This window comes from Eubalaena glacialis, chromosome 3 (assembly GCF_028564815.1).
Source record: "Eubalaena glacialis isolate mEubGla1 chromosome 3, mEubGla1.1.hap2.+ XY, whole genome shotgun sequence".
Lineage (NCBI taxonomy): Eukaryota > Metazoa > Chordata > Mammalia > Artiodactyla > Balaenidae > Eubalaena > Eubalaena glacialis.
In genome coordinates, this window is record NC_083718.1 from 98,160,056 (window position 1) to 98,232,144 (window position 72,089).

Consider the following 72,089-nt stretch of genomic DNA (forward strand, 5'->3'; position numbering starts at 1 on the left):
TTGCTGTGCAAAAGCTTTGAAGTTTCATTAGGTCCCATTTGTTTATTTTTGTTTTTATTTCCATTACTCTAGGAGGTGGATCAAAAAAGATCTTGCTGTGATTTATGTCAAAGAGTGTTCTTCCTATGTTTTCCTCTAAGAGTTTTATAGTGTCCAGTCTTACATTTAGGTCTCTAATCCATTTTGAGTTTATTTTTGTGTATGGTGTTAGGGAGTATTCTAATTTCATTCTTTTACATGTAGCTGTCCAGTTTTCCCACCACCACTTATTGAAGAGACTGTCTTTTCTCCATTGTATATCTTTGCCTCCTTTGTCATAGATTAGTTGACCATAGGTGCGTGGGTTTATCTCTGGGCTTTCTATCTTGTTCCATTGATCTATGTTTCTGTTTTTGTGCCAGTACCATATTGTCTTGATTACTGTAGCTTTGTAGTATAGTCTGAAGTCAGGGAGTCTGATTCCTCCAGCTCCGTTTTTTTCCCTCAAGACTGCTTTGGCTATTTGGGGTCTTTTGTGTCTCCATACAAATTTTAAGATGATTTGTTCTAGCTCCGTAAAAAATGCTGTTGGTAATTTGATAGGGATTGCATTGAATCTGTAGATTGCTTTGGGTAGTATAGTCATTTTCACAATGTTGATTCTTCCAATCCAAGAACATGGTATATCTCTCCGGTAGGGGGATTCTTGCTAAGCTGACTTAATAGGATTCTTGCTGAAGGCAGGCCAGGATGATCAGATATCATGGGTCGGGGATGAGGAATATGATCAGATATCAAGGGTAAGGGGATTCTTGCTAAAGTGACTTAGCAGGATTCTTGCTACAACTAGGCTATGCAGGCCCAGCAAGGATGGGGGCCAAGGTCAAGGCCTAGACAAGAAGAAGGGTCAGAGAGCCTGACTAGAGTTTGGTTAAGTGGAGAGTCTTTGTCAAGGCCTCTCCTGAAGTTACAGTCAAGCTATTGGCCAAGGCTGTGGTCTTCTCTGGAGGCTTGACTTGGGAAGGGGGGAGATGGTGGAACATATTCAAATGATATTTAAGTGGTAAAATGGTAGGAATTGTGGGAGAGGATTCTGGGAAGATACAGTGGAGTAGGAAGACCCAGGAATCTGGCTCCCCACCTAGACAACATTTGCACTGGCAGAATAGTCTGATGTAATTATTTTGGAACTCTGGAGTCTGTTGAACGCTTACAACTTCCAGGGGAAAACTTGGAAGGTAAATTGTGGTGTATGCATGAGCGAAATATGGTACATACATACAATGGGATAGTATTCAGTCTTAAAAAGGAAGGAAATTCTGGGCTTCCCTGGTGGTGCAGTGGTTAAGAATCCACCTGCCAATGCAGGGGACATGGGTTCGAGCCCTGGTCCGGGAAGATCCCACATGCCGCGGAGCAACTAAGCCCGTGCGCTACAACTACTGAGCCTGTGCTCTAGAGTCCGCGAGCCACAACTACTGAGCCTGTGTGCCACAACTACTGAAGCCCGCGTGCCAGAGCCTGTGCTCTGCAACAAGAGAAGCCACCATGATGAGAAGCCTGCGCACCGCAAAGAAGAGTAGCCCCCGCTCGCCGCAACTAGAGAAAGCCTGCGCGCAACAGCGAAGACCCAACGCACCCAAAAATAAATAAATAAGATAAATAAATTTTTTAAAAAAAGGAAGGAAATTCTGATACATGTTACTATATGGATGAACCTTGAAGACATTATGATAAGTGAAATAAGCCAATCACAAAAAGGCAAATACGTATTATTACACTTATATGAGGTACTTAGAGCAGTCTAATTCTTAGAGACAGAAGTATAATGGTGGTTTCCAGGGGCTGGGGAGAGGCGGGAATGGGGAGTTATTGTTTAATAGGTATAGAGTTTCAGTTTCACAAGATGAAGAGTTATGCGTATGAATGGTGGTGATGGTTCCACAACAATGTGAATATATATACCACTGAACTGTGCACTTAAAAATGGTTAAGGTGGTAAACTTTGTTATGTGTATCTTTCCACAATGAAAAAGGAAGACTTCAATTAAAATATCAGTTGAATATAAATATTATAAATATTTCTGGGAAAAATGGTAGGGGTTGCAGCATCTTCATTTTCATATTATTTAGTGAAATTTTCATCTGATTTTTTTAAGGTGCTTTTTTTATTTTTAATTTTTAAAATTTATTTATTTATTTATTTGGCTGTGCCAGGTCTTAGTTGCAGCATGTGGGATCTTTTAGTTGTGGCATGTGGAATCTTTAGTTGCAGCACGTGAACTCTTACTTGCGGCATGTGGGATCTAGTTCCCTGACCAGGGATCAAACCCAGGCGTCCTGCATTGGGAACGTGGAGTCTTAGCTACTGGACCAGCAGGGAAGTCCCTGTTTCATTTGATTTTGAGAGGAAAATTAGAAAAGAGCAAAGAGCTTGTTTGCTGGACATTAGGAAACCCACAGCACAGATAGGAAAAAGCCGCAAGTGCTGGTTTGCTCCCCATCGTATGTGTGAGAGTTTTCTCCTTCTCATATCTTACCATTAGACTTGAGATGAATTAGTCTTTCCTTGAAAACAAGTTTACACAAACCAATCACCTCTGTTGACAAATTTGAGTAAAAGCAAGCAGTGAGAGCTAGTGCACCTCAGAGAAGGCTTTGCTCAGTTGACCTTCAGCTCCGTATTAGACTTCCACTGACTAAAAAACACTTCTAAATGGCCCTTGGGAAGTAATTTGCCCAGATAGAAATACAAAGGCAAGAGAATCATTGAAGAGAAGGGCATTTTGTTTGGTGTTTAAGAGCTGAAATAGAGGAATCAGTAATGAAATGTGTGGTAACTTTCGTGATTTAAAAGCAACCAGAGCACAAGGGCCCAACTGCTCATCAGTGAATCTTCGGGGCCCCAAGAGTAGGTAACTCTGCCCCAATTTGGCTCTAGCTTCGAGAAGCAGAGGCTGGTGCACTAGGATGCAGCAGGTTCCTTAGGTGGTCGGGGCTTGCATTCAGGAAGTATTAGGAAAGTCATGGCACCTGCAGTTTGGGTCTTCATGCCCATGCTAAGTTTCTTCTGCTGATATATGAGTACCAGGGGATTACTGCCTGAAAGTACCGTTGGGGAGTCCCACGGTGACTCCAGAGAAGGGCCACAGGAAGCCAGAAAGACCAGGGTCAAATCCTAGCTCTACCTATCAACTGCACTTTTGACTCTGGAGAGGTATTTGACTTCCTTATAGCCCTGAGAGTTTGTTTCAGTAGGTCTGAGACAGGATCTAGGAATCTCTATTTTCAACCAGCCCAGCATATGACTCTGATACTAGAATCCTGGTTTGGGGCTGTTTCCTAGAATTGGTAGTACCTAGAGTCAAGCATGAACCCTGGAGCCAGACTGGCTGGGTTAATTCCAGCTCCACCAATTTAGGAGTTGTATACTCTTGGGCAAGTTACTTACCTCACCGTCTCAATTTCCCTATCCGTAAAATGGTGATAAAGGTCGTACCTATCCCATGGGGTTATTGCGAGGTGATCTCAAGTATGCTAATTGTGTAAAGCATTTAAAATGAAGCCACTTACACAGCAAACACTGTGTTATTCTTATTCTAGAGCTACAAACCTTTATCTACAACTCCAAAATTAAAAGAATACTAAAAATCAAAAAGTCTTCCCCTAAAGTTTGGCACAAATTAATTTGGCAGCAAAACCTGATCTGAACTGACGGGAGGCTATTGTTAGTCTGTATTTATCCCTTATTCTGTATTAATAAACTTAAGAAATATCAACATGTTTGATTATGGAATGCTGCTCCACAGCCCCAGAATAGGTGTAACATAATAGATTGTATATTTGTGTATTTCCTAAAAATCTGAAATATTCTCAATTCCAAAACACAGGAGTTTCAGAGAAGGGAGTGTGAACCTATATTTCATTATCCTTTGTTGGCCAGAGACCCTGTGTGACAACCATTGTGAGAAAACTCGACATCTGGTGGTTGCAGTGGAGAACAAACAAAAACAGAATAAAACAAATAAACAAAATGCCATTATTAAAAGTTCCAATAGTGTAGAGCTTCCAGTACTGTATATATACAAAAAATTGATTGTAACTTAAAATTGATTACTAAGTCTAAATTGATTACAGACTCTAAATTGGAATCATAAATTTTAAAGTATTTTAAAATTGCTTTATCAGTTTGCTGAGGTTTCCTAACCCCAGACTGACTCCTAGCCAGGATGCAGGTGGCTTTAGTATGTGCTACTTAGACTAGAATACTCTTTGTTTGATAGTCTTTACTTTCCAATGCTTTCATTCTCACTTTCTGCTCTGAGACTTTCTCTTCTTACCTAATAGAATGCAAATCAAATGCCTTCGGACACCTTTCCCTTTATACCTAACACAACCTTTATGCCTGGGGTCAGCAAACTTTTTCTGTTAAGCGCCAGTTTGGACTTTGTGGGCCATTTGGTTGCACCTACTCAACTCTGCCATTGTGGAATGAAAGCAGTCATAGACATTACATAAATAAATCAGGGTGGCTTGTGTACAAAACTTCATTTATGGACACTGAAATTTAAATTTCATATAATTTTCACAAGTCACAAATATTAGTCATGATTTTTAAAAACCATTTTAAAATGTAAAAAATATTTTTAGCTTGTGAGATGTGCAAACACAGGCAGTGGGCCAGATTTGGCTCATGGTGTAACAGGGAAGAGCCAATTCTGACTCCATGTTGGATCTGTTTCTTTTACTTTAAGCTTTGCTTTTTGTTGCTTTTGATATTGTAATCAAATTACAGTCTATAGCTGTAAGCATACATAATGGCCTGCCACAGGGAACCCTGCCCCTCTGCCTGTTAAACTAAAAGGCTTTTGTTCAGCTCACAAACATTCTGACCCTGCCCACCTGTGAATGGCTGCAGAAAAGAAGAAATTAACACATCCCCTACTATTTTTTGTTTTTTTAAAAAAGATTTATTTATTTATTTATTTATTTTTGGCTGTGTCAGGTCTTAGTTGCAGCACGCGGGCTCTTTGTTGCGGCACGCGGGCTTCTCTCTAGTTGTGGCACACAGGCTCCAGAGCACGTGGGCTCTATAGTTTGTGGCACACAGGCTCTCTAGTTGAGGCGCGTGAGCTCAGTAGTTGTGGCGCACAGGCTTAGTTGCCCTGCAGCATGTGGGATCTTAGTTCCCTGAGCAGGGATCGAACCGGAGTCCCTTGCATTGTAAGGCGGATTCTTTACCACTGGACCACCAGGGAAGTCCCCATCCCCTCCTATTTTGCAAGATAAATGGTCTTTTTAATTTACTTCCTCACCTCCTCCCCCTCTGTTCTACAAAAGAAACTGGCATCGAGAGGCCGATAAGATGGTTTTTTGGGGACCCTAGTCTGCCATCTTCTTGGTTTGCTGGATTTCCAAATAAAGTCGCTATTCCTTGCCTCAACACCTTGTCTCTCGATTTACTGGCCTGTCGTGTGGCGAGTAGAGTGAGCTTGGACTTGGTAACAATGGGAGGGCTATAGTTTGCTGACGCCGGCTCTAACTCAGGGTTTCACAACCAGTTAAGCAGTGATGTCAATTCTTATTGTACATTCTTTTAAAATTCAGACTTCTCTGGAATTTCCCACATTCAGAAGTTATTTGGCAGGTAAGATTCTGTTCAGGGAGCACTTTGGAGTGGAGCCGCACCCCTTATCCCCACCTTCCTGTTGAACCATCCAGGTCTACGTATTACTTTCATTGAGCTTGTCAAGGGAAATACTTTGTTTTGTGCAGGCGTGTAAAATATTGTTTTTCTGTTGCTTTCTTTTCCTTTGCTAACCCAGAAGGCTTAATACCTTTATTATTACTATCTGGTCTAAGATGTTCCTAAATGGAGCAAACAGATTTTTAAAATTTTCTAAATCGATAAAGCCAAAGTCTGATTTTTTTTTTTTTTTTTTGGTTTTGGAACTATCATTAAAAATTTTTTTTAAAAAACTTTGCAATAATCAAACTTACAAAAACGTAAGTAGTACATTATAGATAATCTTCTCCTGACCCATCTGAGAGTCGTTGACCTGATGACCCATCACCCCCTAATACTTCATCAGGAAATTTACTGATGTTACTACCACATAGTCCTCAGACTCGTTTCAACAACTGTTCTAATAACGTTCTTGATAGCAAAATGATCCAGTTCAGTTCGTTCAGTTAATGTATGTGTCTTCAGTTCTTTGGTTATTCTTTGACCTTGGTAGCCTTGGCACATTTGAAGATTATAGGCCTGTTATTTTGTAAAATAACAATTTTCAATTTGGATTTATCTTATACTTCCTCATGATTACATTCAGGTTTTGCATCTTTGGCAGAAATATCACAGAAGGGATGCTGTGTTCTTCTCAAAGCATCCTATCAAGTGGTGGAAGACTTAGATTTCTCCCATTTTGTTCACTTAAGGTGAACTCTGCCAGGCTTCTCCATTTTAAAACTCCTCTTTTTCCCATTGTACTTAAAAAATATTTTATGGAGAGGTACTTTGAAATTACTTACATATCCCATTTTTCATTAAACTGTTCATTCATTCATATCAGTATAGACTCATAGTTTTCTCTTTTACTCAGTGATTTATAAGCCATTATTTGGATGCTCAGATTGTTCCAGATTTGCCCAGTAAGTCCCTTAAGGCTGGTTTCTGTGCCCTTTTGACATGCAATTATTTTTTTTGAGTACTTCCTTGCTTTCTTGCTCATCTTGTACTTTTCCTGCCCAGCTATGGAATCAGCCATTTCTCCAAAGACTCCTGGCTCCTTTAAGTGGAGAATGTAGTGCCTGAATCTGGATGCTGGGTGTATGCACTGCACTGGAGGAAGAGGGGAACTGCTGCCCCACGGCTCACTTAGTAGACAGTGCTCCCCTATATATATTTTTTTAAAACAACAGCTCCTGTTTATTTTTATTTATTTATTTTATTTTTATTTATTTATGGCTGTGTTGGGTCTTCGTTTCTGTGCGAGGGCTTTCTCTAGCTGCGGCAAGCGGGGGCCACTCTTCATCGCGGTGCGCGGGCCTCTCACTATCGCGGCCTCTCTTGTTGCGGAGCACAGGCTCCAGACGCGCAGGCTCAGCAATTGTGGCTCACGGGCCTAGTCGCTCCGTGGCATGTGGGATCTTCCCAGACCAGGGCTTGAACCCGTGTCCCCTGCATTGGCAGGCAGATTCTCAACCACTGCGCCACCAGGGAAGCCATCCCCTATATTTCTTTATGTTGAAATTCATGAGTTCACACCAAAACCCAATACCCCCTATATTCAAACCCAATACCAGAGTTTATTCTAGTCTTTTCCCTTTTTGATGTGTAACATCTCCTCTAACAATGAGAAAGCTGGCTTCCATTATCCTTAATATTTCTGCTTATTTAATCAAGTTCCCTGTTCCTACCCAATCCACCATTGCCATCCCTCCCCTGCGTGGATGCCCTCCCCATCCCAAGTGTAGGATGACTTCCAGCACTAGGCCACACCCCCAGCTCCTACCCACACACACCAGGCTGGGAACCCATGGGGATGCCTGCCCCACCTAATGGTGGAATTGTGGGTAAAGGAAAAAGGGGAAGGGGAAGGCTGAGTCTTGTTGAGGTTTTATGTAAATTCCACAAAGGAAGAGATCTTGGTTTTCACTGATGTATCCCAAATACCTAAAACAGATCCTAGCACATGGTAGGCAATAAAAAACACCTTGAAAAATTTATAAAACTATAGGGTCAACAGTTCATTTAAATTCTTTATATTCAAATATTTAACTTCAAGATATTTCCCCATCATAATAGATTAACTTTTTATAACTATAAAGTTATTAGATTCAGGAAACAGTTAAAAAAAAAAGGTTAAATCTCTGATTAGGCAATGTGAAGTTTATCTTAAATTTGGATTTATGTGCATGGATAAAACCTCACAGAATTGCACTGAAAACATCAACATTGTTTGGGACCAATTTAACAAAATACAAAAGGTATTACTTCTGAACAATATTAACAGATACATTGTTAAATCAGAACACATGGAGACAACTTCAGAGATGGATACAGGTATGGGGGGGGCTGAAGCTCACATAACTTTGGAGGCATTTTTTAAGGAAAAGAATTAGGTACAGGGTCTTATAAGGGGACTGTGTAAGTGAGGAGTCCTGAATTTTAGGCAGCAAGTCTGCTCCTTGAAGGAAGTCAGAGTGAAAGTGTCCAGGCCCAATGCTCAGCACAGAGCAGGCATACAAAATTTTAAGATATTACTGAAGAACTCTGCATCCAGCCTGTTCTTCTACACATTAGGTCCTAAACAAATCTCTCTTAGATACTGCTAACTGACCCCTGACTTGTCCCTTCTTAGAAAACAGGTTCTAATGAAAGTTTTGCTGTTCAACCAGGAATGACACAGGATTCCAATAAGGTCTTATCATTTTAATTGACTTTAATGATTATTGCTCATCTGCAAGGATTAATATTGCATTCATTAAAAATCATTCAATACAAAATAAACTTGTTCCTCCCAAGTTGCTCTCTACACGCTCCCTCTGATGCCAGACATTTTCCCACAGTGTCCTTTGTTACATGGCTTGACAGAGACGGAGCCCTTACCTAGTATTTCTATGGACACAGTAATAGATATGGGAGCAGGGGGCAGGCCAGAGGGCAGCAGGACCTGGGCCCCTTCCCTCCAGCAGAACTCACACGATGGATACCACTGTTGGCCAGGTTACCTCCCCTAAAGGATGTGCTGTTCTGACTGGCTGGTTAAACGCCTTGGGAAAAAGGGCTTGAACCATTAGCATCTACAGAGAAGAAAGCATGGTCACACTGGCAAGGAGTGGGAAGGGGCTGGTTACGGAGAAACAGGAGAGGGAAAAAAGTTTTGGCAAGGTCACTGACCCCTGCTAGGAAGTCACAGAGTGAAAGCTTTCCTTCTTATATTTCTATTTTTAATTAATGTCTGTCTTCTCTGATCAATGGCAATAGGGAAATGAAAATTTCTAGTATCTAGCACTAATGCCTGACCCAACTTTGAAGGATCACCAGCTAGAACAAGTTGAGAATTTAGAATCCTGGATAATTATACACTTAAAGCTCATGAGCATAAAGCTCACCTGACCATGCAGAAATGCTGGTAAGCAGGGTGCATGGCATGGGAATACATCTCTCTTATCTCTGAGGATTCTTTCAGAGTGTGAGCCAGGACATACTGATTATTTTCTCTATGCACAAACTGCCCTTTAAGGTCTCAGTTCATAAACTTTCTGTGACATGTGTCAATCAAAAGTGGTACTGCTTCTGTAAAACTAAAGTTACATGGGTCCTAAAGTCCCAGACAAGTTATACAGAGCTAATTTCCCTCACCCTGACCCAATTTATCCTTCCTCCTCCCATCCACATCTACCTCCCTTTAAGTATTTTAAATTGCAGAAGCATAGATGATTAGAAATTTGCTCTTAAAGGATAAATCCTAAAGACAGAGCTCAGTGCTGTATACTGAGTAATGGCTCAAGAAATTTGCTTTCAGCACAAGCTGATGGGGCAGAGCTGATAAAATTTACTGTTACGGCCCCAGTTCATTGATGCTATAAACTATGGGCTAGAAACAGAGGGATTATCAGAGTTTGAGATCAGCATTTCTCTAGACTCAACTCTGCACTTTTAGCTCCAAAGGTTCAAAAGATAAACTGGTAACAACTAACCACTCAAGCAGCTCCTCAGTATTAAGACTAAACATTTTTCTTACTTAAAAAAACAAAACAAAAAAACAAAAACCAAAAAACAAACAGAACAAAAACAAACAAAAAAACCCAGAAATAAATGCTAGGGGACAAAATTCAACTTAATAGAGTACAGTCTGGATAAAAACCTGGAAAATGAGAGGGTCTGGTGGGAGTGGAGGAAGGGCTGTACTAAATCCAAGTGGGCCTACTAGATCTTAACAAGCGACACTCACTAGTACACATCTCTGAACCAAACATACCACCTTTACACAGGAAACAGGGCTTGGAACATCTAGGGGAAATTAACATGCACCACCTATATATAACCTACCTGCCTGGTAGGTACCATCCCTGCTCCTCTGAAGAAGTGAAAGAGCACTGATTTCAGCAGCTAAGAAATGGGCTCTTTTAAGGCAATTTAGACATTGCAGATTGTTCCACATAGAAGGTACCTTAGCATTTCCTGTTAATAAGGTACCCAATTAAGACTATAAAGTCCCCAGAAATGGTAAAGAAAGAATCACCTTTCTGGGCTGGGAGAGTAAAATCCTTCTTTAGTGACTAGGGTGAGAAACCTTGAATCTCAGTTTCATCTAAAGAGCCATGAAGCAAGTTCCTGTGTGGTCTGCAGAACTTGGATAATGAGATGAAAAAACAAGAAGGAAATTATAGGAAAAAAAATCAAGAGGAAAGGATTAAGAAGAAAATAAAAGTTTTCTTAAAAAATATTTCTTTTAGAGTTGTGTGGTTCATGTGGACTGGTCCTTGGTAATACGGTCCATTAGTATCTGTAAAGAAAGAGATTGACTGTTTAGTACTTGTGTCTTCCACATGAGAGTTCCAAGAAAAGAATCCGAAACAGAGAACACTCTCCAGGGTCCTTCCCCTGCCCAGGCCAGGGATTCCTGCAGTAATTCCCCAAGGATTATTCCTCCCTGTGCTTCCAAAGGACTTCCAACAATGCCATCTCTAGCTGTATCTCCTGCTCCCTAATACTATAAATCAGTGGTTTTCAACCCTGACAATACATTAGAATAATCTGAAGAAGTTTTACAAAATAAGCCGGGGCCCCATTCTAGACTAACTCTATTAGAATCTCTGGGGGTGAGGCTCAAGCTCCAAAATCTTAGAAAATGCTGACTTCTTTACATCTACTACTAGATATACAATTTCTCTGTTTACCTTGTTAGTGTGGGGCGGAGTTCTTGTACTCTTCAAAATTAGCTATAACACTATTTAAGAAAGCTGGCTAGCCTGCATGGCTTAATATTGGGGAGAAGAGCTTTTCATTTACTTTCTCCCAAGTTACCTGTAATAATTGGGTTTGAATGGCCCATTTTTGTTGAGTCCCAGATATTTTGCTTGGTCATCTGTCAGCTCTGTCAGGTGGGCATCAAATGATGGCAGGTGCAAGCTGGCAACGTACTCATCTAGGAAGAACAAAGTGGCAGGGGGGCAGACTCCATTTCAAACATGCCTCTCAGGGCATAACTTCCCCCTATTTTCATCTGAAGCTTCTTTGAGAGAGAGGACAAGGCTTGGAATAACTTTGAAAGACTCTAACTCGGAATATTTGCTTAATTTAAAAAAAACCCTCAAAGTTGCCTTTAAGGTATTTCTCTCAGTACATCCAGAGTGCATTTAGAAAGCCATTTGCCAGCGGGACAAAATGGGCCGACTTGTTCCTCCCCATTCTTCTCTGGCAAAGCTTTTGGGTTCACCTCAATGGCCAACATACCATGTACTATTCTCACTTTCCTGCAGCAACTTCCTTAGCTGGATTATAGTCAAATTATGAATCAAAGTGGACACCAGTAAGGTCAAAAGAGTTAAGTCATCAACATTTACTTACGATAAGATCCATAAAGGCCTCAAATCTTAGGATCATGGATTTCTAAGGCAGCTGGCACAAATGTATTAGTTTTCCATAGATAAGCTTCCTGGGCTTTTACCTTTATGAATATGAATTGAAAACCAAAAACCAAAACCCAAAGGTAAGCTGAGGTAAGCTGTTGAAGGGGACAACAGCAAGAAGTTTTTTAGCTTTAAGAGGACAGGGGTTTGGGCTGACCAATGAGAGGGGAGGTTGGCACCATATTCAGAAAGGTAAAGGACTAAAGATGATGCATTATGTCACGTGAACACAACACAGTTGACCCCTGGAATGACAGAAGACTGTTCGTATATCTCATAGAAGATGGACAATGAAAACTATATTTGTTTCTGTTTCTCTCATTTTGGTCCCAGGCTATAATCAGTGGTAGTAAGTTTACTAAACTTCATAAAGCTACTCAGGATAAGAGCATCTACCCTAAACCATTGTGCTAAAGCACCTTTACTCATTAGTTGTAATTCTTACTACAATTTTGCAATATATTTAGTATTATTCTCACTTTACTGATAAAGAAACTGAGGCTCATGGAGATAAGAACTTGTTCCGAGGTCCAAAAACCACTAAGTGCTAGAACAGGGATTAGAATCCTGACTCTAAATCCAATGCTTTTCATGATATTCATTTTACCAAACCATGCAAGTCTGGGGATCAATATAGGTTTCTACTGTTTTCACTCACCCATTTTCTTAGGAAGCAAGTATACATCTTGTTTGTATCGTCCCTCAGGTGCATTATAGAGTTCTATCAGTGCCAAAGCCTAAGGCGGGAAAAGAGGGTCAAAAACCACAAAAACACTTCTTAGGGTCATTAAAAAACAAAAACAGAAGAACTAGATTTAACAGGGTCTTGGGGTAAATACTGAAGTGATCTACCACAGTGGCAGCACGCAGGACTTGGACTGTGGTAAACACCAGCACACATCACAGGAGGATTTATTGGTGTTTTTGTTTAGTTCCTAATAAAAGAAGAGACTAAATACAACTGAGCTGAATGAAACACTATATTCTAAATTAAAACAGCCAACCAAAGGGACACAAACACTGACTCTGCCTGACTGATTATCTTCTACACTTGAGAAAGCCTAAGTCTTGACAACTTGTAACCTGAAGAAAACAGGTTGATAAGAACACAGGAGGGCACACTCTCATTGGAACTCTGATCTAGGCCCAGTTCCACTCATCTTAGTGCAGGCTAAGCCAGCCTTTTGTCACATACCTGTGTTGTAGCTGTGATGGACAGAACAAAGGTGGGAACCGTGGAGCAGCTCAGATTGAGCAGACGACCCTGAAACGTTGAAACAGAGCCCTGGTATGAGTTGTGTTATCCCTCTGTCATGTCATGCAAGTCACGCAAATGCAGGAAAGGACTTTATACTCCTCTAGACTCAGTTAGTAGAGGAAGAATTACAGTTCCAAATCAGGACTCTAGGTTTTATCTTATTTTCTGCAAGTCCATCTGAGTCTGACAAACTGAAGAATCAGCTGTGGTCAGGAAGTAGTATGTTACTTAGTAAAAAGTAGATATTTTTTGAGTGATTCTATCTTGGAGACCAGACTATTTGAGAAATATACCTCTATCCAAAGATAGAATTCAGGGAAACATAGGCTGAATATGTTTACCCTGCCGCCCCTCCCCGGATGGCTCTAACCATATTGCTTGTGCTGTACTGCCCAAACCCTTGTGTGTGTGCACCTCTGCCAGAAGGACGACGCGTTTGCCATCTGGCCAGATGACATGATCCACCTGAGAACGTACTCGCTCCCATGTCAGCTCCGGAGTGCGGAGGCTGGTCTGAAAGGAAGAGAGCGCAGTTGACTGGCTATAATGGAAGGAAGCAAAAAAAGGCCTAGCAACAAATCAATGAGAGAAGGCTTACCACATCAATTTCCGTGTTTGAGTGGCCCATATTGCATACGATACAACTGTTTTTCATGCGATCCAAATGCTCCCGTGTCACTACATTCTTATTTCCTAAAAGTAAAGGAGAGTGGCTGAGGAAACAGATCCTGGCGGGGAAAGGTACTGACTGGCTTTCAGTTAGAACATGGGAGAGAGGTTTGCTGGCACTAAAGAGCGTGTATACACTGTGAGGAAAGAAGTGTGCGTTGCATAACAGCTCTTTAGGCTCAGTTATTTGGTTTTAAGATCAAGCAGGATAAAAAGCCATCAAGGAAAAAGGCTCTTTGTTCTGGAAAATATGTTAAGGTTCTGATAGCTTACTCTAGTTCTCAGACTTTTACACAGAACACAGGTCTTACTTACTTTATATAAAAGTCAATTAGATCATTTTCAAGATTTAACCTCAGAGTTAATACTCCTCCATGTACACCAAAGCACTGACACTTACCTGTGCAAGTTATTACGACATCAACTTGCCGGATGACTTCATTTAGCTTTACCACCCTGAACCCATCCATGCTGGAAGAAAAGGAAGGAACACTATGAGCAAAAGCAAGGAGGCAGTGGGACAGAAGCTGGTCACAAAATGAGACAATTAAATGTCTTTCTAAAGTTAAATCCAGGGCTACCTCACTGGAATGGTAGTAATAAGCTGTGCTAAACTATACACACTGGGCTCTTCAGACTCCCCAAGATTCCATCCAGGAAGGGAAAATACCAAGAAGCTCTACGAGTGCCCTATGATTACAATGCAGGGAACAGAGCAATCTTAGTCTTCTCCTTCTTTGAGAAATTTCTCCAAGGAATGGTTAATACAATAATCAACCTCTTAGAAACATAAAGTCCCTGGAGTGAACCTAATGGTATTACCGCTGTTCTTACCAGGCCTGCAGAGCACAGATGGGGTCAATTTCTGTGATATAGACAATTGCTCCGAGGGCCTTGAGAGCAGCACAGCAGCCCTTTCCCACCTGCAGAGCATAAGAAAGAAGTCAGGTCCATTCAGGCGCGGATATTTAGTAGGCAGGTAGGCTCCCTGGGAGATGGGAATTAGCCTCCCTGAAACCATCAATCATCTAGCAAGTCTTTGCAAAGATGCTCCAATCCAAGCAGAGGAGAAACAGATCCTGATTATGTTGTGACCCTTAGAGGAGTGATTTAGCAGACATTTCAAGGGCTTTAGCAAGGGCTGGAGCTTGGGATAGTAAAAGAGATAAAGGAAATAAAAGTATCACCATCAAGGAAACAAGACCAAGGAAGAGCAACTGTAACCTCTAGTTTCTTGTTCCAGGAAAACCTGATAACTATCACTTGAGAAACATCTCACTCAAGGACAGCCTAGCAGCTCGGAAACTTCTGTGGGTCATTGTTTATGACAATAAATAAAATCTCTTGTCATCTATTCTAGTTCAGAGATAATCAACTATATGTCACTTCAGATTTTACCCTTCACTCCACTATAAGTCACCTGTGGGACCAAAATGCTACATATTTACTTGAATTAAGTCTCATAATGAAAAGGTTACTGTTATAACTGGGGGGAAATGATGCCAACATTCCATACCATAAGACAAAGTGGTGAAATCTAAAAACTCAATTCGTTCTATATGTCTCTATTCATAAATCTGAATAAAGGACTTTTGCTACTATTTTGAGACACTTCATCTAAAAGCATATTTTAAACCCTGCATCAGTGACTCTACACTGACAGCACAAGTCTCCTTCACTCAAAATTTCTAACAAGTCTGTGAAAAGGCAGACAATGAGGCCCAGCTACTTACCTCACCGTAGCCACACACCACCACTTGTTTCCCACCAAACATTACATCTGTGGTCCTCTTCAGGCTGTGGAAACAGACAAGCCTCAACTCAAACATTATTAGCTCAAATACAGTCCCTCTGAAAATTAGAAGTGTGGGCAATGCCCCATAAGAACTTCAACTGGAAGTTGGCTGGGCTCAGTATGAGATAGAATGCCTCTAACAAACTTTTAAAGCCACAGGAAGACCAGGGGGCAAAACTGGAGGGATATCAGACTAACATTATAACCCAAGCCAAATTTACCCCCTATAAATTTGAATAATTATACATTTCAACCTACCCATCTAAAATGGATTCTCGGCAGCAGTATAAGTTATCAAATTTCTGTTTGGTAACAGAATCGTTGACGTTCATGGCTGGAACACAGAGTTTCCCAGCTTTGGAGAGCTGATACAGCCTAAAGGGAGAAGAAAGCCACAAAAACAAAAACAAAGTTAGCTGGTAAAACACAGTAGCTGGCAAAGTCTGCCTAATTCTCTTCAAGCTCTATGCTGCCCTCCCCAGTCTTATTTATTGCCCAAGAATATTAGTAAACAAGGTAATTCCTTGTTATCCCTCCTAACTTCTTTTCATTTTCTCTTCCCCAACTCCCCCCCCCTTTTTTTGGAAGGAAAAAAACCTTTCAATTGAAGAAATTTACTTCTCTTTCATAAAAGGGGATACATTTCCTTAGACCAGCATTTTCTTAATCTTTAAAAAAAACCCGTGCCTACTTCTGATAAAGATTATCAATGATTCTGATATGGTTCCGTGTGTGTGTGTGTGTGTGTGTGTGTGTTTAAGCATGTGTAACGTGCCCCCAAATGAGAAACACTTTCTCAGATATTTTTTAGGTATTCCAACAAGCAAATAATATTTTGCCCAGTATTATTTTTTGTAATGTGTATAACATATAGTTTTACAATAGATTTTTTTCGTATTTCAGATATAAAATTATAATCCAAAATTGAATACAGTTTTTCAAGATATATTCACTCCCTACCTCCCAGCAATGACTGAGAATCACAGTGGAATAAATGGGAGAGAAAATGTCTGAACTAGAATCTGAAATAACTTCCTTTTAGGGTCTCCTTGATTTTTTTCAAAGGTAAATACTCAAAAGTTTTATCTAAGGAAGATACTCCCATTTAGTTACAAGCCTGAAACATAGCCCTAAAGCCTAAAAGAGACCAGAAGAATCTGCTGAGGCAAGGACACAAGGGGCAGCTACTCCAGAATCTGTTACCTGTGAACACCAGTCACGCTCTCTTCCACAATGCCTCGGATCTTCTTAAACACGTTTGGATACTTCTTATAAACCCAGTGGGTTAAGTCTCCCCCATCATCCAGGATCTATAGAACAGCCAGAAGACTTCTATGGGCATTCAGGCTGCTAGAGCTGGGGGGAACTTTGAACCCACTTTCTGCACTAGTAAGAGAGCCCTGTATGTTTTGGAGAGCACTCCTCAGAGCTCCTTAGAGCAGGTTTAGACAGTGGAAACACAGTCAAATTTGTTGGTCTAAGATGGTTAAAAGGATTCCTAAGTTTGTTCTACGCTATGGTGAAGAGTAGTAGGCTAATCACAGACTCATTTTTTAGTCTAGAGCCCTGATATAAAGCCCCTTGGAACGTAAAAGGAGAGCTGGGGCAGGAAGGAAAGAAACCAGAATTTTACTCCAAAGAGGTACCATATCATTTTCTTCTATTTCATTCTGCTGTGTTTGAGCCACATGTGTTCAGTTGGTCTTACCCTTCCCCCGCCTTTCCATTCAGTACTCAGACCCATCCTGAATAGGTATCAAGCTAACCATTTTGGCAACAAAGTAAGTGCATAAGACCAAACATCCGAAACATATTTAGGGAACCATGCTTTGAGGGAAAAAAGGAAAGAAATCCATTGTCAAAAGTGTAGGATGAATATGCATTATTACCATGTTGGCTTGCCACCCATCCATGTTCACACAGCGGTCAATACACCACCAGAAGTCATCTTCTGACTCGCCCTTCCAAGCAAACACTGCAACTCCTGTAGAGATGGAAACAACTCAGCTCATTCCTCTTTGGGGGAGTGTCCTATAACATCACTCTCTGAGATCCAGGTGAAGAGAAAAAGGCTAAAGAAATTACGCTGGAAAGGAAACAACTTATGGAGGGCAAAAAGTCAAAAGAGCATCTTTAGTTCAGAAATTAGTTAAGAATTTAAGGGATTTTTGTTTTTGAAAGTATTTTAGAACCTTAAAATGTTATTCTCTTTGGTCAATTTTATACGTGGAATTTTATTCTAAGGAGATAAAATGAAGTGGGAATCAAAACAAAGCTGTTCACTACAACATTATTTATATTAGCAAATATCTTGAAACAACCTAAATGTTCCACATTAGGAAAACAGTGAAGTAAAATCACATGGCCATATGACTATAAATGATGCTGTCGAAGTTTTCAGTGACATGGAAACTACTTCTGAAAATGTTATATTTACATTATAAAATTGTATATATACTGAGACTTATTTCATCTCTGTAAAAAGTGAATAGAAAAATGGAAAAATATGTCAAATATTATCTCTGTGTAGCAGGATTTTAGGGGAACCTCTTAAATTTTCTGCAATAAACATCAGAAAAGAGTAAACAAGAAAAACAAAAGTACTATACAGTTGCTTTCTGAGGATCATAGGAAGATGGGAGAACCTTAAAGAAACTTCAGAGTGATTTTCCTTTGAACATTTTAACAATAAAAATTGCTTTATGTTTAATTGAACTCATAAGTAGTTCATATATTTTCAATGCAATATTGAATACCAAATTATCTAATGAACTATCAAATAGATGGTACTTCTTGTGTTCTCTCAAAAGTGAGGAGACTTTTGTGAAAGGAGACCAGCTGAGCTCATACTCACACAGCTCACATAGTTTAAAGTTCTTTCTCATTCATTTAACATTAGAATTGGGCATTTCCCCATATATTAGATTCTTTACAAAGATCATTTTAAATGACTATACAATATTCCACTATGCATATGGACCTTTATTATCCATTTCCTTCCTGTCGACACTTTTATTACCCTCCACATTTTATAGCCCCTAGACATACATGACACTGTAAAGATAATTCTGATATGTAAAAATTATGTTTAGATAATTATTTTGCAGCAAAGTCGGTGAAAAAAGCTGAACTTACCAGCCTCAGCCAGTGCTGCAGCCACTTCATTCTGAGTGGAGTAGATGTTGCAGGCAGACCAGCGGCACTGAGCCCCCAGGGCACAGAGTGTCTCAATCAACACCTATATAGATGTATAGGAAGACAGAGTGAGAAGGAGGAGGGCCAGACTTGAGTGGTAATTAAGAGAACAATGCCCAGCAACTCAGCAGCAACAGGTGCTACACTGGGAAGTTACAAAAGGGTGTGTAATCCACTAGTTAGTACACTGGAATCTAACTTTACCCCCCAAAAATGGTCCCACAAGTCTTAATAACATATTTATAACAATCATATTTTTGCAAATCGAGATCTCCCTAAGTCAGGTTGGTTAAAAGTAGGTTATATCTATACAATCAAAGTAGAAAACCCGATTATTGTATAACTGGGAGGTTCCACTTAATAGTTAGCACTTGGAAGTTAGATAGGGAAGGAAAAGCAAGTAAAAAAAAAAGAAAAAGTGTCCCTCCCCACCCCCACTCCCATCAGAAGACCATCACTTTTCTCCCAACAAACTCACCGCTGTCTGGGCTGTGATATGTGTACAGCCCACTATTTTAGCACCAGCCAAGGGCTTCTCCCCCTGAGCACGTTTCCTGAGTGAAATCAGAGCAGACATGTCTGTGAAAGAACAGAGTATTTGAGCTAGGTCTGCACTAGCAATATCATTAATTCCTGCCCCAGCGACATCTAGGGCTGGTCTGGATCTGTTGAGATATGGTGAGGTAAGGAAGAAAAACTCTAAGCACATTTTTTTTTTTTTTTTTTTGGCCATGCCACATGGGTTGTGGGATTTTAGTTCCCTGACCAGGGATTGAACCCGGGCCCTTGGCAGTGAGAGCATGGAGTCCTAACCACTGGACCGCCAGGGAATTCCCTCTAAGTATATATATTTGATGCCTGGCAGCTTCAACTGCAGAACAACAGCAGTGAGTTGTCATCTAATCACTTGGAATTTCTCTCTTCCTCTACTGTTTCAGCCTTATATGTAGAGGGCTTATATGTAGTCAAATTCTCAAAAGTGATCGAAATGGAAGGTGAGTGTCATCATTCATCTGGGAGAAGAGGGAAGTAGTTATGGCATTGGCTAATGGATTCCTATATACTACAATCATCAGACCAGGAAGAAAGACTTTACATCAGCAGAAGCCACTTGCTTCTGTTTTTCTATGCTGTCTAATCCTATTCTGTCAGTTTGTTTGAGTTCTGTACTCCTGCCCAGTATAGAACATGCCTCCAATGTGAAAGCAACAAGAGTAAAGAGACATTATTGGGAGTGGGGCTGGGTAGAGAAACCAAGATTTAACTGATTGTCAGTCATTTTTACTCTTGCTCCAGCAGAGGGTGCTCAGGATCAAAGACCAAAAGAGACCCTAGGTCACCACCTCCTTAGCTGAAAACCCTCCCACATTTGCTGCTTCTGGGAAATCTGGGTCTCTGAGATTGGCAGCTATTGTAGGATCCCGCAGAACTAACCACCATGTACTGATCCAGGATTTGCTGACTCTGCAAGCAGATCTTTGAATATGGTATCATGCGGGAGGAAAAGAGAAACTACTCTGTGTAATTACCACATGCTGAGAACAGGAAGCAGCAGGGAGAACAAGAACAAGAATCCTGCAGCTCAAGCTCCATACAGATAGATTTGTTTATATAAAAGTCCAAGATACTCGAGTTTCCCAGGAGACTTTCAAGTTAGCTTTCAAGGCTTAAGTTGTTTGTGCATCCTGATGACTAGCAAGTGGGTTGCTTCTGGTCCCCTACCCACTCCCTTTCTTTACCTTGCTCTGCAATCTCAATCTCCCGGCGTCCAAATTCTGCCTGCTTGATGTTCTTCACACAGAAATTGCTGCTGCCCTTGGAGTTGGTTTGCTGCTTTTCTCGGGGGGAAACCTCATCATCAGAGCTATCTGTATAGGACGCAGCTAGAGCCAGGAAAGAAAGGAATGAGGAAAGAAAAACCTCAATGGCCCCAACTCCACAGAGTGCAGTCACCAAGGGACTCTCATTTAAGTTAAGCGAACACTCTTAACTGGAGCCACCTTTTACGTCTCTCTCCGTTCTACTCCTCCAGGGTCTAAGAAATGGTATGAATGAAACTGTTGTAGATCTTTCGGTATTGTGGCCCTTTTACCCCCCCGCCCCCGATGACGTTGCCATTAGTGCCTGTGATAAGGAGCTATTGATCCCAAACCTGCACCAGCTCAAGAGAACCCCTCAAAATAGGGGCACTTGGTCCCAACTGGGACTGGAACCAGACATGGCAAAAATGGAAGAATAATTTAGGGCATATAAGGAATGTTATTTCTATAGATCACTGGTTCTCAAACTTAAGTATCTAAAGCATCTGTCAGAATCACATGGAAGGTTTGTTGAAACACAGATGGCTAGGGCCCCACTGCCACAAACTCCCATTCAGTAGGTCTCAGATGGGACCCAAGAATTAGCATTTCTAACAAATTCCCAAGTGCTGCTGATATTGCTGTTGAGAGGATCATACTTTGAGAACCATTAATGTAAAAGAATAAAAACAGTAAGATAACCTTATCTTATAAAATCTTATAAAGAGATTTTACACTAGGTTGCACTAAGGAACACAGAAATGACACAAAAGATGAACAGCACTGGTTCTACTGCCAGCCCTGAGATCACTCAAGATGTTCAACTTTAAAAAGCAGCTTCACAAAAAGCTAAAAATGTCCTTTCAGATAGATATGCAGGAGAATATAAAACAATCACTCCTTACCTCTCAAATCACTTCTTTTCTCTCATTGAATATTTTCCTGATCACCGTCTCTGCCAGTGTACCAGGTCTCTCGCTGACTTCTACATACACATCCTCCTCTGTCCAGCTAACACAAATACTACTAAAGGTTATCTATCCACTAGGACAATTTAACTCTATCACTAAGCTTTTAAAAATGCTCTACTAGGTCCCCATAAAACATGGCCATCAAGATCTTTAAAGACTTCTTAAAGCTTCCATCACTCATCCCAACTTTTTCTCTTATAACTCAATCTTCCAAATTTTTTTCTCTTAGCTATAATTAGCCTGCTTGTCACCTATCACTTTTTGTATCTGTCTCACTCCAAGACACCTTTTCACTTATGATCGCCATTATATTTTGGAACCTTTTCTTGCACACATGCTCATAGTGAGACTGCATATTCATTTATTTCCGTACTTAACCCTGTATACCACCATTTGTACTTGTCTGCCTATCTTGTCCATAATGGGTTATCAGTGTCACAGGGCAGAGAATAAGTTTTTAAAAATTGTCTACCCATTTCTTTTTTTTTTAAACAGTCCTTATACCTCAAGCCCAGTCCTAATGTTAGTAATACAATGCAAACAAGATGATGGCAAAAGAAAATAAATGGCTTTTGGTACAAATTCCTTTGCTGACATTCATAGCAATCTATGACCTTGAGCAAGCCTTTTAATCTTTTAACAATGTTTCCTCAGTTGAACAATGAGGGGGTTGGATTAGATGCCCCGTTTCCTCCAGTACTCAAACTAAGATTCTATATACTCTTCCATGTTAATTTTCTAATACCCGCCTCTAAAGCTGAGAAGGGCACAGTTCAAAGCAGAAAAAAAGACTGCTTATATAGGGTTAAGATAGGAGAGGAGAACTAAAAAGAAACAGCTGGAGCCACATTAGTTGGACTCTTTCCCACTCCAGAGGTTAACAGGGGAAGATATTTCAACATAAAGGGTAACCTAGTAAATAAAAAGAGCTAAATACTAATTTTTATTGTTGACAATTCAAGCAGTCTTAAAGGCAAGAAAGAAAAATAGGTGGCAGGGTATATCTTTAACAAAGAAATCAGAAATTATGCTTCCAAAGTACACCTCTTCTTCAAGGCCAGTTCCGGCAGCCAAAATACCATTGATTTTCTCCCTTCTCAATGTGGGTGAATAAACGTGGGAATGGGAACCGGCCCAGTACTACCAACCAGGCACTGGCCACAGACCACACACAGAGACCATCCGGGAGGAAAGTCTCAAGATGACAAAAGCTTCTCCAGCTACAACCCTGGCTGGGAACATTCCCATTGCCCAACCACTAGTTATCAGCTTTTAGCACAAAGACGGGCAGTCCTGACATGAGGCATTTTCAGATCCTAGATAAGTGAAGAGAACTGGGTAGAGCACTAGCTCAAGACTCTGGAAGAGGGAGAAGAGATCAGAGAGAACAGGAAGTTCACACCTACCTGAACTGTAGCTGTCAGTGGAGGACTGAGAAATAGAGCGAGACAAAGATCGTCGACCAGTCTTGGTGGGGAATTTGGTGAACTCCTGCATGTCATCAGCAAACTGGATTTGCTATAAGAGGAAGACAAAAAGTTGAAACTTACAACAAGGGTTCTATGAAATGTTTCATTTTTAAAGGCCATACATTGTCTCCCCTAAAAGCTAATATTACCATGTGGCTCCTACTAAGCCAGCAATTCTTCCACCAGAAATGAGGGTGGAGGAGGCTATTCTCTGACTCCTCCCAAAATGCCAATTACTATCTCTTCCCAATGGTTTCAGCAGAATTTTGTGGGGAGACGGGGAAGAGAGAGAGCTTAAGATCCAACTTCGTTTAGCATTTGTCTAATTTCACAGGTCTTCCTTCCCACGTTCCATAAAGTTTTCTTTTCTCTTATAACCCTGAGACATTAAAGTAAACTCTTTACCCTTGCTCTCAACTCTATCAAAAAGCAGGCATAATCTCTTAGGGCTTCTGCTTGTTTTTTATTTCAGAATATTCTCTTGTAGCACATTCTATCCTGAAGTTAGCAATGGTCTTGTTTTTTGAAAGAATTATGAAGAGATGCCTTAAATGGTGATGGGCATTGGGGTGCTAATAGTCAGAGTCCGATCATGTACCTATCCTTCACAAAGCCAATGGAATATTGCCAGAACCTTCTATACACAGTATAGAAGAAAATACCAGAATATTCTAATAAAAATTTAAAAACACACATACCATAGTAAATTCCAAATAATTAGGACTAATTTGAAGGAAGGAGAAAATAATGACTTGGTAAACTCTGTATTAAAAACTTTCTTAACCATAATTCAAAAAGCGTCATGTACCACAATGTTCACTGCAGCACTATTTACAATAGCCAGGACATGGAAGCAACCTAAGTGTCCACTGACAGATGAATGGATAAAGAAATATGGCACATAAATATGGCACATATATACAATGGAATATTACTCAGCCCTAAAAAGAAACAAAATTGAGTTATTTGTAGTGAGGTGGATGGACCTAGAGTCTGTCATACAGAGTGAAGAAAGTCAGAAAGAGAAAAACAAATACCATATTCTAACACATATACATGGAATCTAAAAAAAAAATGGTTCTGATGAACCTAGGGGCAGTACAGGAATAAAGACACAGACGTAGAGAATGGACTTGAGGACACGGGGAGGGGGAAGGGTAAGCTGGGACGAAGTAAGAGTAGCATTGACATATATACACTACCAAATGTAAAATAGCTAGTGGGAAGCAGCTGCATGGCACAGGGAGATCAGCTCGGTGCTTTGCGACCACCTAGAGGGGTGGGATAAGGAGGGTGGGAGGGAGACGCAAGAGGGAGGGGATATGGAGATATACGTATGCATATAGCTGATTCACTTTGTTATATAGCAGAAACTAACACAACACTGTAAAGCAATTATACTCCAATAAAAATGTTAAAAAAAAAAACCGTTCTTAAATGAAATAAGGCAGAAACAGATAACTTTTGAAGGATACTTGGAAGACTGGCTTTAATAAATAGCAAATAGCTTACAATTAACATTATTTATAGTTAAATTAATTAGTGTTTCTGAAGTGTAGGAAAACACTTCTATTAACTGGTTTAAACCTTCCTCCTAAACTCCTGTTTAAACTCTGATAAACCCTTTCTTTGAAATATAAAATAAACCTCGACCGCCTCTGAAAAACAGAATGGTTTGAGAATCTGAATCAAGCTTCTCCTCACAAGCTGATTAAATCTGAAAAGGTTCCCATGGAGAATTCATTAAGCTAGGTTTTCAGCAAATAATATCTGGAAATGTAACCTATTACAGATTAAAATCTTCTCTCCATAATGCTAGCAACCTGGTTACAGGCATTTTGAAGCCAGGAATAGTAAAACGCCCATTAGTTACAGCTGCTAAACATTCCCCTCCTCTGTCATATGTACCCTCCAGCTAGGGTAGCATCTGGTGGCAGTGTAAGAATCAGGCATAACTGTGCAGCCTAGGCACAGGCAGCTAATATGAGCAAGGCGATTACTGAATTAGTAGGATTCTACAGGTAATGAAGCAGTAATCAAGAGAACACAGACTTGTGTTTTTACACCAAGAATCAAAGCAGAGAATACTGATGTCATAGATAATACTACTGGGCAGCAGTCCTGAAAGAAAAACTTCAGTGTACTTTCATTTTAAACCTACCTTGGCTTAACATCCAACTGGGCAGTTTTTCTTTAGGTTACTTTGTGAAATACAGAGGAGGCAGAGTCCACAGACTGTATTTTTAAGTCTAAGGATAGATCCTAAAGGAATGGAAGGGAAAGAGAGCTACATATCCTGGCATCTAGACCAGGGTCTTGCACATAGGAAGCATTCAATAATTATTTGTAGAATGAGTGAACCTTTCAAATTTCTTTCTTCTGTAAGATCAAATCAATCGAATTTCAAAAATAAGTAAGTAAATAATAAAGATTCAAGCTAAACCACAAACACTACACCTGAACTTGATTAACAAGTATCTTCGTACACCTGAAGAAGCAGCTTTTTTAGTTTAGGTGCTAAAACTTTAATTAGCTTAAATGTCTAAAAGACAACTGCCTTTCAAACCCAAACCAAACCAAAACCATTTATTGAAGTGGCCACAAGTCAGCATCTGCCCTTCTAGATAGGATTTCCCACTGTATGTTCACATGACTTCTGCAGTCAGCAAAGCTAGATTTACTGAAGAGATTAATCCAGGACCAAGGTAATGACTTTCAACCCAATATACAGTTATTTTGGTGGCAGAAAAAAAGTCAAGAGACCATCAACACCGTTTAACACTCTCCAGAGGCAGCTCTTCCTCCATCAGCTTCCTTGCTCCTGGCCTAGGCAGCCTATTTGGAAGTTGCTCTCCTCTAATGACTGTTACGATTCCCTCCCTGTTCATCTTTTTTTTTCCCCAAAGGTTCTGGGTATATTCCCAGACACCACCTACCTGGGGGTAGGAAGGGTGGGGGAGGGAAATGCAATAACATTTGCAGTTTTTTTAAATAAAAAATATAGACAGCCTGCTGTGTCAAGACAGAAATGTATTTCTTTAGCAACCTAAGAACTAATAGTCATAATCCCACCCTGTAGAATGGGATTAGGCTTCAGTAGCCTAAAGCTTAGCAAAATCTTTCCCATCTAAAAATATGAGACTGTTGCAAGACTGCTGCAAGCAGCTTACTAATCACTGCAGCGCCTCATCTCTCAGATAATGAATATGGTCCATATTTGAAGTGGGCAGAGAGTTAACTCAGGCCATGACATAAATGGGTCGCTGTCTATTCTTGCAGCATTTTGATAATCTCAATGCTTATAAATAAAATGATTCAGCTACACAAAGATACATGATAACCTTGTCTTCTCTCCCACCCCAAACTACTTGCAGAAGAGAACCTATATCAATAACTGCTGCTGTGAAATGCAGCTTCTCCGCTAGTTTCCATCAGGCCTGCTAGCTCCACTGGCTGTCTTCATAGCTAGTAGCTCTGTCTTCTCCTTGGTGAAGTACCTCCTGGAGTGTTGTTCACCTTCACATTGTAAATAGACAGTGTTGCCAAAAGCAATTTACAGATATCACAAGTTTTCTCTCTAGTGAAGCCAGATCTCAATAATAGCCTTCTAATTGGGTTGGACTCGCTGCACTTAAGCGAAACATGGTCAGTTAGTTGAAAACAAAATACAAAAAATGACTACAAAGTCGTTCTGTTTACATTACTTCCTATTTATCATGATTTCTTCTAATCATTATTAAGTCTTAATTGGTATGCTTTCATGTTTCTTCAAATCTAGACCTGTAAGGAATGCCAGGTCTAATATGATGTAGGATGGGGATGAGGAGGAGGGAAAAGAAGATAGTTGAAGTCCAAAAAGGATCTGAAAATCAAAAAGTCCTATGTTAAAGAACTATTCTGTGTTTCAATACTCACCACCCCATATAAACAGCCTTACCCACAACAAACACACCAGTGTTCTATTTTTTTGGCCGGGCCGCATGGCTTGCAGGATCTTAGTTCCTCCACCAGGGATTGAACCCGGGCCCACGGCAGTGAAAGCACTGAGTCCTAACCACTGGACCGCCAGGGAATTTCCACCAGTGTTCTATTCTTGAACTAATATCAATCATATATGAGAAAGGTTAGAATATCAGATTGACCCATTCTGCAAATAGCACATCCAAATACAGAAGTGTACTTGCTGTGCCTTAGCGACTCAATTAAATGTCAGGCCAATTTTATGTGCTATTTTAGAGCACCTTTTAAAATAGCTTGGTGGGTACCATGGTTGACTCTTCTATGTGATACTGAGAATGGTACGAAAAGCTCTACTGAAGAAACAATTTGGCCTATGGTATATCTACCACCTAGTTCTAAGTCTAGTGACAGAGTGAGCTAAAAGAATTGCTCTACAGAACTTAGCAAGAAGAAGGACTCATAAGGCAATCGATAACAGCTATAAGACTCCAGAGAAGAAAAACAGTCGTATACTACTTGTTTAGTTGATCTTAACTGGTATTTTTTACCATCAGAAGCTGAGAAGTTTACTTCCACAAACATATGGTCTATCTACTCAGATTAAGTAGCTTAATTACACTTCCTTCCCAGGTCCCACCCAATTTTGGCTTCTAGGTCCTAAATCAGAGAATTAACAGCCACCAGAATTCTGCTATGACACTATGGCCAGTGGAGGGTGATCAGGATAATATTCAGAGTATTACTTCCCTTTAGTCAATGCATCTAGTAGGCACAAACTAAGTACTCAGTGCTATTTCAGGAAAGATCTATGGAAGATCTATGGAAAGATCTATGGACTCCTTCCAGGACTCCTACCACATCTTTTCTAATCCCCTTTTCACACATCTTCTGGCTAATTTATTCTTTCTTCCACAGATTCTACTCTCACCTGCTCTTTTTTCAGAGGAAATGAAGAGAGTATGGCTGTCAGCATAAAAAAAGTCCAAGACCTTTTCTTGGTACTTACCACTGATCAGTCTGATTCCCATTTCAGATGAATCCAAAGAAGCAGTTATCAATAAACACCAACTTCTTGGTACAAGAACTATTTCAGACTTTCAATTAGGCAAAAGAAATTTCCCAAAGATGAAAGGCATCCCTTTCTCAACTCGTGGCCCGCAGGTACACCAACAGAAAACAGCTTATCTCAAGGGAATCAATCTCAGGCCACAGAGTCGAATCCAGAGCCACCTCCAGTCACTTCTTCCATTCCCTGGTGCAGAAACCAGTCTTCTGAGACTCGGCAGGTTTTGGCTGCTCACTGTCCTCCTTCCCTGTCTCAAATTTCTTAAGTTCTCAGTTTCCCCAGATGGGGCCTGAGTTTCTAGAGGGAGGGGGTAGGCAATCTAATCACAGCACACATCTCCCTCCCCCACTCCACCCGGCTGTGTCTCAACAGTAACAGGATATAACACACACACACACACTGCTAGAATCCAATTCCACTGTCAGAAGAAACACTCCTTTCAAAATGGGACTCAACTTGATCTTTCTTCAATGTTGGTGGGAGCAAGGGGTGTGGCAAAACCAGGGCCCACACTGCTGAGTCACTTAAGTGGTGAGGAAGGAACATAAAGCTTGAAAAACTCTGCCAAAGAGTGGTTTTACCCTTATCAGCTACCCCCCCTCTCTTCGTATCAGAGAGCACACTTCATTGGTTTTCTATTATCTCCTAAAGTGCTCTAGTGAAAATGAGTGATCTAGGCCTCCAACTGCCAACTAGAGGTAAGATTAAGAGGTTTAAAAAAATGGCAACAAGTAGGAGGAAAGGCTTCCTAATCTTTTGAAAACCACAAATTACAACAGAACATAACATGCAACCGGACTATGTTTCAATGCCTATTTAGCTATCTACCTGTCCAATTGCCTGGCCAGTCCCAACGTTCCTCATCCTCAATCTGTCTACCAATATTATATGAAAACATTCCAGTCATTCTTCTTTTTCTCCTGACACTGAATTATCATTAACTCTAGGGTTGTTTTTTTTTTTTCGTTGCTGTTTTTTGTACAGGTGACTGAAGAAATCTAGGTTCTTAGAACATACCCATGACTTTACTGATACACCAAAGTTCCCCCCACCGCACCCCCCAGCACCAGTTGCACTTTCTATTTATTTTTCCAACTTTATTATGATGATTTTCAACATTAAAAAATTAAAATAATATAATGAACATTTGTATACCCTCCACCTAGACTGAAGCTTTCCATTTTCCATATTAGGTTTCTTTCTCTCTCTATATACATATATACACATGCATACTTTCAAACAGTCCTGCAAAAAAAAATTTCCAAATATAAAAATTCACAGTAAATTCTTCAGAGTGCATCTTCTAACAAAGATATTCTTCTACAGAACCACTATAACATTATAATACTTAAGAACATTAACAACAGTTCTATATCATCAAATATCCAGTCTGTATTCAAATTTACTTAATTTTTCTCAAGTATATCCTTCATAGTTGTAAACCCAACTCTTCCAACCCAGGATGGAATCAAGGTTCACTAAATGCATTTGGTTGTTATGTTCTTTTAGTCTCTGCTAATCTAGAAGAGTTCTCCTGCTTCCCACCTGCCCCCCTCCCTGCCCCACCCCGCTCTGTGATACTGACTTTTCCTCCCAGAGTCCAAGCCAGTTGCCTTATAGAATCTCCCATATTTTGAATTTTTCAGACTGTTTCCTTCCTGTGAACTGGATGTTCAGTTTTGGGGGTTGATTAGAAAGAGGTTAAAATTTGGCAAGAATATTTCATAGTTGGTGTTGTATACTTTACTTCGCAGCGTATCAGGAGGCACATAAAGTCAGGTTGTTCCACTACTGGGGACACTAACCTGAAACCCTTGGTTAAAGTGACGAACATCAGTCTTTGAAAGGAATATTTTCTCCTTTGCAAGTAAAGGTTAATTTGTGGGGCGATCCTTGTCAGCCTGTGAATGTCCTGTTCCCTAGTGACTTTACCATCTGTTCATAATCCTTGCCTGAGCCAATTATACTGGGGAGGAGGGGGGTTTATAGAATCATGATTCCTATCATTCCTTCCACATATATTAGGCTGGCATGTAAAGAAAAGCTTTTCTTCTCTCTCTTTCACATTTTTTTTTTTACATGTCATTCATATTTTATTTATCCAATATGTTACACTCAATTATATGAGTGCACTGAATGCTCCAATTGTCCCAAACTGGGCCACTGGGAGCCTCCTTTAAGCTAACTCTTCTGTTCCTTTGACATGATCCCATTTAAATGATTCCTTTCTTTCCGACATAAGAAGATATACCAGGCTCATCTTGTTCTTTCTCTGCTTCAGACCTAGAATCAGTCATTTCTCCAGGGAGCCCTGATTTCTTTCAGCGGGGAAAGGTATTTAGAAACTAAAATCTGGATATAATGTCTGCCTATTGCTATGAGAGGTGTCAGTGCTTCTAAGTTCTTTCAGTAGAGAGAGAAATTAATCTTTTTTGTTTTACTCATGAGTTCATATTGATACTTCTATTTCAAATTTAACATTACCATTTTTTAAACTTTTAATTTTCCTATTTGTATCTTTTTTTTTATGGTGACAATCTTGGTCTCTAATAGCAATACAGTATTTACTTATTTGCTTTAGTCTATACTACACATAAAATAATAAGACTAATATTATTATTAACAATAATCTATGCAGTGAAGTGTCAATATTTCATTGAAGTTCTTTTTTTCCTTAGAATATATTTCACTAAGAGTATGCATAGTCAAAGTACTTTTTTCTGGGTGATTGTGTAATCTTCCTGATATGTAGTTAGGTTCATTCGTTTCTGTTCATATGCAATTTTAAGATTTCCTTTTTCTTCTCTTAATTTTATTTTTTGACATATAAAACACATCTCAAATTTTAAAGGTATACTCAGAGAAGTCTCATTTCCATTCCTATCCCCCCAACTCTGTTCCACTCTCCCCAATTTTCATTAGTTTCTGGTTTAGCCTTCTTATGTTCATTTTTTGAGGTAGGAAAAGCAAATATGTATTTATATTTTTATTTTCCCTCTCTTTCTTACTCAAAAGGTAGCATGCTAAAATATTCTGCACCTTGCTTTTTTTTTTCACTTGGAAATCACTTTGTATTGGTTCAGAGAGTACAAGAATCAACAATTCTTGAATGTCGGGAAAGACCAAGCCTGGTTACACATATATACAAACCTTACATGTTTGTAATAAAAAGTCATTAGCCTTAATTCGCAGTCCTCTTTAAAGCCAATACTGATTTTAAGTGAAGCTCACAAGATGTTAAACTTGCAAACCTTACTGCAAAGTATGCTGGGATATTCTTTAAGATGAAAACTTGTCAACTGCTTACAAATTAGGCAAATCTGTATTCTTCAAACAAATTGCTATGAGAAGAAAAGTTAACACTGAAAGCAAGTAATCAGTGGATAGCTCTAGAAGGAAGATGGAGTCTGGCATTTTGGAAGGTGGCCACATAGACTGAGTAAATGCCATCTGTGTAATTTCTTAGCCTATCAAGTTGGAACAAGATTGGAGATGTTATAAGAACAATTCTTCCTTCCTTGATCTGGAAGTCTAGCTTAAATAAACTTGAAAGCCAATTACATCTTTGAAATTTAAACCCTCTTTACACATTCACTTGAGTGAGTGAATCCCACCTGTGATATGGCAGAAGAAATACAAGTAGCTCCCAATAAGTAGCAGCTGAGTCCACGAGGGTCAGCATTCAGAACCCTAGACTAATACTCAACAAAGGTTAATGAGACTTTTTTTTTAGTCACCATCCACTGCTTCCCATCAAGTACAGGCTCAAGGGAGGAAAAAGCCATCAAAACTCAATATTAAACAACATTATCTGACTTTAAAGACCTAATGTTAAATACTATGTAGTAACAGGTATTGCTTCCAAAGATGAGTGGGCCAATGGGACTCTTCAGAATCCATTCTGTAGTTAGACTGGATATTTTCAAGTTCAAAGGACAAGGTGAAACCACTTTAAAGATCAGCTGCAGCAAGCTTTAGTTTCCACAGCTCTTAAAAACAAAACACAAAATATTAAGCTTCTAATACATGGACAAGAATCTATCAAAGATAATCAGTCACATCAAAAACATGATTGTAGGGACCTCCCTGGTGGTGCAGTGGTTAAGAATCCGCCTGCCAGTGCAGGGCACATGGGTTCGAGCCCTGGTCCGCGAAGATCCCACATGCCATGGAGCAACTAAGCCTGTGCGCCACAACTACTGAAGCCCACGTGCCTAGAGCCCGTGCTCAGCAACAAAAGAAGCTACCACAATGAGAAGCACGCGCACCACAACAAAGAGTAGCTCCCATTTGCCACAACTAGAGAAAGCCCACGCGCAGCAACTAAGACCCAACACAGCCAAAAATAAATAAATAAATAAATAAATAAATAAATAAATAAATAAATAAATAAATAAATAAAACATAATTGTATTTTTCATTCTAGAGAGGCAGTATTTGCCATCCTTCTTGACGTTCTAACTTGAGGTGTTTACGTTCAATTTTAGATAAGTCTCAGTATAAAATAATGACCTTAGATAGCCTATGAGAAACAAGCTGGTTGAAAGAAACTGTAGGCTGAAACTTCTTTGGAGCTATTGAAAAATAAGAGCTACCTGTTGTTCCAGAATGAATACAGTACAATCCTCCTTTTCTCTCTGCCTCCCAGACCTGAAGACAAAAGTTTGGGTTTTCCTGACCTATGACTTTCTGATTAGCCATATTCTAATGAGCAAAGTGGACAGATGAGCAAGGATAAAGGTCTCTTGCTTTTGGCTGTATGGTAAACCAAAAGCCAAAATCAACTCTTGTATAGGAAAAGTTATTCAGCAATTTTACCAGTAACACTGCTAGAATATCACTGATCTCAATGTTTTTCAAACCATTTTTGTTTAAATCTTGGCATACAAAGAACAAGTAAAACCACCGGAGAGCACTCAATTAGGACTTTTTACTTAAAGCTGATTAGCAGTTTGAAATCCACACTTTCTAGCATGGTGAAAACCAAGGTCCTGAATGCCTAGATTTCTATGACTTTCTAGTTTAAGCACCTGCTTCAACATTAGTGGCTGTGGCTAAGATTTTCTTATAGAAGATTTGTATTTTCAAAACATTCTGGAATCCTTTGACTGCTGGATCTACCCTTCACAGATGACAAAACAGAACAGGGGTGGGAGTTAAGTAACTTGCTCAAGGCAATTTGCTACCAACATTAAGATTAACAACAACAACAACAAACCCAGTAAGTAAAAAAACAAACAAAAACAAAAAACCCCCCTACAAAAACAGTACTATTATCCTTCTTTTGTAACAGGCTGGGGGAAACAGCAGCGTTCCCCTTTATTTTCAAGGGGTTAGTTTACGGAACACTCTACTATTGCACTAAAGCTTTCTGATTTACAGTATCAGTTGAACATGGTGAGCTTTGGGGAGGGAAAAGAACTCTCAGTTCCAAAATCCAGACTGGTTTTGGGAGAAGTGAAATGATGCAAAGAAAAGTAATATTAAGTTGCCAATGAATTGCCATTGAGAGATACTGCTCCTTAGACTTGGAAAGGGTGAAGAGAGAATAGGAGAGCCCAAACATTGTGGAAGCAAAAAGCTCCACTCTGGCATATGCTTCAACTGTCTTTTGGGGATGGATTGGGGAGGAGGAGAATGTACAAGCAATCTAATCCTGACACTTTACTACGATGAAAGAAATGACCCCAGAGCTTCCCATTGGAATCAAACGCAATTTAAAACCTCCACCTGGTATGTAAACCAATTCAAATGATTGTGCTAATTTATTTCCCCTAGTTGAACTACCTATAAAGTAGAATTACATATTTGTAACTATATAAGCCTAAAATTTTAGACATGAAATTTATTTTTATTTTTTTAGCTGTATCAAAAGCAAGAAAATACCTTATGACGTAGATTTCTCCCAACAGTGAGTATTTACTTCCTTTTAGGAAAATACCCCTTCTGTTGATATTTTATATTTGGGTTTTAATGTAATTTGGATTGGATATAGAGTTTATCCTTTACCCCTCTACCCTTTTTTTTTTTGGCCGCACCTCACGGCATACAGGATCTTAGTTCCCCAACCAGGGATCGAACCCGCACCCCCTGCAGTGGAAGCTCGGAGTCTTAAACGCTGGACCGCCAGAGAAATCCCTACTGCTCATATTTTAAATAATTTCTGCTTTCTTTTAAATGAGAAATATCTGATCTTTTAAAAAATATGTAAGTAGGACATTTAAATGTAATTTATTTAGTACCTTTCATGTAAGGAGGAAAAGTTCATGTGAAAGATTTAATATTTAAATTTTAGATACTCTTAAACCTTCCAATCCTTAGTGTCTCTAGTCTTTCAGAGCCTCTTAAAAAAATATAGTTAGTCCCCTACATACAAACCTTCAAGTTGCCAACTTTCAAAGATGTGAACGTGTTTGCTTGTCCAATCACGCAAGTTAGTTCACGTGTCTGGCATACGTTGTGCATCCCCTACCAGTGGTTGTGCTTTTGTGTACTTTACTGTATAGTACTGTATAAAGTACAGTAGTACAGTATTTTTATTTCAAGCCCTGGATGTCCAGAAGCAAGTGTAAAAGTAGCAGTGATGTAGCTGATACTGCTAAGAAGAGCCAAGCAATAACGATGGAAACAAAAGTGAAAATAATTGAGAGAGTGGAGCGACAAGAGGAAGAAGTAACTGAAGAACCAAAGAGATTCACAACCCAGGAAATGGTAAGGGAACTTCCTTTATTTGACGAGGCACTGTTAGTTTTTGAGGCACAGGACCCAAACATAGAACGGTACACAAAGGTTGCAGCAGCCTTCAGAATGCAATCCAGTGCTACCGTGTTACCTATGATGAGAAAAAAAAGAGCTACTACCCAGACATCACTGGATTGTTTTTTCAAGAGGGTAGATAGAATTGTATCTAGCAAGGAACCAGAACCTGTGCCATCAACGTCAGGCATTTGAGTGAAATTGCAGTTTGCCCTGTCTCCTGTTGCTGACGATCCTTCAGCTCTCCCATCTCCCACCTCCTCTCCCTCCTCCAGTTGGTAACTCTTCTTGCCTGTTCACTCAATGCCAGCCCCTGTATGCCAGCTGCTGTACTGTACTACTGTACTTTTCAAGGTACTGTACTGTAAGATTAAAAATGTTTTCTTAAAAAAAAAACCTCCACCTGTATTTACTTATACACAGAGGTTTTCAATTTGGTATGGTTAAAACTGACCAATGATTTTTTTTTTTCTGGTTATCTTGGAAACCTGCTGGTTATTTTCATAAGATATGACGATGCTTTAAAACATGCAGCAAAGAATATATTTTAAGTGTGCTTTTTATCAGCGTTTATTTATCCTGTGCAGAATAGTGATGGGGGAACTTTTCTTTCACACACTAACACTTAGTATAATTAGAGAACAAGCCCTTAAATTGAGAACATTCTACTAGGTTACTTTCTCAACTGTGGTGTACCAAACACTACCCACTTCAAGTCACTTACGTGCACTTTATAACATGTCTGAAAGATCTAGTGAGGTTGGATTTTTCCAATTCAAAATGAGCTATAAGTAAATTTGGGAACCTCCCAGTAAAATTTTTAGATAAAGACACATTTTGTCATTGATGCTTTCCCACTTTCTGGTACCACTTCTCTGACTCTGCTACAACTAAAAAAAAAGTTCTTGTAAGGTTATTAATTTTATTGAAGTATTCTGGACTTAACTGACATAATGTGATTATTATGAATCACATTATTATGTGATTATAAACTGCATCTTGGTTTCATATCCATGGTAGACATTATATAAAGTACTCATTTAATGAACAAAGAAAAAAATCCTGGCTATATGGTTTTTAAGAACAGTAGAATTTTCCCAAAAACTCAATAGTAGGTTTTAACTATATAGCTTCATAAGCTGAACAGAACCTCAAAATAAATCTAAACAGACCCAGGAAGTGAGGTCTGAAATTCCTTTGATCATTTTAAAGGGCTTCTTTAAAAATAGAAAATAAAGATAATTGGTGGTATGATTATATTCTACTAGATTAGGTAGCTTTGACTTTAATGCATCATTGAGCAAACAATGAGATGTCTTTTATATTAAATAGCAGGTTGTAAGGTTTCACAGCAAAATAGTTTTTCCATATGCTGGAGAGCAGTTACAACTGGAACCATCTAGAGCCTCCTGGCCCCTCTAGGGAGGACTGTGAGCACTGTTCTCTAATGGGCTCTGAATTCATAGAAGTTTGGCCTGGAAGGCCTTGAATACAGCACTTATTCAGCAACCCCTCAATGTGGGTCTGGAAAGTTCTCCTTAGACTTAGGCAGAGAAACAAGAATATCCCTGTAAAGACCACCTCAAGAGGTCCTGGCCTGTGGTTATACTAAAGGCCAGATTTCAGGGAGGTAAAGGTAGAACTGGCATAGAACTCTGCAAGCTCGTTGTGCTCCAAGCTCTAAATCTGGCTGTGTCTTTTTTACATAATTCTTTCTCCTGTTGCCCCAAATGAAATTTCATTCATATTTCTGTAGTACATGTTACACACTGTACTAACTCTGAGGAATGGTTCTGCCATTCATTCAAGTCAAACACCAACTTTTCTAGGGATAGAGACATACTAATATTGGTATAAATAAAGCAAAGCCTTATCTGCCCTCCCCTTTTTACCCTAACGTCTATTTGATAATAAAGCAATAGTGACAGACCCCTTCAGGACTAAAAAGGAATCTTTTGTCTGGGTCTCAAATCTATTCACTTTGGCTTAAGGAGGAAACTGCTCTCCTGGCTACCTGGCTTACCAGCTTAGTTAACTGTCTTTCTGAGCTCTGCCCGTTTTTTCCTATCATCTTTCTCTGATCTTTACTCTTTGGCTATTTCCTCAGTCCCTCAATCAACTCCTGTGATTTTCTATGTTTTGAAGCCAGAATTTCACTAAAAAGTCCTCTCATGATCTTTATCTTAATCCAGGAATTCACAATATAAATTATGTTAAGGAAATTCTCATATTCTGACCTGATTTTTAATCTATTGAGTCCAAGAAGCTCAGCCAACCAGAAACTAGAGATGGGGACAGAGAGTCAAAATCATTCTTGACATTTCAAAGAGAACACAGACTAAAGAAATGCTATTGGTTTAGTGGAGGTCTAGCCATTCCTTATACTTTTTCTAGAGACACCCTTGAGTTCTTGGCAAATTGCCTTGGCTATACAGATGAAGAAACCACAACCCAGTCCTGCTAGGAGATAAAATGCCCATACACCCAAACTCATGACCTTGCTTTATCCCAATCACGACATTAATCAATTCTAGGCAAGCAAACTGTCTATGTTTTTAGCCTGGGATCCATGGATGGGCTTCAGGCTGCCAACTCCCCCTTATATGCAAATTGTTACATATATATAATTTTTCTGGAAGATAAGCACAGCTCTGATAGGGCTCTAAACTCCAAATAGTTGGGACCACTACACTAGACTCACATGACCCAAATAATAACCTCATAAGAATGTAAATGCCACAGGATAGATGTGGACCTTTGTCTTGTTCACTGATGTATCCTAAGTGGCCAGCACAGGTCCAGGGACACAGTAGATGCTCAACCTTGAGTTGACAGGGATGCATGATTTCTGGTTATGGCTTACTCTGTATACCTTGGAAAAGAAGAGTAAGTATAGGCTATATTCAGGACCTCTTTTATGGGGCACAAGATTTCCCTCATGGCCAAAGTCATCCGAGATAGGTGGTGGCTGCATTACCAACCAAATAGCAGATTTCACAACAATTTTGGCTAGCCTTGCTAGATAATCTAAAAGAGTGGTTCTAAATCCGGGCTCTCTCAAGTTTAGCTGAGAAAGCTGTTCCAAAATGCACATACCATCCCATTTTCCACCTGCCCCTTACTCTCAACCCCTCCCCATTCTGATTAAGTAGGTCTAGGTTAGGGACCCAGTTACGAATATTTTGAAAAAGCTCCCTAGGTGACTCCCTAGCTAGCTCCCTAGCTTTTATTCCTTCCCACTCCATGAGGAGGACTGATCTGAGACAATCTAAGCAGGATCTGAAAAAGCAAACACAAGCACATGGAGTTTACCAGGCTCTTGATAAAGTGACTCAAGGAACACAGGGAACAAATGAGTTAGATAGTCTTGTACAGAAACAAAACAAATAAGGCCAAGGAAGTAGAAAATCTGCTTTTAATACCAACTGCATCTGTCAGCTACAGACAATCATTCAGATGGATCCACAAGGGTTTAGGAGAGCATGACAAAGAGCCTGTCTGAGGAAGAGACTGTATTTTTACAATGGGTTGGTCCAAATTCAGTAAAAATTGGCAAGGTGCTCTCATTCCAAACATGCCCAGTGCTCAGCTAATCCCCTCCCTGTGAAGTCAGAAAAGAATGTGTAGAATTCTGAACTCTCTACTCCCCAAATAGGAGGGGTTCCTTCTCCTGAATGCAAGGGTTGAAACTAATCCCATCAACTCTCCACTCCTAATTACAAACTAGAGAAATGAGATGCCTCTCAACATAGGTGCTCTCCTTTTTTTATTTATTTTTATTTTTGAATTTTATTTTTTATACAGCAGGGTTCTTATTATCTATTTTATACATATTAGTGTATATATGTCAATCCTAATCTCCCAATTCATTCCCCCTACCCCGCCCCCCCTCCCCCCCCCCCCCCCCCCGCCCGATGCTCTCCTTCTTAACCTTTCTGGTTTGTAAACATTCTTTACTCCACCAAATTAAAAACCAAGCCTTTTCCAACCTCAGTTAATTCTCAACTGGCAAATAAGAACAGAAACCACCACCAGAGTAATGTTTCCCTCTGGGAAGTCCCGGGGAAGGGGTGCCATAGGGTCAGTCCATCCAGTATGCATTTTCCTTGGACTTACACTTAGAACACCATGTTCTCAACCAGCTTGGTCTCTTCTCTGTTACAAACCTGAAGTAAACAGATTCTACAGCAGCTACAAGCCTGTTACCAAGGCCACTGTATTGATCAGTATAATTAACATTCACAATTCATCTAGTCCAGCATGACAAGCCAGCTGGGCTATTCTCTATAAGAGCTGAACACTGGGAATCTTCATGTCTTGCTTGCAAAGAAGTCTGGTGCTCTGGACACTAAAAACTCAAGTACTGAATTAGAGGCTGGATGCCACCTGGCCACCCACAGGAAACTGAATTAGTTACCGGAACAACTGAACACATTTGCCATTTCTACAAAGCACAGACTTCTACTTCCAAAGCAGCAAAATTCTGGAGGTCCCCCATTCCCCTGAATCCTGCCTAGGTTACATACTGTGGGGAAACAACCTACACAGAATTCTCAGTGCCAACCAGAGCCCAAGCTCCTGATTAGGGCAAGCACTGGCCCAGTTCCCTGAAGACTGTGACTCTGAAGAAGGTGTGTTTCAAAGACAAGGGCACATACAGCTTTTGAGCACTGAGCTCAGCCTTTGGTGCAGAAGAGGCAGCCAGGGTTACAGAATGAGAAGAATCAGAAGTTAGCTCAGCACTGCCAGGCAGAGCTGTTGTTTATTACTTTTAGGATTCCAACACAGATTCCAAAATGAAACTGTTCAACTCATCACTGGCCCCCAAATCTCAAACACCCTAAGAGTAAGCTTAAATCAAGAGTAAACCAGGATACCAGTTTCAACTGTGGGCAGTGTCCCTAATGCTAAGGGTTTAAAACTTGGTGGGAAATTCAAATTACCTTTCCCATTATGTCATAAGGACACCTCTAAGCTTCTGGCCTACTGCCTTGTGGTTCTCATGCTACTGGGCTAAGATTCTCAAATCTTAGCCCAAAGATTCTCTTACCTATTTCTGGCATTATAAAGGGATCTACGAAGCTGTTAGAAATTCTCATCAATTTCTCACCTGCAGTTCTTGGTACTCCATTATCACTCACGTGGGAGGGGGGTCTAAGTTAGAAAAACAACACTGGCCAGCTGAAGGGGAAAGTGAGCCAAAGCCACCATGTGAGTCCAACTTACTTCCTCCTAGGGACAAGCATCTCAAAATACTTTACTCAGTAAACAATTATTGTATTATGTACCAGGCCCTACATACTAAACATATGTATGGGATATGGTCCTTGTCCTTAATACTGTTGGTCTAGAGAAATCAAATGAAAAGTAAGATTCAGATATCACCGTCAGTCTTGAAAACAGTCTGAGAAGTACTACATTGAAATCAAACCTATTTCTGAGAGACACAGAGGAGCAAATTATTTTGTTTAGTTTTGATACTCAGTCTAGTGAGTCCCCTATTCTGAACACTGCTATGGAATCAACTCTGGAGATTTAGGGGTACCAACAGTTCCTATGAGAGCAATGGGGCTGAGATAGTACAAAAACTCCCAAAAGTTGCTAAAACGCTGCTTTCAGTGTGCATAAGCTCCTCAGTTGAACCCTCAAGGCATTGGTAATGAGTCTCCTGGGAAGCTGAGGAGCATCCCAAAGAGGGGGGTGAAAAGAACACCAACAACCTCAGCTTTGTTCCAAGGACAAGCCGCAAGCTGGAAAGTTCATCTCAGCTGTTTCTTGATCTGTAAGGGAGAGAGACACTATGGCTTAGAGGCCTGGCCTTCTAAATCAGGGCTTTTAAAGCCAGGATCCAGAGATGAGTTTCAGGGAGTCCCATAAATCCTCTGAAAGTATAAGTTTTTGTGCTCCTGAATTTTGCCGAGGAAAGAACAGTGATTTTTATAAGATTTTTAAAAAGGGATCTGTGACTCAAAAGATTAGGAACCACTGTTCTGGAGTCTCTAATCCAGTGAATATCTCAGGAGCATTCCCTCATACTGGCAAAAGAGAAACCTATTTATCTACCTTTCACACAGATTTGTCTACTTATTGACCTCCCTTCTGAAGTTAGCAACAGAGGCGGGGGGGGGGGGGTGAACTTTGAGAATTCAAAGAGAATAGCTCTTTTCTACATCTCCAAAATAAAGCTAACTGTCATGAGAGCCCAAAAAGGTTTTCCTTAAAGCCTTTGAGTAAGGATACAATGTGGGGTGGTCAAAGAGGGCAGAGCAGAATCTGTCCTATTGACTTTCCTGACAGGTCTCCTTTTTGATTTCAGGATCCTAAACCATAATTGGAATAGGTCATAGCCCAGAAACTTTGACTTGCAGTCAAGCCAGTCCTGGAGTAAAGGGAAAAAGTAATTCCCATTATAATACCCATGGAAATCTGTCCTTCAAAGGTTCACCTTAATACAATTAATAAGTACTAGAAGAGTAGGAGCCATTTATTAAAAACAGAACTTCCAAACTCCTGACATTGCTCAAAACACAGTGGTACGAACAGCTTCATTCAGGAGGCCAAAATGAATGGAACAGGGTTACACTCATCTGCTCCAGGCCTTCAGCCCCTTCATTCTGCTACTCACCAGTTCACCATCCAGCTCACAGAGCTGCGCACACTGCGGATCAGCACATTAGCATTTTCCTTGGCACCTTGAGCACATAGGCGCAGTGGGATTCCACTGATGCCACTGTACACACACAGGCTCAGGAAAGGAGAGAAAAATACATAAACAACAGGGCTTGCTCTAGCTGGGCAGCTCTTCAGATTGTAAAGAACTAAACCTGAGGCAGGTCCAAGATGAACAGCATGGAACAGTGAGCAGTCCCAAACCCCTCCCGTTTAAGCCTCACTGCTAGCACACAACTAAGTACAGGGTGTCCATTTTAAAAGAACTGAACTGGTTTGGGCTGGTAAAGGAGAACACTTTAAGCCCATTAAGCCCTAGAAGTTAAGTACAGAGGCACATTAGCTGAGGCATTGGGGCTTTCAAGACAAGAAAGCAGGAGCATGCTTTGCCATCCTAGATTTGCGGTTCTGTCAAAGTGCTTTCCCAATCTCTCCCCAGCATTCCAAATAATACCTTTCATCAGTAGTTCATTACACTGTTTTATTCTGTGTCCTGTTTGGGTAGTAAATGATTAAGCCCCACTGTATATTGCTAAGCAGTACCAATCATTATATACATTCTGAGATTAAGGCACCTGACTGTATCCTTTAGAAAAACTGAACAGAGACAGGAACAAAAATGAAAACAGTATGAGTGTTAACAAAGGCAAAGGGTGCTCCACCCTAGATCTGTAATTGCTATGGAGCAAAGGCCACACATTTCTGCAAGAGAAAATCAGTTCCACATAATTAAGAGCAGGCTGTTTAGAGCAGAGAGCAACAGTACCTGAGTGGGTGTGAGGGAGTTGGAGTATACAGGGCTGGGATCTGAAGGTGACTATATACAAACATAAGGTCACAGCTCAGATGAGCCTTTGGAATTGTTTCATGTGATTCAAAGATTCTAGTTTGGAAAGACTCCCAAACTATTGCAGGTTGAGGAAATAAACTCCTGGACTCAGGCCAATGTCTGACAAACGCCCACATTCTATGGGTACACTGTGCATTATGGGGAATGAGGTGGGGGAGTGGTCAGGTAGAACATATCTCATTTCCATCACAAGCTCTAAACTCTCCCACTGTCTATGTACTTCCTGGAAATCAACAAATAGTCTAGTGTTCAACAGGAGTAAGCTCTACATAAAATAACATTTTTGTCAGGGAAATTTCCTGTTGAAAAGATATTCCAATAGAGACATCTTTGTTTTGGCTCTTTGAGAATATTTTGAAATTCCATATAAAGCAGGGTACTTTTCAGAGTGTAAGAAGGCACTCATTGACTAGCATGCTGGGATAACAGGCATAAACCTGAATTGTACCAGGTAAACCAGGACATATGGTCACTCTAGTTATAAAGGAATAAGTACACTAATTAGTATTTACTAAATGCTAGTCTCTTCAACAATCTTGTAGGACTATCATTATTCCTCATTTCACAGGTAAAAAAATGGAGGCTCAAACAGATTAAGTCACCCAGCTTGTCCAAAGGTCACACAACTTTGAGATGGTAGAGGCTGAAGGTAAACCTCACTCCACAAATCAAGTGCTTAACTTACATCATACTCCTCCTCCTCCTCACAGTTTTAAGAATAAAAAGGGGGAAGTTAAAGAGGTCTCAGGTAACAGCCAAACAACAGTGGGATAGCAAGAGAACTACCTGAATGAGTCAAAGGGAAATACGGAATCAGAATAGAATTCACAATTCGATGTGAATTTTTAACTACTTACCACATGCAAGGCACCGATAGTGCTGACAAGAACTGGAAGGAAAATTTGTGGTAAGAATCTGTCTTTAACTTTGGATTCTCGGATTTCAGGAAAAAACTCTGGTCTATGCAAATGTACTGTTCTTCATACATGAGGGGGATGCCTCTGAGCCACCTCAATGTGATGTATTCTGAATTATTATACCCAGTATAAGGTTGGCCCTTCTTTATAAAATTTTAATATTCAAATTTCCAAACTTGAGAAACAGATAGGTATAAATGATTCTCCTTTATTGGCCAGTTCCTTTAAATAACAGCCCCAAGAAAGCATTAAGGTGCTTATTTACAGATTATAACTACTTGAGGTGACAGAGTAAACTTTTAGGAGTCACAGGCAACTAAAGATCTACATGATTCTATGTATCAAAATATCTTTTGTAAACAACTTTACAAGAATATTATATTGGGTAACACACACTGGATCCAAATGATACCCTCCTGATGAAACAAAAGGTACACATTTATAATCTTGCCAGCAAGGTATCTAGACAATGAACAGATTTCTGTTACAAGTTAAAAATCTAAAGGAATTTACAACAAAGTAATATGGAAACTGTGCCTAAGGAACTAAACAGAATCAAATAAGAAAAAGAGAGGTTACCAATATCTGGGGAGAAATCTAAAAGAGATAGGATCTTCTTACACCTTTGACTCCTGTTCAAAGACTGGCACTAAAACAGTAGTCATTCTAAAGAGAAGTAAGAGATACTAATGATGTGGAGAAGATACGAAATGTCAACCTATCAAATCACTTCTCAGTGAATCTAAGAAGTACAGGTGTAAATTCTATAAAACTGCACCAAGAATTAGCCATAACATAATCCTGATAAGAAGAGGATCATCCTAAACATCTAAGCATTACCACTGGGTCTCTACCTGGTATGCTTCCTAAGTCTCAGCTGACCCTTCTGATGAATTAGTGCTATATATGCTTTATTCAAATATATCCTACAAAGAATATCCTACAACCAAAATTGTTCTGTTGTGTTCTTTTTCTCCTTTCCCCTATTGTGCTGGTGGTAAAGGTCTGACTGTACAGATCCTAGGTCAAATGCCTAATGTATCACTCTAGAAAGTCACCCCAAATGTTCAAAAGTACAGATGCTCTGACAGACCTTCCAGAGAAACATGTCTATCTTACAAGGTTTCATCAACAAGCTTGGGTTTACTCTATGAAAAAAAAAAACTTGACACAATGTCAATTTCCAAAGGCCCAAGGACAAATATCACAGCTGTAACACAAAGTAGCAGAAAAAGAGGGATAAATACCCAGTTATGATGGGGAACTAGCTGACTTGTTTGGTTTGACTGATAACTGCCAACATTAAACAAGGATTCTCTTCAGTTGTGGTACAATGTACACTGCCCTTACAACTCAACGACTCCTTTTCTCTCCCAAATCTTCCTGGCAATTCCATCTGAAAGCACCAGTGACAGTCATGAACAAGCCTTAACACGAGAATCAATACTATAGCTATTAATACTGTCCTGTGAAAATTTCCTTTAGAACTTACTATCAGCAGAAGTTGTCTCTCTGAGGAATTGGTGTGTATTATTTCCCATGTCTGCTAATGAGACTATAATTCTGATTCCTTTTATCCTCTGGCTCCTAGGAAGCTTAGCGTTGCAAGTGATGATCAGCCTCGTCCACTGTCTTAGCCCTCAGGGTTAACAATGTTTTTTTCCTTTTTTTCTATAGTTTGGACTTCCCATCTATATTGTGTGTGTCCTGTGTTATAAGCCATCTCAAATGCTCATTAAAGACAGGGAGTGTAAGTATGCTAATGGACTTCTTTTTAAAAACCACTTTTGCTATCTTAGCTCCCAACACACACCTATCTGCACTTGTTCCAAACAAAAAGCACTTATTTGGCAGATGAGGAAACTGAGGCACAGAAGCTCACTTGCTCAAGGTGGTACCCATTTAGTTGGCTTTTTGACACTCAGATCAAGCTCTGAATCAAACCAAAACAAGTCCTATTATCTACACAGTACTGTGGTAGATCCCAGGGCATACAAAAATGAGTAAGTTGTGATTATAGTTGAAGAATTTTGCTATCTATGCTTTTAATTGAACGACATCTAGTCTATCCTAAAGTGAATAAAACTTCACTAGTTACAATGGAATCTGATCTGACTGAAGACCATCAAGGTCACCCTGAAGTAACCTATAGCCTCCGACTGGCACCAGAAATGTCCTCATTTCCTGAGGGGCCTCAGGGCTTGGAATGATCCAAGGATTACTTGGTGTAGACCCACGCTGGAATCCTCACAGGCAAAGGACAGCACTATTTGAAGAGGCCTTTTCTCACACCATTCAATACATGCCAAGATAAAATTTTTTCCTCTTACTTTGCTCATGCTTTCTCACATTATCAACACATGGCAGAGGTACAAAAGTGACTTAAGTCATTATGTCCGATTCAGCTGAAGTTATGAAAAAACAGATTACTTAGGACTTGCAATGTGACCTTGACTAGTCCTCGATCAACTCATTAACTAGATAAATGCCTTTCATCATCACTAGGGGAAGGGTAATTAGTCATCATAAAGCACTTTAATACAAAGTGCTGTGTAAATACTACAAAACAAAGCTCAGAAAGAGCAAGATTAATAAGAAACACAGGGGTACATTTACCAGCAAATGGAAACTTACAACAGGGTCTTCCCACATTCCTGGTAGAGACCACTCCTTTCAGCTAATGGAATATGAGTCTCTAAAATCATTAGCACTTGGCCTGACAATAGTTCACATTAGCAACATTTCTCCTTGGAAGAAAAGAAGAAAATTTATTCCTGGTAGGCAGCCATAAAGACATCTCAATTACTAGTTAGCCAGATGGACAATTACTATTTGAGTACCTACTATATGCTAGGTACACAGCTAGGCACGACGGATACAATGGTGAACACAAGTCTCTGCCTTTATGGAGTCTACAAACTACAATACAAACTTTGTCTTATTAATAGTGGCACCTGCAGAAACAAAGCCTTACTAAAATAAAGGCTAGTAAGAAAAAAGATGCCTAATCCCTGAAAAACTAGACAAACAATAGGCTAATGGGGAGAGGAAGAGTTCAGGGAATTAGGTTACCAGGGATTTCCCATTCTTTCCCCTAACTCATCACAGGTACTATCCATATTCCATTAGCTTATAAAGACTGTGACTTTGTCTCCACATAGTGCAGATTACAAAGGTTTACTGCTCCAACAAAGCAGTCAGCTGAACTGAGAGCACTAAAAATAAGGTCAGTCAGACTTCTTAGAATCAAGGGATCTTCTACAAAGTTTTTTTAGGCATTCTATTGGTAAGACCTAAATTTTGTGGGAAGACAGAGCTAAAGCACACAATGGTGACCTGTCTTTTCAACCCTGCATTTGATTTCTGGACTGGTAGGTTAATTTCCTTAAAAGAAAAAAAAAAATCATCTCTCCCACTTATGACAGCTTACCTAGTTCAGCCTGAAGAACTGTAACTATTCCTGCAAACCTTGCTTTGTGCAGCTTATACAAGCAGTGCATCCCATCAAACACTGCAGGAAGAGATAGCCTTGAAACTCTGTCTTTATATAGGAGGGAAATATTTATCCAGGTTCTTAACTGGTTTCAGAAAGGTCACCTCTCTGCAAAGGTTCTCTGGTCTACTGTTAACTGGGTACCAGTTATGTAGAAAATCAAGATGTGTTTGGCAGCAAATGCTCAGAAAGCACTAGGGATCCCAATTCCACCACTCAGAGAGCTGGTGAGATTAAAACCTCCAAAGGCTGCCACTTAATCTTCCACAATAAGAGAATTAGAAGGATGTCCTTTGAGCTCAACCCACAGCACAACAGACTAAACTTGTTCTGCCTCAATAAGTGCAGTAAAGAATGAGCAATCGTTCCTTACCACCCACCCCTCCAACCCACCCAAGCTCCTTTCTCAAGGGATGCCTAAGTGATCTATTCACATGACTCTACGATCAACCTGTATCCATGACAGTATCTGCTGTCACCAACCTCCAAAGGTTAATTTCTTAAATATGTCGAAACTAGACGACCGCAGAAGATGAAAATCACAGTTTTCTTTTCAATTTCATGCTGCCCTCATCGTTTTCACCTGCATAAAAGAGCTAGCTCCACGCATTTTTTTCATCTTGCCTCCAAGATCGCACGCAGTTGTTGGATAAGCCGGCCACTGCTCCCAAAGAAGCACTATCAGATTTTCACACTCACCTGAGAGGAGATTTCCCGTACACCCTCATCCCGAGACTGGTCACTGGGGTCACTTCGTTCACCCCCTCCCACTCCCGTCTTCGAGGCCCTTCATCCAGGAAAAGTCAGCCGCAAATTTAAGGCCCGGCCCTGTCGGGTTTCGAAAAGATCCCGGAGGACTTGGGCCGAGGGACAAAGGAAAGTGAGGTCAGGGTCTGCTTTTCCAGCTCGGGATAGGCCTGGGGCCGCTCACCCTCCACCCCTCACACCACCTCCGTCGTCCCGGGTCCCTCAAACCTCGCCCCTGAAGTCCCGAACTAGCTGGACCCGGGCCCGGGGCTCGCTCGCGCCCCTTCCGCGAGGCCCCGGCCCGGACCCCCACCGCCACTCAGAGCCCCCCGCACCTTCTTGGGCGCCTTGGTGACGGTGGCCATGAAGGAGTACTTCTCGGCGTCCTCAATCTCCTTGGCCTGCTTCAGCTCCTCCCCGACACCGGGCAGCGGCATCGCGTCAGGCATCGACATCCCCCGGCCGGCCCGGCCCGCGGCTGACCCGCCGCCCCCGCCTCTTTCCCTTACGGGCGCCCGCCCGCCTACCCGCGCGGCACCCTCCGACACGCGCTCGCCCACCCTCCTGCCGGGGCCCCGCGCCGAGCCGCGTCCGGAGCTGAGGTGCTGGGGCCGGCGCCTCGTCCGCTCGGCGGTCCAAGACAGCCGGGCAGCGACGGCAGCGACAGGAGCACCCGAGGCAAGCAACGCCGAGCTCCGACCGGCCCGCGCCACCACCTCCGCCGCACGCAAACACGCACGCAAAGTAAGGGTAGAGGGCGGTGACGCCACGTCGAGTACTGGCAGCTCCCGGCGGGCAGGGGAGAGGCGGGGAGAAACGGCGCTCTGTCATGACGTCACCACTCTGGACTGGGCCGCCGAAGCCACCCCTTTTTCCTAGCTCGCTTGTGAAGAAGCTCCAGGGGTGAGCCGGGCCCTTTGTACCGCCAGGTGGCGCCATTAGCCTTGTGAGCGGCGCGTGGTTCCTGCAAGGTTGCCGCGGAACTGGAGGGCCTTTGGACTGCGGGGTTCCAGGAACGGCCTCAGAAGGGCGTAGGGATGCTTGTGAGCAGACCAGAGCCCCACACGACACAGCCTACAGCCAGTCCTAGGAAGCTTCCGGGGCCCAAGATAGCCCACTCACTCACTGCCCCCTCCCCAGACCCTTTGAAACAGAAGCCCCTTCCCAAGAGGCAGCGTTTGCCTCTTTGACACCATAAGGGTGGGCAGAACAGACCCAGAGCAGTGTGGTTTCTGCACAACTCTTAGTGACCTCCTCCACCACCGTCTCCGCTGGGCCTTGCTTGTTTACAGGACCTTCGTGCCGCAGAGCTGATGGGATAGGGCTAATGATGGGTCAGAGGGTGGAGAAGGAGGGGTGGGGGAGGGGAAGAGAAGTCGTCGTGTCCGCCCCCCACCCCCCCGGATCAAGCATTATACTCTGACAGCTCCCAGGGCCGCACCAGGGTATTCATGGACTATTCACGTGCTATTACTGGGCCCTACTATGTGCTACCCCTGTGCTAAGGCCCTGGGTAGTACAGATGTGTGTAATACATTTTATGTTTCGTTAAGCCTTAGTCCAGCTGGCAAGGCAATGTCAGCTAAGGTTGCTTGTCCTTTGACGTTCAAATGACATTGGCTCAAATTCCCACGTCCTGTGGAAAGTCCAATGCTCCCCCCCTTCCCTGATTTCTGTGAATTACCGGGGAGACTTAGATCTTTCAAGGTTACCTCTGGCTCTAGTTTTCTGCCTCATCTGAAGCTTTAGTCACTCTTCTGGTCTTGTGGCTGTTTCTTTAGTTCCTGCTGTCAACACAAATATGGAAAGCAGTCCCTTCTCCTTTCAACCCGCACCCCTATTCCAAAACAACCACAAAAATAATGCCGTAACATGTAGCAGAACTTCTAATGAAGGTTTGTGGGCCACAGGGGAGAGGTTACATCACACCACAAACAATTTGAAGTCACATTTCTGAAATGTTCTGAAAAGTTATTTTGGCTATCTCGTCACCCGGGACTTCTCATTAGCCACACCGCCCCACAAAGCTCCCTGGCCCATGGTCGTTTCATCTCCCTTCTTCCTGTTCCTCCCTTCCCATCCCTCCACCTCACCTTCCCCTCCTTGATTGACTTTGGGAAGCCAGATTCCTCTCTACTCTGCTGAGTGTTCCAGTCTTCCCAGGGCCCTTTTCTTAAATTCCTCCCATCCCACCTTCTTATATCCAGAAACCCAGCAGGTCTCTGGCAGGGTCAGCTCTTTCAAGAAAGAAGTGATTTGAAGAAACGTTTTCCCCACTGGTTTACATTCAAGGTTAGGAAGAGTGTGAAATACTTGCTTCTGGGGTCCCAGAGCTCTTAGAGAATCCCATGTTCCAACCACCCAGCCCCGTGAGGCTGTCTGTTTGAAGTAGGCTGTGGAGGTGCCTGGAAGGACGCACTTCTGCAGATCTTCATCTTTAACTGTTAGGATTCTCTCTTCTGCCCATTCTTTCAAGCCCCTTGACTTCCCTCTCAGAAGTATTCCTGTAGCAGAAGGGACAAAGAGATGGGGGAGCAGAACACCAGATTGATCCATGAGGGTGCCAGACTGGCACTTTTCTTCTTATTTCCCAGCTGGGGCCAGGAGCTATGCCTGCCTGCCCAGGACTCTTTGGACATATGGCCTAAATAGCTTTCATCCTGTGGGTTTGCCCAAACTGTTGTCAGAGTCCAGGGATCAGAGCTGCCTGCTTAGAGAACAGAGGCAGGGCCAGCTGGAACAGAGGTGAAAACTCCACATCCCTTGAATAGGAAAACATGTGACTTAGGTTAGCTTATTTGAAAAAAAAAAAACATAGGTGTTTTTGTCTTTTGGGTTTGATTTTCAAAACTCCCGTTGTCTGAGAGCTTTGTGTGTCAGCCCCCCAGCTCTGCCGTGCATGTTAGCATTCAGACTGCAAGACGGCTGGGGACTGGAGTTCAGCCTCTCTTTTATGCCCCCTGCACCAAAGTAACAGGTTTTCCCTCACACTAGGCTCACAGAATTGCCTGCTGCTGCTGCTGCTGACGATGGTGACGACAGGGCCAGGTCTACAGGAAGCAGTACCTTTGCAGTCTGAGGCAAAAGGAGATCAGCAGGTGTGACTCCACTTACATGAGTGCCTGGCCCAAGCAGAGGCTGGGGAGGCTGACCTAGAGGAGTCAAGGTGCTTACATTGAAAGCGGGAGGGCCAGCACTCCCTGTCCTGGTGGAAAGGCAGCCGGCCTAGGTGGTTCATGTCAGGCTAGAGCCAAGGGCATTGCTGGAAACCAGCACGCTGTGGAGGACATGGATGGTTGCCATCCGCCCCCCCCCACCCCGCGCGCCATGTGTGGGCTGGAGATCAAAGGCTCACCCAGTTGGAGAGTGTGATGACATAACATCGGTGAGAACCACCGCATGCTCCCCCCGCCCCCACCAGATGACCCCACATGGCCCAGCTACGGGCATGACTGCTCATGGATGGAAGAAATGACCTTCCCACCCAACCTGGCCCCAGGTCTAGCTACCAGCCTACACACCCACCTATCTGAGCTGAGCCTCCGCGCTAGGTCAGGTGGGTGAGTCAGGGCTCACTCCCTTGAACGGCACCATCCAGATGACAGATGTGGCTACCAGGAGCCAAGGTTTGAGAAGAGCAGGGACCCAAGGACAGGTACACCTGTTGTGTGTGGTGGAGGGAAGTCTCCAAAGGGTCTAGAGCCCAGAGGGACCCTGCTCTAGAAAGGAGTAGCCTGAGGAGAGAGGTGAACTGGGAGATGCTGTTACCAGAAATATGGTAGCAGGAGGTACCGTATGTGGGCTGGGGCTGGTTAATCAAATTCACTCTTCTGTCTCCCCCAAATTTACCCTCCACATGCATTCATTTCTATTTAATTCATAAGATATACCCTGAATGCTGAAGATGTGCTGCGAGCAGCACTAGATGTTGGGACGACAGAGACAAGTGAAGTGCCGAGCCCTACCTGGGAGTGCTGGTGGGGTGGGGGATGGGAGGGTGAACAGGAAAGGCTTTGCAGAGAAGATGCTGCCCCAGCTGATTCTTGACATATAAGCAGCTGGACAAGGCAGGAAAGGGATTCCAGGCTGAAGGAATAGCCTGAGAAAAGGCAGGGCAGTGAAACAGCCTGGCATATTACGGGAACTATAAAGATTTCAGTGTGGGTGGGGCATAGGGTGCAAAGCAGGGTGGAGTGAGAGCTGCAGCCGGAGCCAGATCCCACGGAGCCTGGTGAGCTGTGGGTGGCTGGTGGTGACGTTCCCCGGGATGGTGAACACAAGGAGGAGGAGAAGCAGGTCAGGTGGAGGGGTTGCTAAGATCAGGAGTGAGCTTGAGACATGATGAGTTTGATATGTGTGTGGAGTGCACTGTCCCAGAGGCCCAGGGGATCCTATGGTGGCTGCTCCCTGCTGGCCTGGCGTGCTCTCCCTAGAGCCCATTCACCTCCTGGGGTCTGAGCCCCACTCTAGCCATTTTCTTTCTGTCCCGGAGCCCCCTTGTTGCACAACCCTGGGAGGCACCGTAGACACAGTAATTGATGTGAAGGGTGCCCCGAAACATGACTCCAGATTGCTAATCTGCCCTGCTGGCTCTGAGGGAATGCCCAGGGGCAAGATTCCCAGCTGCACCTCTGTGGCTCTGGACGCTGGCTCCCCAGGCGTGCCAGGCTCCTACTTCCCACAGCTCCTGGTTCCCTACTTCCAGCCTCCTACCCTCCCCTCTCTGCAATCCCAGCCCTGTTGGGAAGAGGCTCCCGAGGGCCAAAGGCTGAGAAAGACTCCTCCTTCTCTGTCTCCTCCTCTGCTTGTTATGATCATATGTATTCTTTATTTTACTATTTATTATTACTTTGAACATAATCTTTAGAGGAAAGAAAAACCTGTGAAGATAAAAATCTCTTTAGGTCTCCTTAAGTTCACTTCTTGTTCTTCTCAGTTTGCAGAAGCTCACTTTTGCGTACCTGTGATCGATAGGTACATGTCATTTTGCGTTCTGCTTTGGTCAAATTACAGTATTTCAAAAACACGTTACCACATACAGAGATTGTTTACATACTTGTCATTGTCAGTGCTTCCCAAGGGTGCCATCATATTGCCATAGGAGCTTGCTTAATTGTTTTCTTATTGTTGTTTGAGTTGTTTCCAACTCAGTGAAATATAAACAGAGTGTGCGTCGGGGTAGGAGTCAGAGTGGGAATGGCTTTCAAGCAAAACGGACAAGCTAGGGTTGCAGCATCAGATCCTGCCAGAGAGAAGGAGCAAAAATGTTAAGCACTGGAGTCAATTGTCCTAGCTGTAAACAGGGCCTGGGGGAAGGCACATTTTCGCCGTCAGGGCATGTGAGGTCCATTGCCTGGACCTCACGATGGCTGACTCATGGGGAGGCTGCATGGTATGGAGGGAAGCTGGGCAGATGGAGGTGTGGCCTCAAGTCTTGACTCTACTACTAACTTGGCCACTGGAATCCTGAGTTTTTCTGGGCCTCTGTTTCCTCATGCAAAACAGGGTGATAGCTCTCCATCTGAGGCTTGTGATGATCCAGTCCAACAAAATAATAAATATAAAAGAGCTTTGAACAACTTGCAAGTATTGTGCAAATGTAAGTTATTAAGATGTGGATCCAGGCTAAAAATCTGGAGGGGAAAGGAGTTATTGTCGAGAATTTGGAACTCTCCGTGTGCCTTGCTTCCCAGCATGACAAGAATAAGCAGAAACCTGATTGCTGCAGAAAAGGACTGTCATTGCTGGTCCTGAGTACTTGTTTACACTGGGATTGTACTTCCTTGAAAAGGTAGGCTGGACCTGCCCCAACCATGAGCAGATGTTACTTCACTGGCCCAACCTGGCCCCGGGGTATGGCTACTATGTGTCTAGCAGCCCCTCGAAACTTCTTCAGATGCTTTCTTTGAGGGGTTGGACCAGAGAGCCTGATGTATCTTTCTTTAGTTTCCAAAGCTGCAGCCCATAAAAGTTAAGGCTGAGAAGGCATCCAGTAATTGTAAACAATGTTCAAGGAATCTGTTCTGATGATTCTTTGTGCTACTTTGTGTACTTTTCAGAGTGTGTGTGTGTGTGTGTGTGTGTGTGTGTGTGTGCGCGCATGTGTATGTGTTTGTGGTGAGGAGCTTACCAAAAAAGGACTCCAGAAATTGTGAAACTGGCCTTGGCTTTCAGCCTCTGCCCATGTCTCTGCCAGTCAGTTATTTATTGAGCACCGGCTCTGCTAGGTGCCAGGGAGCCCAAAGTCAACAAGACAGACACAATTCCTGTCCTCATTGGGCTTAGAGTCAATAGCAGGCCTTTGTCACAAAATCTGGGTCCCCCAATACCTTCTCAGAGAGGAGCCTTCCTCCTCATTCTCTCCATGTGCCCTACCCTGCAGAGTCCTTCCTAGAAGTGAAAGTCATCCTCTCCCTGCCCCTGAGATGGTGCCAGGCCCCAGGGTGGGGAGAAGGACAGCAGTCCATCCCCAGAGTTCAGATAGACTTACCAACCCTTGGAGTTGCCCTGAGTCTTTAAGAAGCTTCTGGAGTACTGTCTCCCTGGCAGATATCCTTTCCCAAGACAAGGGAGAGTGGGCTGGCAAGGTGGAGGTGCTGGTTTGCCGAGATCAGGCGCTGCAGTGCCTATCTGTGCCTCTCACAGGTACCGCCTCTCCACGCCCTGCCTGCCACTTGCTCCTTGCCAGGCCATTAGATACCCTGTTGGGGGCTAGTAGAGGCGTTTGCCTTGATTGGAAAGGCGCTGGGACTGGATGGAGTGGGGCAGGCGGAAGCGGCAACTTCCCAAATCTCAGGTGGCCAGGGTCTTGCCCCCTTCACCCCAAAGGCCCTGCCCCGTGGCTGGTTTGTTGGAGCTGGAGGAGAGAGAGTGGTCAGCTGTTGGTTGTGTGGAGGCCTGCTGCTGGGTGGGAACCCGCCTTCCTCACCCTTTCTGGTGCGCAGGGCGGGCCCTATTGCATCACCCTTGGAGCCTCTGCTCCGGCTTTGCAGCCAGCTGGGCCCCTGGAGGAGGGACTCTCCCTGTTTTTCAAAAAACCGTTAACCATTTCATCCTCCTAGGCCTCCCTATAGCAGATCTGGATTCCCCAGGCTGCCCCTCATGCCTGTCTGTCCAGGCCTTAAAAACCCCCCTTCTACTTCACGATGCACAGGTGTTCTGCCTGGGCAGCTTTTTGAGGGTTGAAGGTTCCACCTTACCCAGTGCACGCCTGGCCTCTTCCCCAGGAAAGGAGTTAACCTCCCTCATCCCCACCCTAAGCATTTGTCCCATTCTGCAGCAGTGAGGAATGATTCGTCAGCCTCTGTCATGAGCTCATGCCACTTTCACACTCCAAACAGCGTCGGACAAAGGGTCAACACAATGTTTTAGACCAAGAGGAAGAGTGGTGCCCAAGACAGCATCTAGGAGCTTGGACATTGGCCTTGCTCCACAGCACCTCTAGCCATTTCCTACAGACCTGCTCGGGCCTTTGCCCTCTTTACAGGGACCAGGGAATGTGTGGGTGGAGCGACGGTCCTAAGGGGCCCAAGGGTCTGATGGAGGAGAGTCCCAAGTACACAGTGTTTCCCTGCTCCTGTAGGGGCTGGGAGAGGACGCATGGGGGGTGGAGTGGGGACAGGAGGAGTGCAGAGAGTCCCTTCCAGTCAGTAAGGCCCAGGCTACATTCCTGCTCAGGACTTTCATCTCCCAGCCCCAGCATTCCCCTCACTACCCCACCCGTTCCAGGGCCTGAAATAGCCTGAAACTTCATCCAAGCCTAGGCCTAGGTCCCAATTTTAGTTCCACAAACATTTGGCTGTACCATAACTTGCAGAATCCTGGGCTGGGTCCTGTAGGGGATGTAGAGATGAATGAGGCCCAGCCTCTGCCTTCAGGAAGCTTGTAAAACATACCCTGTGACTGTAGTCAAAGGCAGGAGATGTCTGTGGGAGAAGAAAGAAAGATGGCTTTCTGTGGAAGGAATGGGAGCAGACTTGTGGAGGATAGTTGTTTTTGTTGAATCTCAAAGAATGAGTAGGATTTCAACAGGCAGAAATAAGGGGCACTGATTCCGGATGGAAGGAACGGCAAGAGCAAACCTATGGAGGTGTGAAACTTACAGTATGTTCTGGAACATGGCCCGAAGTCTGGTTTGACTGGAACGCAAGGGGAAATATTGAGCGGTTTACAGTTTCCATGCATGTGTCATTTAATTTACCAGTGAGTTTGTCTAGCCTTCTTGCAGGCCGAAGGCTCCCAAGGGGCAAAGACCTATTGGTTCCTAGAACTGTGCAGGCCAGAAAATGGAGGCCCAGAGAGGTTGATGAAACTTGCTTGGAGCTATACAGCACATTAGTGATAGAGCGAGGACTAGGACCAGGTTCCCCCACCCTTCTCTGTCTTGGCTCAGTTCAGGTCCCTTAGTCCAAGGAGCTTAATCCGTGAGCTGACTGACCACTTAGGAGGTCAAGAAGACGTTTGAAATGAACAACCATGCATCAAGGATGAACACAAAGGTTTAGCCACATGTGTGTTCCTCATGGTGTCGCATATAAGCGTGGAATGAATAGCCCCACGACACTCGATGGGAAAGAAAGGCCAATATTCTTTATTTTTCCTAGTTTATTTAATCTGGTCCCAAGCCCCATCACAGTTGGTGAGAATTTTAGGATCACTATTAGGGCTTCATCCCTTGGCTCATCGGGTTTTACAAAAAACAAAAAACAAAATTCCCCAGACAAGCAAACAAAGAGCCTGGTCTTGTAGAGCTGGGGCGGCTGGTCCTTGTTCAGTGGAGATGGCCACAGTGTCGCTGCTCCTTGTGCCCTGTGTGGAACGCTGGTCCTTTCTGTCTGTGGGCACTGCTTCTCCAGGCAGGCTGCTAAGCCACCCACTCACAGTGGCCTCTCCCAACAGCTGGCCACTTAGTGGTCTTTCTTCCTGCCTCCTCTTCACGGCCATCTTCATACCAGTTTTTGCCATCCTGAGAGGTGGGAGACTGTGTGTGTTCCAGGTGGCTCTCAACTCCTCCCACCTGTGGACGCTCATGATCCCCCACCCTCTGCTCAGGTACTGGAAATCACTGCCCCACAGGTAAGCCTACTCCCATTCCTCAGTTGGAAAACCAGCCCCAATCCTCTGTGACCTCCAGGGCTGGAAGTCCCAGCTGCCCTCCTGGGAGGATGTGGGAAAAATACTTCGCATTCTTTTTGGAAGAGTCCGAAGCCAAGAAAATCAGATACGACTGATTTCTCAATCAGGTTACGCTGCCACATTAAATGTTCAGTTAATCACCCTGTCCCACCACCAATAGTTCAGCAGTAGGTGACCAAAAATATGGTAAAGGTCATACTGTACAACATGGGGACTGTTGAATAACATGGAAAGATGTTCACCATAGAATTGACAGCTGAAAAAAGCAGGTTTTAAAATAGCATTACAGTGTGAACCAATTTTTTGATAAACATAAAATTATGTGTTTATACAAAGGAAAAAGAACTGAAAAGGTAAACACCAAAATGCTTATTTCCTCTGTGTTGTGAGATTACAGGTCATTTTTATTTTCTCATTTTAGCTTGTTTTTATTTTCTAAAAATTCTACAATGAATGTGTATTGCCTTTTTTGGGTGAGTAATTTGAAGAAATCATTAATTTTAAATGATAAAAGTAATGCATACTCATAAAAAAATCTAAAGAAACAGATGTATGTGGGACACAAGTCCAAGTCCTCTTGCCTGTTCACTTCCACACTCCAGGCTTAGAGTGAGGAACTTCACTCCATGTGCTATTTTTTGTATTTTCATACAGGCATTAAGAAAATTGCACAAATAGGACTATCCATATTACTCTACAACAGTTTCTTAGTAAAACTGACATAACAATGTTACCTATCTTATTGGGGGTTTTATCACAATTGAGTTAATATATGTAAAGCGCTTAGAGCAGAACCTGGCATATAAAAAGCACTACATGAATTTTAAGAATTTTAGTGTATTTATTATTTAATTTCCCATTCTACTTCATAGACGTCCCTTTATATTAGGACTATATCAATTTAATACTTAGGAAAAATTAAAAATTATTTTTTTGAAAATTGAAACAAATAAATAGCTGACTTCTCATCTGTTCCTCCCATCCCTTGGAGATTGGCTGCCTGGTGGAAAGTTCCCCCTTTGTTGCTTTCACATTGATGACCTGGGCTGGCATTTACCTGAATGACCATGGGCCTCAGATGGGCAATCTATTCAGCCAAATGCCATGTTTACCTAGAGGCCTAGGCTTATCTGAACTATTTACACCTTTCTGGAGGAGAAGGAAGCCGAAATGCCCTAAGCCCCCTGGAAATCTACATAGTTGTGAACTGCACAGCGACCTTGGCTCACCTGGTTGGTAGATTTTGTCCAGGTGTGGCTGCAAAACAGAGGAAGAAAAAAAGAGATCAGGTTGACAGTGCAGCTGTAGGAAAATGTAAACATTTGTTGCACATTAAACATTTGTAAACATTTGTTTTCATCAATCACTGAAAACACGTCAGCAAGGAAGACCAGTTTTAATAATTGGCAATAAGATAGTGAGATTACAAAAGTCAGTTATCACTGCAGCCAGCATGACTACCATCTGTATTTTGGATTCAGGAGCAAAACATAGGAGAAATTATATCCAATTCACAGGCCAGCAAATACGACTGTCTCAGAACCCAGGAAGTATCTTTTATGGGATGTTTACCAAATCTTTGTCATTTCTTAGGTGCTATCCTTTTTAAAATGAAGAACTGGCTCATTAATAGGATATCATTATACTCAAGCCAGAAAAAGACGTCACAAGGAAAAAGATTACAAATATCTCTCATGAACATAGACACAAAAATCCTCCACAGAATATTAGAAACTAAAATACAACAATATAATAAAAAAGAATACTATACCAGCCCATGTGAGGTTTATCCAGAGAATGAAGGGCTTGTTTAATATCTGAAAATCAATCAGTGTAATTTCAATATTTACCATTTAAAGAAAAAAACAATATGATTATAGCAATTGATGCATACAAAGCATTTGACAGAATTCAACATCCGTTTATGATTTTAGAAAAGATATAAAAGGAATATGGATTACAAAGGAAGAAATATTACTGTCCCTATTCACAGAGAAGACCAAAGAATTCTCATACACACACAAAAAAATCACCTAGAACTAATAAGTGAGTTTAGCAAGATTGTAGAATGTAAGATCAATACACAAAAATCAGTCATATTTCTATACACTAGCAATAAAAATTGGAAATAAAAAATGTTAAAACTAATACCATTTACAATAGCTAAAAAATGAAATATTTAAATATAAATCTCCTAAAACATATACAGGATCTATGTGCTGAAAACAATAAAACGCTGATGAAAGAAATCAAAGAAGACCTAAGTAGTGGAGAGACATACCATATTCAGAGATTAGAAGACTCAATATAAAGTATAGATTTAATTCTCTCCAAACTAAGTAGATTTAACTCAATTCTAATCAAAACTTCAGTGGATTTTTGGTAGATAGATACACAAGCTGATTCTAAAATTTATACAGAAAGGTAAAGGAACCAGAATAGCTAAAACAGTTTTGAAAGAACAACAAATTTGGAGGAATCACACTGCCTGATTTTAAGACTTACTTCACAGCTACAGTAATCAGAAGAGTGTGGTATTGGCAACAGGAGAGACACATGGATCAGTGAAACAGCATAGAGACTCTAGGAAGTAAACACACAAATATGGTCAATTGATATTTTACAAAGGTGCAGAGGCAATTCATTGCAGAAAGGATAGTTTTTTTTTCCAACAAATTGTGTTGTAGCAGTTGGACATCAATATGAGGAAAAGCAAACCTCATACCTTATATAAAAATTAACTCAGAATGGATCATGAATTTAAATGTAAACATAAAACTAAAAAACTTTTAGAAAAAAAAAAATAGGAGAAAATCTTCATGACCTGAGGTTAGGCAAAGAGCTCTAAGGCTTAACAAGAAAAGCATGATCCAAAAAGAAAAATATGCATACACTGGACTTCATCAAAGTTAAAAACTTTTGCTGTAAAAGAAACAATTAAGAAAAATGAAGAGACATGTTACAGACTGGGAGAAAATATATGCAAATCATATGTCCAACAAAAGATGTGTAGAATATCTAAAGAACTCTCAAAAGTTTCTTACTTGACAGTAAGAAGGCAAATAATCCAATAAAAATGAGTAAAAGACTTAAACATTTTATTAAAGAAGATAAACAAAGCAAATAAGCACATGAGATGATGTTCAGCATCATTAATCATTAGGAAAATACATATTAAAACCTCAGTGAGTTAACACGACACATGTTAGAATGGCTAAAATAAAAATACTGACAATACCAAGTGCTGATGAGGGTGCTCTCATATAATGGAACATTGTTCTAATACATTGTTGGTAGGAATGCAAAATGGTGTAGCCATACTGGAAGACAATTGGACAAATTCTTATAAAATGAAAGACAAATGACCATATGACCCAGCAATTGCACTCATATGTGGTTACCCTAGAGAACTGAAAACTTATTTTCCTATGAAAACCTGTACAGGAATATTTATAGCATCTCTATTCGTAATTGCCAAAAATTGAAAAAATCCAAATGTCCTTCAGTAAGTAAATGGATTTTAAAAACTGTGGTTCGTCCATACAATGGACTAAAAAGGAAGAAACTATTGATATATGAAACAATCTTGATGAATCTCTGAGGCATTATGCTGAGTGAAAGAAGTCCCTCCTGCTCTCTTTTGATTATTGTTAGCATGGTATATCTTTCCCCATCCCTTTAGTTTTAATCATATTTATATTTATATAGAATCTATATTATGTTTAAAGTGGGTTTCTTGTAGACAACATGTAACATGTAGATCATTGACATTTAAAGTGATTATTGATATAGTTGGACTAATATCTACCATATTTGTTACTATTTTCTATTCATTATCCTTGTTTTTTGTTCCTATTTTTGTCTTTTACTCTTTTTCTGGCTTTCGTAGTTTTGAGTATTTTTTATAATTCCATTTTTCTCTCTTTTCTTAGCATACCAATTATACTTCTTTTAACTTTTTTTTAGTGTGCCCTAGGGTTTGCAATATACATTTACAGCTAATCAAAGTCCATTTTCAAATAACACTATACCACTGCAGGAATAGTGCTGTATCTTCTAATGACAAAGTATTCCTAATTTCTCCCTCTGAACAAACTGTTATCTATTAGATCAATTAAGAATAGCAAAAATAAAAGTTTTAATTTTACCTCCATTTATTTCTTCTTTCTTTATGTATATCTGAGTTTCTGACCTATGTAATTTTACTTCTCTCTGAAGAACTTAACATTTCTTGCAAGTCAGATCTACCAGCAACAAATTTCCTCAATTTTTGTTTGTCTGAGAAAGCCTTTATTTTTCCTTCATTTTTGAAGGATAATTTCACAAGGTACAGAATTCTAGGTTGATGGTTTTTTCCACTCAACACTTTAAATATTTCACTCTGCTGTCTTCTTGCTTGCATGGTTTCTGAAAAGTCAAATTAGTTCTTATCTTTGTTCCCCTATAGGTACAGTGGTTTTTTCCTCTGGCTTCTTTCAAGATTTTTTCCTTCATTTTTGATGTTATGCAGTTTGAATATATTTAGATGTAGTTTTTATTGGTATTTATCCTGTTCTGTGTTCTTTGAGTGTCCTGGATCTGTGGTTTGGTGTCTGTCATTAATTTGGGGGAAGTTCTCAGCCATGATTCCTTCAAATATTTCATCTGTTCTTTTCTCTTTTTCTTCTTCTAGTATTCCCATTGTACAAATGTTACTCCTTTTGTACTTGTCTCACAGTTCTTAGATATTCTGTTCCATTTTTTTTTTCAGTATTTTTTCTCTTTGTTTTTCAGTTTAGGAGTTGCTATTGGCATATCCTCAGACTCAGAGATTTTTTTCCTCAGCCATATCCAGTCTACTAACAAATCCATCAAAGCCATTCTTTATTTCTGTTACTGTATGTTTTATCTCTAACATTTCTTTTTGATTCTTTCTTAGACTTTCCATCTCTCTGCTTGCATTATCCATCTGTTATTGCATGCTGTTTACTTTTCCCATTAGAGCACTTTTCCCATTGAGCATATCAATCATAGTTGTTTTAAATTTCCAGTCTGATAATTCCAGCTTTCCTGCCATATCTGAATCTGGTTTTGATGCTTGCTCTGTCTCTTCATACTGTGTTTTTTGCCTTTCAGTATGCCTTGCAACTTTTAAAAATTTTGGTTGAAAGCCTGACATGATGTACTGGATAAAAGGAACTGGTAAATAGGCTTTTAGTATTGTGGTGTAAGGTGTGGGGGGAGGGTAAGCATTCTGTAGTCCTATGATTAGGCCTTGGTCTTTTCGTGAGTCTGTGCCCCTGGGCTATGAATTTCATATGTGAGTCTCAGTTTTCTCTCCCTTTAGGTGGAATAGAATGTCTAGAGTGGGCTGGAGTTGGGTATTTCCCTTCCCCCAGGTTGATTAAGCTCTGATAAAACCCCAATAAGTTAGGCTCTGGCAAAATAGTTTCTCTTGAGAGCAGGCCTTGTTGAGAAGAACAGAAAGAATTTGCTGGCATATTTCAAAATGGTCACTTTTCCTCTTCCCCTGACGGAATCATGAGGGGATTTTTCTCTGACATTCTCTATGAGAACCTGGTAGAGCTCCTATAGCTAAAACTCACAAAAGCGTGGGGATCACCCCTGATTGGTCCCCCTGGAGTCTTAAAGTCTCAGGCTTGTCTATACTGAGCCTCTAGCAATTCGTTAGTTATAGTGTAGGTTGTCCTACCCCAATACTGGTTTTCACGGAAGTTCCTGCTCTGGTAGGTAGTGATGCTCTGTATCTGCCTGTCTGTCTCTCCGATTTGGGAAACAGCAGTTTGCCCTGTGACCTTGCTTCTCTGACGGATCTAAGAAGAGTTGTTGATTTTCCAGTTTGTCCATCTTTTTACTTGGTGTTAGGATGGAGTGATGACTTCCAAGCTCCTTACACGCTGGACCAGAAACCAGAAGTCAACTTTGTTAATTTTAAAAAGAAAGGACTCTTAAAATGGTTAAAGTGTAACTTTTATATTATGTATATTGTAAATGATAAAATTTTTTAAAAAGAAAAGAATAAGAAATTATAAATGAGGAACAGTGTAAGGAATAAGGTGATTTTTCCAAATCCTTGAAGGATATCTGTACTTGATAATGCCATCAACATATCAATTCAACATATTTTAAATCCTTTTAACTTACTTTGCCTCCTATGTTTTTGATTTTCATTATAGTGCCACCTTTCTGTTGGTTACCCATGCTCCAAACCTTGGGCCATCTTTGACCACTCTTTCTCTCCAGTAACCTATCAGTTGCCATGTCATGTCTATTATGTATTCAGAATCCAGTTGTACATCCATTTTCTCTTTTCCTTACCTCCTGCCCCTCCTCCAGTTCATCACCACTTGTTAGGACTTTTGGAATTGTTTCCTAACATCTCCCTCCCTTAAGAGTCAGCTTTGGGGGACTTCCCTGGTGGTCCAGTGGTTAAGACTCCACGCTTCCACTGCAGGGGGCACAGGTTTGATCCCCCGTCAGGGAACTAAGATCCCCTCATGCCGTGCGGCTCAGTCAAAAAAAAAAGAGTCAGCTTTGAATTCAGACTGACCTGAGTTTAAATTCTAGCTTTGCCACTATCTCTGTTTTTGATCTTGAAAGTAATATTCTTAACATCCTTGCTTTGAGGTCAAGCATCATCTGTAAAATTGAGGTAGTAATATTCAACTCCCAGGATGATTATGAGGATTGGAAAACACCATGTGCCAGGCACTGAATCTTAAATGCACTGTCTATTACATTTATTGAATGAGACAATGTATACAAAGGGTTTGGCGTGGTACTGGGTGTATAGTAAGTACTCTGTCATTGCTGGCTGCTTTATATATCCATCTTAGCCACTACTGTCAAACTGATTTTCCTAATGAGCAGCTTTGATTCTGTCCATCTCTTGCTCAGAATCTTTCTTTGACTCCTTCTTGCCTGTTAAAATAAGCCCAAACTCCTTTGCCAAGCATTCAAAGCCCTCCTTGATTGGTTCCCTCCTGCCTTTCAGATTTTATGGTCTGAATTTCTCTACTCACTGGACCCCATACATACTCCTGGTTTTCCCTCCTCTTTAGCTTTGTTCAAACTGTTCCCTCTCCCTGGAATGCCCTTCCTCCTCCCATTTTGCTCAGCAAATATTTGTTGAGTAAATAGATGCTATCCTTTGGAAAAGCTCCTCCCGAGAAGCCAGTTCTTATCCATGCCTTATGACCCTCCTGTGCTGGAGACACACAAGGGAGCTTATGTTTATTTTCAGCAGGACTCTCTGTAGGGGAGACATATATACAAATAGAGAGGTTTTAAAGAAGTCACCTCTGCTCCACAGCCCTCTCCACCCCTCCTGAATACTAATGCCACATAAACCTGATGCCAAGGGGAGATATTGCTCATGTCCTCTTGTTCAGTGAACCTCTCAGTTCAGAGCATATTTTTGGAATACCTACCAAGTGCTCTGCAACATATTGGGAACTGTGGGGGTCAGAGCACATTTAAGACCATCTGGTTGGTGGAGAGAAGGCTTATGCAACAATGGCAGACAGTGCATGGGAGTTGAGAATCAGGATCTAAATTCTGTGATGCCGAAGAGACGTATCTGACCAGGATGAGCCTTTACACTAGAGAAGGGGTCAAAGAGGCTGCAGCCGGATGATGCTTTGCGACAGCCATGCCTGGGGTGAGTTTCCACGTCCTGCATGCTTTGAGAATGTATGGTATGCTAAAGCAAACATCTGAAGTGTGCTGGGGAAATGCAAACCAATGAACTTCTCTCTTCACGTGATAAGCCAGGCCCAGGGCAGTTCCTTAAAAGGCAGCTTTCCTAAAACCACTGGTAACTTTCTGCTGCTAAAGGCATGGATACAGGTGGAGATTTTTTCCGAGGACCAGCTTCCCACACCAAATGCAGTCCATTTGGTTCAGCACAAGCTCAGTTACTTAAAATGCTAAGGTATCTTTAATAACACTAGGAGTGATAAGCTTCAGGTTAATGAAAAAATGAGCATGTGTAGCCTTGTAATTTTACTCAGGACCTTAGCCCAGCTTAACTCAATATCTAGGTTCTCGAGGTCTCTAATCTAGGTTTTAGTCCCAGAACATTCTCAGCTCCTGGATTATTCAGAATAGGATAAGAGTTAAGTTCAATCACTTACTAGCTCTGTGACTTTGAAACTCAGAGAAATGCTCTATGATTCAGTTTCCTCATTTTGCCCGTTGGGATGATACCACCGATGTTAAGGTTTGTTGTAAGGATTTAATGGAATGACATGTGTGGAGTGCCTGAAAGAGTAGGTGCTCAGTCTTTGATGGTTACTGGAGGCCCCTCTACCATACTCCATTCTAGGCCCAAACTCTCTCCTCCAAAGCTACCTAAACTCTAAATCTAACAGCTTCCTCTGTATTTCCTTTACACCTCTTAGTAACAATAATAGTAGATATTAATAACAATAGCAACAGCCCAGCTATAATAGTGGGCCTACTGCATGCCATGCCCTGTGGTGGGACTTTCTAAACTTTATCTCCAATCCTAATTATTTCCAGTTTACAGTGCAGGAAACTGAAGCTCAGGGCAAAGAAGTGCCTTGTCCAAAGTGGCAGAGTTGGAATCAGAACTCAAGTCTCCTTTCTCTGAAGCATATGCTCTTTCTACTCAACCATATTTTCTCTCCTGGGAGGACATCCCTTTTCTGGACATGAGGATCAGAGACACTAGCTACGCCTTAATAACTTTCAGATCTTTTCTAATAATTTGCCTCTGTAACTGCAGTTCATTCATTCATTCATTTCACAAATGTTTAGGGAGTGTTCACTAGGTGCCAGGGATATAAAATTGAATAAGACAGTCCATGTCTTTAAAGAGTTCACACTCCCCAGCAACATGGATGGACCTAGAGATTATCATACTAAGTGAAGTAAGTCAGACAAAGACAAAAATTATATGATATCACTTATATGTGGAATCTAAAAAAATGATACTAATGAACTTATTTACAAAACAGAAACAGACTCAAGACAGAAAACACACGGTTACCAAAGGGGAAGAGGGAGGAGGGATAAATTAGGAGTTTGGGTTTAACAAACACACACTACTATATATAAACTAGATAAACGACAAGGACTGACTGTATAGCACAGGGAACTATATTCAATACCTTGTAATAACCTATAAATGAATCTAAAGAAGTATATATATATATATATATATATATATATATATATATATATATATATATATAACTGAATCACTTTGCTGTACACATGAAACTAACACAATATTGTAAATAAATCAACTATACTTCAATTAAAAAAAAAATAAAGACTTCACCCTCTCATGGAGAAGACAGACAAATGGATGGGAAATCAATGATTAAATAAAAGGGCACAGTGGGACCCCAGAATCCAGGTAAGGTTGAAGGGAGCAGTGATGGTGTCAGATAAAGCTTTCAAAGGAGGTGATTTGAGTTGATTCATTATCCTGCTCTTTATTTCATTCATTCCCAAAACATATTTTAAGCAACTACTGTGTTTCAGGCTTTAGGCTAAGCCCTGGGATTAAACACAGGCAGTCTCCATCCAGTATATGCCCCTAAGAAGCTTACAGTCTAGCCAGGAAGGATGGATTGTAAATAACTCAACATCATTAAAATTGTGTTGGGGTGCACAAGGAATGGTTGATGCTGTAGGCCAAGGGTTGTTTCAGAGGTCCAGTTTCTTTTAAACGTGTTTTTTTCTCTTTCCTATTCATCCCAGTCTTCTGGCACTTTAAACACCTTTGAGGATATTCCACAGACCATGCCAAGTAAAAATAGCCATCCCAAACTACATTTATATTTTACGATACTCTCTAGGGGAAGAAGCTACAATTCAAACCACAATATGTCAAGATGGGACAATGTCTCCATAACCAGCAACATCTTGGTAAAATGAAGGAGATGAAACTTTGACCACTGTATTACAAAATGCAGCTTTAATTATGTTTTAACTGCCTGTTATTTGTCCACTGTCGTCCTTTCTAGAGTGCATAACAGTGCAGGACAAAGTCTAGCTGTCCAATGGCATGATTGTCCTTTCATGAATCATTTTTCAGACCTACTGAACCTCAGACCCTGTAGGTAAAAGATTTAATAATAAGTATTCAAAAATAAGGAAATTTAATATATGATAAAGGTGTCCTTTGTATCAAGGACAATTGTTGGCCATTTGGAAAAATTTAATTTGATATACTCTAATTTTTCCATACTCTATTTTGGCCTTTACACCAAAATAAAATCAAGATGAATCAAAGATATTTAATCTTTGAAAAATGAAATTTTAGAAGCACCGGAAGAAAACATGAGTGAGTTTTTGTTTTCCTTTTCATAATCCTTGAGTATGAAAGGGCTAAAGCTATAATAGAAAGTGTTGATAAATTCAGTCACATGAAAATCAAACATTTCTGCATGGCAAAAAAAAGAAAAAAAAAATCCCCATAAATAGTCAAAGTAAAATAACAAAGTGGAGTGGGGGGAATATCTGAAACTTAATAACAGCAAAAAGGACAATATATAATATGCTTTTAATATAGTAATATATAATTATGTTATTAATATATAATGCAGGTATGATTATATATAAATTATTATTTTTGGATACTGCAGATAGATCTAAGCAATTCTGGAGGGAATTACATATATATACAAAATTATTATATGTATATATATATATTTTTTTTTTTCTTTTTTTTTTTTCCTCCAGTTCCCTCCAGAATTGTTCAGATCTACCTGCCCCTCCAGGACCTCAGTTGTTTGCTCAGTGAAGTGTCTGGCCACTGCCCTTGTTGCCTTGTCCCCAACACACTGCCTAGCTTGTCCTCCACCAGGATGAAGCCTGGGCTAGAACCACAGTTGCATTGATGCCCAGATCTGGAAGATATAATTCTCCCCTCTTTTGGACTCAGGTTAAACATCATGCCATGGGACATGGGACCTGGCTTCCCCACCAGCTGCGCTGGGTGATGTAACCCAGAAGTGCAGGGCAGTTGATGCCCTGTGGGGCAAACGTTGACCTATGAGAGACTACAGATGGGGGGGGTGGGGAACTGACAGATAAAATTCTCCTCCCCATTTCCACCATCCCTCCACCTCGACATTCATGTATCTGAGCAATTGTGTTTCCTCATGAAGCTGTGGCCAGCTCCATACTGTACCACCTTGTATTTGCTGCCCCTCTTTTTTGGTCTCACTTCCATTTCCCCCTGCACTCTTGCTATCCTGGGATTGCACTCCCCCAGTAAAGCATGAGCATGTGAACTTCCTCTCAGCCTGTTTCCTAGGGAATCTGAGTCAAGACCATGTATAAAGAACTGCTAGAAGATAGTATGAAAAAGACCAACAGCCCTAGAGAAAAGTAGGCAGATATGAAAAAATAGTTCACAAAATTTACTCTAAAAGCGACTATAAATAACTTTTAAAAATATGAAAAGGTGATTAATCTCACTCATAAGAGAAATATAAAGTAAAGTTATAATGATATGTATTTTTCAGCTGTCAAATTGAACAGTCTGATAACATACTGTGTGAGCAAGGTATACAGAAAATAGGCACTCTCATTGCTGGTGGAAATATATATCTATATAACCTCTAAGGAGGATAATTTAGCAATATCTTTAAAATAAAAAATTTGCATACTCTTTAGCCCAGCAATTTAAGCTCATTGTTGTTTTCTTTGTAAAAAGATTGGAAATAATTAGAAACTGGTTCAGTAAATTATGGTACAACTGTAAAGGGACAACTATGCAGCTATTAAAAAAAAAGAAGAGGTTTTTTAAAAAAATGTACTGATATGTAAAGATCTTCAGTTTATACTAAGTAAAAATATCTCTAGAAAGATACACAGGAAACTGGTAACAGTGGTTGCCTCTGGGGTGGGCAGTCTTACTTTGCACTTTTGTACCTTTTGAATTTTGTACCACATGGATCTATTTTTTCCTTATCAGCTTTGTTGAGGAATAATTTATGTACAGTTAAACTATATCCATTTAAAAAGCACAATGCAATGAGTTTTGAAAATTGTATACACTTGTGAAACCACCACCACCATCAAGATACAGAACATTTACACCATCCCCAAAGACTCTCCATGCCCCTTTGCTGTTCATCTCTCTCTCTTCCCTGGTCCCTCACAACCACTGAACTGCCTTCTGTCATTAGAAGTTAGTTTAGTTTGCATTCCATATAAATGGAATCGTATAGTATGCACTCTTGTATCTGGCTTTTGCACACTGCATAATGATTTCAAGATTCATTGATATTGTTATGTGTATCGATAGCTCATTACTGAATAGTATTCTATCATATGATTGTACCACATTTTGTTTATCCAGCCAACTGTTGGTGAACATTTGGGCTGTTTACAGATTTGGGCTATGTGAATAATGCTGCTGTGAACCTTTGTGTACAAGTCTTTGAATGGAACTATGTTTTCATTTCTTTTGAGTAAATACCTAGAAGTGGAAAGCCTGGATTGTATGGTATATGTACATTAACTTCTGAAGAAATGCCAGTTTTGCAAAATGATTGGACCATTTTCCATTCCCACCAGCAGTGTGTGAGAATTCCAGTTGCTCTACATCCTGCTAATACTTGGTGTTGGTCTTTTAAATTTTATAATGAATATATAATGGTGTATTACCGAATTTAAAAGAAACATTTAAGAGTAAAAATAAATAAGTTGGTATTTACTTATAGCATTCCCCCCCAAGTCTGTAAATAATATGATAATAAGAAAGTTAGGTGTTGAAATTTTTAGAAGGGAGGGGTGTTAGTTTTCTATTGCTGTGCAGCAAAACACCACAAATTTAGCAGCTTAAAACAATCTGCATTTATTATCTCGTAGTTTCTGTGGGTCAGGACTCTGGGTGTGGCTTTGTTGGGTCTTTTGCTCAGGGTCTCACACGGCTGCAATCAAGGTTTGAGCCCAGGGTGCCTTCTTTGGTGGAGCTTGGAGTTCTCTTTCAGCTCACATAGGTGTTGGCAGAATTCAGTTCCTGTGATTGTAGCACTGAGGTCCCTGTTTTCTTGCAGGCTGTCATCTGAGGCCTGTTCTTTAGCATCTAGAGGTCACCCACATTTCCTCTCTCAGCATGGCAGCTTACCTCTTCAAGCCGGAGAATCTCTTTCCTCTGAGATAGTTTTATATAACGTAATAGAATCACAGGAGTATCTATCCCATCACCTATGCCATTTTCTACTGGTTAGGTGCAGGTCACATATTCTGCCTGTACTCAAGGGAGAAGGTTATACAAGGACATGAGTCACTGGGGGACATTGTACATGTGTTCATCACAGGAGGCATACTGTGCCAAACTTGGCACGGCTCTCAGATTTGCGTGTGCACAAGAATCACCTGGGGGGACCTGTTGAGATTAAGTTAGGATTCCTGGGACCCATCCTCAGAGTTTCTGACTCAGTAAGGCTGGGATGGGGCCTAGGAATTTGTTTTGCTGGTTGGCAGTTAATTTTTCAGATGTGTCTAAGGCAGGGTCCCCAGGCCATATCTACAGAAACACTGTCATGGAGGTTACTTTATGACTTTGGAGAGGGAAACACTTGGATCTGAGCCTCCCCTTTGCCAATAAGCAAGTGAGACTGACTGATTCTAACTTCTCTTCTTGAAGACCAAAGGAGAGTCTGGATACTTATCAGCAGAGCCCCACAGAGGCAAAGACCACAGCCAGGGACAAAAAATTCTACAAAGCAGAAAAACTCTTAGGACAAAGTAATCCACTAGGACATTGCTGAAAGGCAAGGCTAATGAATCAAAGTAAAACCAACTGGTAATATAATATTTAATACAATTTAAATTATGGTTCTACAACTTCTAGATGTAAAACATTGTCACTTAACCTCCCTGAGCCTCAAAGCCTGCAAAATGAGGATAATATCTACTTCCCAGATTTGTTACCACATGTCAATGAGACACTGTCGGCCAAAACAAAATGAAAAAAATGCCCACATTCAAACATCTGCCAAATCCTACCTAAAAAACTAGAATTTCAAAAAGGATTCAAGACTGTCAAAATATTACCACAGAGGTTGGTGCTTCTGTTTCTCCACAGAGACAAGTTAAAGAAAACAGGAAAGGGACTTCCCTGGTGGCACAGTTGTTAAGAATCCGCCTGCCAATGCAGGGGACACGGGTTTGATCCCTGGTCCGGGAAGATCCCACATGCCGCGGAGCAACTAAGCCCGTGCACCACAACTACTGAGCCTGTGCTCTAGAGCCCGCGAGCCACAACTACTTAAGCCTGCGAGCCACAACTACTGAGCCCACGTGCCACAACTACTGAAGCCCGCGTACCTAGAGCCTGTGCTCCACAGCAAGAGAAGCCACCACAATGAGAAGCCTGCGCATGACAACAAAGAGTAGCCCCTGCTCGCTGCAACTGGAGAAAGCTTGCCCGCAGCAACAAAGACCCAACGCAGCCAATAAATAAATAAATAAATAAATAAATAAATAAATAAATAAATAAATTTATATAAAAAAAACAGGAAAGTAAAAAATGGTGCAATAAAAATAAATATAAGTGACAATAAAAGGTCATACAAGTATATCATTTATATTACATGTCAATGAGATAGACTTCCCTATGAGGAGAATATAAGTTTGAAGACTGCGTTATAAAATAAATATAACTATTCATTACCTATAAGAAAAATAATTAAAGCCAAAAGACTTTATTTATTTATTTATTTTTATTTTTGGCTGTGTTAGGTCTTTGTTGCTGTGCATGGGCTTTCTCTAGTTGCGGTGAGCGGGGGCTACTCTTTGTTGTGGTGCTCGGGCTTCTCATTGCGGTGGCTTCTCTTGTTATGGAGCACAAGCTCTAAGTCTGCAGGCTTCAGTAGTTGTAGCACGTGGGCTCAGTGGTTGCGGCTTGCAGGCCCTAGGGCACACAGGCTTCGGTAGTTGTGGAGCATGGGCTTAGTTGCTCCGCGGCATGTGGGATCTTCCTGGACCAGGGATCTAACCCGTGTCCCCTACATTGGCAGGTGGATTCTTAACCACTGCGCCATCAGGGAAGTCCAAGACTTATTTAAAAAGGACTAAAATGATGGAAGTATTCTAAGTTCTCTTATGAATTTGTAAAAAACATGATGTCAAATAAATTAGATTTTAGTCACAAATATTAAGGGTGATAACCCAAACTGAGCAAGGAGTGCCTAACAATTCTCACGTTTTTGGTCTTAAATAAAGTAATAATAAAGACATGTAAAAAGCTGGTAAAAATTAAAGAGAAAAATAGAAAACAATTGCATTTGGATTCCATGGCACTTCATTAACTAGTTAATTTTCACTTTAAAAGAGAGAAAATGGAGAAAATTAAATCATGTATGAAAAAGAAAAGCAATTTTTAAGCATATAATCGTATTTTTAATAGTTGTTGAAAAGACTGTCAATAAAGTTTAATATTTATTCCTTTTAAAGCTTTGAAATAAGGTGTGGAGATTTTTATTCTTTGGTGAGAAAAATCACGTACTTAATTTGAAAAGCCAGTGTCACACTTACTGGAGATATAAGAGTTCCTCTCCTTGAAAGCAGGAACACAAGGTTCACCCAGTGCCATTCTTTTCAACGTGGTATTAGAAATGCTGATAATAGCTATTTGGGAAGGATATAAAAATTTAGGGATAAAAAAATACTGCTTTTTATATTTGACATGATTATATACCTGAAAGTTCCAAGAAAAGCAAACCCTAAA

General features: G+C 41.1%; 1 protein-coding gene across 2 annotated transcripts; it reads right to left on the bottom strand.

Annotated features, from left to right (window-relative positions):
* Window positions 1-8,398: 8,398 nt before the first annotated feature.
* Window positions 8,399-47,964, bottom strand: AHCYL1 (adenosylhomocysteinase like 1). 2 transcript variants are annotated; one of them, XM_061183740.1, is made up of 17 exons: window positions 47,569-47,964; window positions 22,713-22,824; window positions 20,276-20,419; window positions 19,015-19,115; window positions 18,477-18,579; window positions 17,231-17,325; window positions 16,545-16,651; window positions 15,600-15,716; window positions 15,280-15,343; window positions 14,381-14,469; window positions 13,947-14,017; window positions 13,476-13,570; window positions 13,292-13,390; window positions 12,815-12,883; window positions 12,278-12,356; window positions 11,015-11,135; window positions 8,399-10,493 (listed from the first exon to the last, which is right to left on the bottom strand). In XM_061183740.1, exons 1-17 carry the CDS (start codon window positions 47,686-47,688, stop codon window positions 10,487-10,489), a joined length of 1,593 nt encoding a protein of 530 aa, XP_061039723.1. In that variant the 5' UTR covers window positions 47,689-47,964; the 3' UTR covers window positions 8,399-10,486. The 2 variants fall into 2 exon arrangements, with proteins under 2 accessions (XP_061039723.1, XP_061039724.1); XM_061183741.1 differs by lacking the exon at window positions 8,399-10,493 and having other exon boundaries at window positions 11,011-11,135.
* Window positions 47,965-72,089: the final 24,125 nt, after the last annotated feature.

What these genes read in the sequence shown, in the direction of transcription:
- AHCYL1 (XM_061183740.1), bottom strand. Translation starts at nt 47,688, where the DNA reads ATGTCGATGCCTGACGCGATGCCGCTGCCCGGTGTCGGGGAGGAGCTG. An exon ending in TCACCAAGGCGCCCAAGAAG is followed by an intron (nt 22,825 to 47,568) that starts GTGCGGGGGGCT and finishes TTCCTCTTATAG; the next exon opens with CAAATCCAGTTTGCTGATGA. An exon ending in TGGTGTGTGGCTACGGTGAG is followed by an intron (nt 14,470 to 15,279) that starts GTAAGTAGCTGG and finishes TATGCTCTGCAG; the next exon opens with GTGGGAAAGGGCTGCTGTGC.